Source organism: Onychomys torridus, chromosome 16 (genome assembly GCF_903995425.1).
Source record: "Onychomys torridus chromosome 16, mOncTor1.1, whole genome shotgun sequence".
NCBI classification, from domain to species: domain Eukaryota; kingdom Metazoa; phylum Chordata; class Mammalia; order Rodentia; family Cricetidae; genus Onychomys; species Onychomys torridus.
The window spans coordinates 26,420,502-26,492,590 of NC_050458.1; the positions used below are offsets into that span (position 1 = coordinate 26,420,502).

Consider the following 72,089-nt stretch of genomic DNA (forward strand, 5'->3'; position numbering starts at 1 on the left):
TGATTAGGTTTTTAGTATTAGACATGTGTTTCTTCTTGTTGAGTGGGTCTTATGAAAATGTGGTGCATATACACTATAGAATATTATTCAGCTATAAAGAAAAAATGAAATCATGAAATTTGCAGGTGAATATAAATGGATAGAATTATGAAAGATGAAACAGAGTGAGGAAATCCAGACCCATTAAGTCAAATACTCCATGCTCGCTATCATCGAGGCTCATGATGCCTCTTTCTGGGAGAAAAACACTGCTTTGAAATCCACCACAATACTGAGTCCTCCTTAACCAAGTGTGTCTTCAGGAGAGACTGAGGTATAAGTGTACTCAGTTCTCCTCAACCGAGTGTGTCGGAAGAAAGACTGAGATATTACTTTCCTCAGAATTGAAAATTTTCCCCCAGGAGAGTGGGGAGAGCTTAGAGACTTGGGATGTAAACAAATTTGTGTCTGTCTGAATGCTGTGATGTGTATGTATCTGTTGGGGCTGGAATCCCACAACCTCTTGATCTCTGCGTTGTGTCTAGATGTTTATTTGTGATGGGTGCCCATTTGTTATAAAGAGGAGCTTTGGTAAGGGGTGCTAGCTACAGCTATCTGTGGGTATATGGATAAGATACAGAATGTTGTTAGGAACTATGCTGGTCTAGACAAATGGTGGCAGTGCTTTCTCTAATGTCTGAGACCTCGCTTGCTCTCAGGGCTAAGTTTCCAGTGCCAGGCATGATTTTCCTCCTGTTGAGTGAGCCTTAAGTCCAATTAGACAGCTGTTGGTTGCCACAGACATCTGAGTGCCTCCTACTGCACCTTTATGCCTATGTTGCAAGCTGGTAATTGTCATGGTTCATAGGTGGTGCAGCTTGGTAGGTTGCTTAGTTACTTCCTTCCCTTGTCAGCTTGCTTTGTATTTTTTGGTACCATGGAGGCTAGACTACAGGAAAGAGTCTTACAAGTCAGATCCAGATAAAATCATCTGAATTTCATGCCATAAGTATGTGGTGTCTTCAGCAATGGTTGCCACTATCAACCCCTGAGAGGCAACCAAAGGCTACACTGATAGTCCATATTGTCTTCAGAGTCACTTGAACTACTTTGACCAACTACTCATCTGTTGAAGGACATTTGGGTTTCCATTTTATGGCTACTGTGAAAGAATGACCAGAACAATGCCTAGCAAATATCTGCAGAGTGTTATATCAAGCCCTTTGGACATATGTCAAGGAGTTGTGTAGCAAGATCATATTGTAGAGGGCATATGGTCCTTATGCTCACAGAGAAGCAATAGGGAAACCATGAATGTTAATAACACGCAGTGTTATCTCTTCAAAGAAAAAGATGAATAACCTCGTTTCCATCCAGAAGGCTGGGAATGAGTGTGGTTAATAGCCTAGTGGCCTCTGTGCTATTTATAGGGCCAGGTCACACCTGGCTCTTCCAGATTCTTTCAAACAGGACTAGGTAGATAATAGCCTAGGTGACCTCTGTGCTATGTCTGTATGATCAAGCCCACACTGGATCTTCCCCACAGGCCCTTAAGACGACACATGTAGCCTATAAGGACTCATCTTCATGTAATAAATGACATGCATTTTGAGAAGAGTTTCAATGTGAATTATGCTTAAGCTTTATTGTGCACATGGTGTTACACCATGAAACTTTATTTTTACAAATTGTGCTGTACTTAAATATGCCTGAAATAAACTGCCCAGTGTCAGAAACTTGAAGTTTGAAGCAACCTGGGCTACTGAGTTGTGGTGAACCAGACCTCCTTCTTGCTTCATATTGATTGACACTCCGCTGTCTGTGATATTTGCAGAGCATCTCCCTGCCCCCTCATATGGTAGGTTTATTTTTAGTTTTTTTAAGGCATCTCCTTACTGATTTCCAGAGTGGCTGCAGCATTTCTTTATTCTTTGTCTTCTTTGGTGTCTAGCAGAGCCTGCACATTCTCTTTGGCTTTAGCAACTTCCCTCCAACTCATTTTTTTTTTCTTCAAGGAACCTAGTTCCTCTACCAGCCTCACCATGATCCCGGTTTCCACATTTTGTCCTGGCTACAAGTCTGGTACCTCATTCCTCAGACATTTTCTCAACAGCCCTAGTGACTAGAATGGCTTTCTAGAGTTTCTAGTTTTATTTCTCTTTCCTCTTCCATTTTTGCAGCTAGGTCTATGTAGCCAATGTCTGGCTCTTTTTAATTTGCCTTACATGGTTTTGCATTATTTATGTATTATTGGATGGATCCATATGAAAGCTAAATTCAAGTTATATTATTTTGTCTGAATATGAAGGAGGCATAAATGCTTCTGAAACCGTTTAATTCATAGTTTTGGAAAGCTTACCTTCCATGTATTCCATAGCTGGGGGAAAAAAAAAAAACTATAGTTAAACTGTCATTTATTCTGATATAAATGTAGCAACACTGAGACACCTGAAGGAAGTCTTTATTTTTCTTCTTTATTTACAATGTATTTTGAGAACATTTATAAAGAAATTTATAAAGAAAATAATTTTCAGAGGTGGCAGGGGTCCTCAGTAGGTAGCACTGTTGTACAATACATTCAATCTTGCTGAGGTGTTTGAGACGTGTATAATCACAGTGGACTCTCTGACTTTCTACTATCCTAACTCAGACCTTTCCACAGAACTCAGCTCAAATGCTATTGTATCTATTGCAGCCATCTTACCAAAATTCACACTTGTCTTCAATGTCATGGTCACACAGATCTTTTATATCAGCCTCTTACATTAGTGTTTGCTGCCCTGTACCTTGGTTCTGAGCATCCAATGCTAACAGCAATGACAATGACATTTCTAGACACGACTCATAGGAAAAAAATCTCAACTTGACGGATTCATGCTCTTGTATTTCCTGCTGGTCATGAGAACACGTGGTGGTGTTTGAAGCTTTGTGATATTTAATCTTCATCATCAACACTACCAACTTACGCCTAAAATATTAGTAAAGAACACCTACCTCTAGCTGCATATTTGAGAGCATTTCCAGAAGTGATAATACCATGAGGGCTCCGATCCCTTCAGTGGCTTAATTCCTTGATGGTTTTAAAACTTGATAGGTTTTGGGGAGGTTGGGGAATGCCTTGCCTGGAAGGTATTGGAAGAAGTGGATTGCTCTGTGGAGTGGGTTCAAGTGGTCCTTACTACTTGTGGTGTGGCTCCTCTCTGCTTCCTACCCATCAGAAAGTGAAGATGATCCTTTGCCTCCTCTGTCTTTCCTTCTCAGAGCCTGCTTAGGGTGGAATTTTTTTCTTTTTTCATTATTAAATTTTATTTCTTTATTTTACATACCCACCACAGTTTCCACTCTCTCACCTCCCATTCCCTCACATATATACCACCTTTCTAACTGATCCCCCTCCTCAGAAAGGATAAGGCCTCCCATGGAGTCAACATAGCATGGCATATCAAGTTGAGGCAGGACCAAGCTCCTACCCCCTGCACCAAGGCTGAGGGAGGCATCCCACCATAGGGAGTGGGTTCCAAAAAGTCAGCTTATGTGCCAGGGACAGGTCCTGGTCCCACTGCTAGTGGCCCCACAAACAGGCCAAGCTACACAACTGCCTAGGGTGGGAATCTTGCCTCTGACCCCTTTAAAACAATACTAGGGAAGGCACCACCCAGCAATCTATACACCCATTTATAATTATAAGATGACACTTAAAAATGTCACTGGAGACTCTTCCCACTATCACTTACCTAGTGAACTGTCTGATTCCTAGATTCAGCAGCTCAGAGTATCATCATGATAACAATACTAACAGTATGCCCTGAGCTGTGTTATTTAATAACAGGATTTATTTTAACAATCTAACCCTCCTATCCACATGGTAAATCTGGTTAGTCATAATCCAGGGTGAAATAAACACCCTTGAAAACTCATGATTCCTGAGGTCAAGGATCAGCTCCATGAAGTGAGTTTTGGGTGATATTTTAGCTATAGCATAAAAGTACAATATGGCCTCAGAATATGTCTTTATGTTCTTCAGTCAAGACTTTGAGAATATAAGGCTTTCAATTCTATTTATCTCTCTGATAATTTGATGTTAAGAGTCATAGACATTCCTACAGTGTTCAGTCATAAAGTAAGTGGATCACAGACCGTCAGAGCTAGGAGATACTTTTCACTTCATGAAGGTCTGTGGCTTCTGCTATGCTGGTGATGTGGCTCTTCCATAGTGATTTCAAAATTGTGGACACACTCTCACACACTTCATACATAATTTTAGTTGTTTAAATATCCCTATAAAAACATACATGGTCTTTCTCAGTCATCTGTGAAAGTCCATTAATAACATCCTCCACGAAGAAAGAGTTATGTGTAAGAATCAGCTGTGAAGTTTACTTCTTACAACATGAATGTACAGTAAATGCTACATCCAAACATTTAGCAGTTTCTCCAAACCCAGTTTTATCTAGTTCAAGCTCCTATACACTGATTCTGTAATACATTCTTCCATCTCCATCTTTATCAAGAATCTTACCCTACCTGTTCCCCACCAGAGTATGTAATGGTCCAAGGTCCCACAAAGTACATGTTACCAGGGGAGTTTATACCACTTAAACTTGGTGTGCCAAAGGCCTGTCTCTCTTTCTTTATACTTTTAATTTTTAATTTAATTTAAATACAGCTATATCACTTTGTTCTTCCCTGTCCCTTCCCTCTAATCCTTCTCTTGTCTCCTTACCAACTCCTCCCATATCCTCCCTGACTTCTCAAATTGATGACATCTATCATTGTTTTACACACACACACAAATATACAAATACAACCTGATGAGACCACTTAGTGTGGTTTGTTTATGTATGATTTTAGAGCTGTCCACTGTGTAATGGGGTATCTATGTGGGGGCTCATCTCAGGAAGAAGCTAATTCTCCAATGAGCCATACATATGTGTATGTACATACAAATATATGTAAGTGTGCATCATCTCTCTCTTTACACACACACACACACACACACACACACACACACACACACACATACACACACACACACACATACACGCATCTTACGTGAAACTATGCTACTTGGCCTGACAGTGCTCCCCATAAGAGCCAGGGGCTATTTAATAATGAACTACAGCCTTGTCTCTTTAAGGCAGCCAATTTTCTGGTTGCCTTGTCAAATTAGATTAGATTAGCTTTAAAAGCTCCCTATGGAACATTCTGCCACATCAATACTGTTGAGCCACCACATCAGAGCTATTGCCAACACTTGGAGAAAGTGACCATATATAAAGTTGTTGTCTCTTCTACAGGTTGACTCTGAATAGTTCAGACATTTATATAATACAGTTTGATTATAGTCATTGCTCTTCCTCACTTGGTGCCCTCCAGACTAGAAACTCCCCTACCTGTCTCACTCCCAACTTCATGTTCTTTTTTTCCTTTGAGATTATAATATAATTACAACTTTTTTTCCTTCCTTTTACTCCCTCCAGACCTTTGCATCTAATTCTCCTTGCTCTCATGGAAACCCATGGCCCCCTTTTCCATCAATTATTATTGTATACAGATATGTATATACAAATTTCCTAAATATTACCTGTTCAGTCTGTATAATGTTTCTTATATGTGTGTTTTCAGGGCTGATCATTTGGCACTGGACAACCAATTGTTCACAGTTTAATCAGTTGCCAATAGTTCTTTTTGTAGGGTTGGGGCTTCATGGGCTTTCCCCCTCCACTTCAGCATGTCCATTGGTATCATCCTTGTTTAGTATCCATTTGGGCTGTTATGTTGGTGAGACTTTGTGGGTGTAGCTTCTGATGTTACTTGGAGACACAGTCTCACAACAAACTCCCCAATCCTCTATCTTTTACAATCTCTCTGCCCCCTCTTCTGAAATGTTCCCTAAGCATTAGGGACAGGAGTGTTCTGTAGATGTATCCAATGGGACTGAGCTCTACAACCCTGCATTTTTGTTGTTTTTTTCTGTCATAGTCTCTGTCTCTTGCAAAGATAAGTTTCCTTGATAAGGGGTAACTACTACACTAACCTGTGGGTATAAAGACAATGTTTATAGATTGTGGTTAAGTGTTATACTAGTCTAGAAAATTAGTTATAAATTTTCCTCCAACAACTATGACTTTTTTAGCAATGAGTAGTTAGCTATGTTTCTAGTACCAGACATTGTTTCCCTCCTGTAGGGCAGGTATTAAGTCCAATTAAGAGCTGTTGGTTACCATCAAGTGTGTGTGTGTGTGTGTGTGTGTGTGTGTGTGTGTGTGTGCCACTACTGTACACTTAAAGTTATTGTACCATGCTGTTCATTGTTGTGGTATCATACCTGGGTAGGACTGTTGATTGAATTTTTCCTTTGGAAGCTTTTATGGTACCTTTGGTGTTATGAAAGCTAGTCCTCAGGGAGAGAACCTCCAGTTCCAGCTCAGGGGTCTCTGGGTCCAGTTTCTGAAGTTCATGGTGAGTTCAGTATTAGGGACTTATTTTCCACTTCTGTGGGGTAACCAAGGACAATAGCAATAGGATGTATATTTTGGCGATCTCTTGAACAACCCTGTCCAACAACTCGAATGAGGGCATCTCTTGTCTGATATTAAGATCTTTTATATACAGTCTTTGGCTCTTGGAGGGAGCATCAGGCAAGAAAAGCTCTTTAAAAAATTAACCTACTTAGTCCAATTAACACTTTCTCCATGCTCGTAGGTATGGGAATAGAAGGAAGGTCGGAAGTCTTTACGATCTAGCCTCTATGGAGAGGTCCTACCAGGATGTGGGTGGGTCTTTGGAGTCTGGATAAAGGTTTATGAACGGGGACTCACCTTCCAAGGAGGAGCCACTGCTCATTTGTACTGTTTTTGGCAACTGGATGGTGAGAGCATGAGAAAACCAAAGTTGGACCAGATGCTTCTACTAAACTTGTCAGCCACTCCTTGGATCAAAACCCATTGCTTGGGTGAGAGACATAAACAGGAATGAAAAAGAATCTTTTTTTTTTTTTTTGGATCCAGTCTACCAGGACCTGTCTAGTGCCCTGCATCACAAAGCATCGCTCTCATAGGCTGACATCAACCCCAGAGGCAACTGCTGAATGATTAGCCTCTGAGAACTACTTGGAAAGCTTTTTGTTGGCATTCTTCACATTAATCCTCACAACGGCATTATACACATGCATAATAACATGGTAAACCTAACCTTCAGTGACATAAACAACAGCTAAAATGAGGAAAAATTAAACCCCCTGGGGTCAAACTGCTAAGTAGCTAGCTGGCTATTGTAGTCAAGGTCTGTAGGATTTAAAGACCACAGCCATCTTAATTATTTTTCCTGTTGCTAGGATAAAATAACCTGAAAAGGCAACCTGAGGAAGGAAGCGTCTATTTCGGCTCACACTTTGAAGCTTCTGTCTGTCATGGCAGCGCAGTTGTAGTGGCATGAGTCTGAACTAGTCACACCCAACCCTAGTCAAGAGATGACAGTGAAGTGCTGCTGATTTGGTTACATTTCTCTTTTGAATTCTTTCCCGGATCAAAGCCCAAAGAATGACACTGCTTTGACCCACTTATGTGGTGAGTCTTCCCACCTCCATTCACCTAATCAACATCATCTCTCACAGGCTAGCCCAGAGGTTAACCTAAGCAAGGTAAGCCCTCACAGGCTTATCCAGAGGTTTATCTTTGTGGAGAGTCTAGATCCTGTCAGTATGACAATCAATATTAACCACCACAATCATCCTTTTGAAAGAGACTCTGAGCAACCACCTGAATATTAGAGTTGAAATCTAAAACATCCCATGCAATCTGAAGTTCTAGATAGCTACAGTTTGCATCTGGTTTTCACCCTCTGAAACTCATTTTGTAACTTAATGCTTGTTGTGAAGTGCTCATAGGATAGAAACCTTCATCTGACTGTGGTGGTTAGTCACCTCTGGCAGCTGCTGAGAGTTAGAGAACATCATCAGGTAGAAATCTCATGGTTGAATGTGGAAACTTTATAAGAAGAGAGAAAAAGCTTAGACAATCTCAACAAACATGATCTTTTCTTTCTCAGTGTGTAGTAGGTACTAGGCACTACCTTAGGACTCTACCAGCAAGAAGGTCATCATCAGATGCAGTTCCTTGGCTTTGAACCTCCATAGCTGTGAATCATTGCAAGTCTCATTTTGGCAAACTTACTCAGTTTGAAGTATTGTGTTATAAGCTACAGAGAATGGATTAATATAATGATAAAAATCTAAAAATATGTATTGTGCCAACCTAAATAAGTAGCAAATTGTCAAAGAGATCTAATTTGTCTAGCATAGAAAGGACTCAGGTATTTTGGTGTACTACAATCATAATTTTAATAAACAATGTGATAGAACTGCCAAAAAATAGGATAGTTTTCTGTAGTGTACAAAGCAAGGAAGGGAATAATTCATCTCTAATTTGCAGTAGTCGTGGTACAACTGGATTTAAGATTTTTTAATTGGGCTATTTTACTATCAGAGGAACATCCCCAAACTGAATTTACTGAGATAAAGGTGAATGAATATAATGGTGGGAATTGAATGCTGTGCCTCCATCCCGCTCAGCCCACCTCAGATGGCTTCATTGTTCAAGTAATAATGCTCCTTCCCACAATGGGGCTCTTTTTCTCAACCTAGCAGTCCAATCATTATCTACATGCAGCAGTATGGCCATTCCAAAATGTAAATACGCTTGTATCACACTTATGCCTGGCTGCAGTTTGTCCCACAGTCCCTGCAATGATGTCAAAATTAATCACATGTCTTCAAAGTCCTTGGATTCTCATGCCCGTTTATACTTTTTGATTCATTGTACAGGCACTTCTGTGTTCTATACAGCTCCGCTCCCCAACATCTCTAGCTACATGTTGTTGATGCTTGCCTCTGAATATTCTGTTCCCTTATTGATTGACTTGTCTGCTTGCAACTTACTTTTTCACATTTTCTCTATGTCCACCTTCTGCAGGCTCATTCCCACTTATTCTCACGGGGGTCAAGCCCGTCTTCATTTTATCTGGAAAGCCTCCTTGGTAGCCTCTTCTGCAGAGTGAGGGATTTTACTCTACTTTCAGCTCTGATAACACCATGAATTTCTCCTGTCTCAGCAAACACTACATCATGTCTGTAATTACTGGTCAAATTAGAGACCTATGTATAAACAAGGCGAGTTTTCTTTCTAACTCATCTGCCTGCAGTTCTAAATAGAGTAGTCAATTCAGAATTGTGTCATGAATGAATTCATTTTTGAATAAAACTTATAAAGAGTTTGAATGGAATAAAGGTATATCCAGTTGGAACATGGAAACCACTTTAGATTATAAACAATGTGCACAGATTTTTCTATTTTGGCCAGATATTGAAATGAAAAATAATGGGTAGAAATGAATAGAAAGAATATTTTAATTCAACAACAGAACTTCATATAGTTAGAAATACTTGAAATTGTGGCATGCTGGTTTTAGGAAGAAGGGTGATCTCTGTCAGGAAACTAATCAAGTTGAATGGCAGGATTAGTATGAGACATTGCCGAAAGTTTTCTACAGAGCAGCTGTGTTGAGAAAGATTATGTAACTTAATGTGTGGGGTTTGTAAGAGGTAACATCTCAGTCTATTATTACTGTGTTGTGACATTTAGATTTATTTGTTAATTTGACACAACCTAGAATCACCTAGGATGAGAATCTTGTCTCCATTAGGTTGGCCTGTCAGCATGTCTGAGGGGAATTGTTTTATTAAGTTAATTAGTGTGGGAAGAGCCAGCCCACTGTGAGTGGTACCACTCTCTAGGCAAAGAATTCTGATCTGCATAAGCAAGTAACCCTTGAGCTGAGCACAGGAAGAAAGCTAGTGACTATCCAAACATTATTCTTTCTGTGCTTGGATGTGATATAAACAGCTGCCTAGAGTTTCTGCATTGACTTTCCTAAGATGGACTGTAACCTAAAATTGTAAGATAAATAAACCCATTTCCTTATCAGTTGCATTTCTTTTCCAGGATATTTTTATCACAGTAACAGCAATGAAACTAGAATACCACTATTATTGCTTGGATGTGAGCCATCCCATGTGTCAAATGCATGGTCCTTAGACATTGGGGTTATCAAGAAGTGATTCAATCATAAGGAGGCTAATTTGGATTAATTAGTTGATTTCATAGCTTGGTGGACTATTATATGAGGCGTAGTTGAAGTATGATACTAAGTCAGACCTTTGAAGGATCATCTTTCCTGACCTTCCTCTCATTCTCATTCTGTGTCTTGGTTTCAACAGATGAGTAGAGTCCTGCCATATGCTTTTCCAGTTTTGATACAGGCCCATAGTGGTGGAGACGCTTGCTATAGACTGAACTATAAGCCAAAATGAATCTGTTGTTCATCTTGGGTATTTTACCAAAGCAAGAGAAGATTGTCCTCCAGTATTTATCAAGGATGTTCTTAGACCTGAGTATGAGAGTGCATGCTTGTAATGCCAGAACTTGGGAAGCTAAGACAAGAGAACTTCTGGTTGGAGGTCAGCCTGGACCTATATAGCAGGGCCCTGTTACAAAACAAAACAAAACAAACAAACAAACAAGAGTTTTTAAAGAAGCTAGTACCATTCAATATTTGTTCCTCCACATCTCTGCTTCTGTCCTATCTGTCCCATATACATGCATACACATTGAAATAAGCACAGACATAGAGATATAAGTGAGTCCTAACAGTGGGGCTACCATGTTTGAGGGTATCAGAAACCTATCATTTGTTGGCTACACTGCACGGATCCCCTTATTTACCTCTTTCGTATTAGAGCGGGCAGGATGAATTTAATGTCCATCATTCTTTCATGCAATTGGAAAGTGGGTAGCTTCATAACATTTAACACATTTGAATTCACTTCTGTATTTTCCTTTTTACAGGAACAAGAACATTGAGCAAATAGCTATAGATAGAAAGGATACACAGAGAAGTCACAGGTGTGCTGCATCCCAATAGCTTCACTGCGAGGGCATTCTAGGGCCATTCACTTTTGGTGAGCATTGCACTTTAACGCTAGCATGTAAGATAATATGAGACGAGATCTAAGTTCATGATATTTAAAATTTGCATTGCTTAGGGAAATAAAATTAGTGTAAATGTTAACCTACTGAAGGCTTCAACCACCTGCTATGTTTACCCTAGCATCACTTTGGGTAGGAATCTTGTTTATTACATGAAGATCTTGAAGCAGCTAGAGAGTTCTTTTAGGTGTGTTGTTCTTCTCTTGTTAGTGCTGCCTTTCTTACCATGTTAATCTTTGTTGCAGTTTAATGTCGTTTCTACATTGAAGTCAGCAAGTCTGGTTAATGCAAGGACAGTGAACCATGAACCTCCTGAATGAGTAGTACTCAATTCTGGCAGCCATGTTCTTCAGAGGGAAAATGGACTTCTTGTTGGCTTGGCTAGATGTTAAATGCTTCAGTGAAGGTACAACAAATGGCCCTCATGATATACTAAACTCCAAACCAAAGTTCATTGTTATAATTGGTATACAAAGAGATTATAACATATGATCATGTGTGAAGCCCGGTGTTTTGGTCTCAAAGTTCATCTTCCAGTGAAAATGTTGGACCTTGGATCTTTGAGATAAATTCATCAGCTTAAGGTACTGCCATTATGCCCAACAGGAAAAGAACAAGGGCTAAGTATAGATTATATATATACATATATATGTAATTAAATTTGTTCTTTGACAGTCTTACACATATATGTAGCACATTCTGATTCCTGTCGCCCTTCTGCCCTCTTTTAACTCCCTCCAATCCTCATTATCCCTTCTTCCTTCTTCTTCCTTTCTACAAGTCCCTTTCTCACATTTCAGTCTTTTCACATGGTTTTATTACCACAGACACCAGGTCATCTGTCTGACCACAGGTTTGGCATTATCTGCAGAAGCCTGGTAGGTTCGTACTCAACAAGAGAATGGCTATCCCTCTCCCAGACTCTGTCCGTAAACAGTGTCTGTTGTAGTTCTCACAGTTTTGGAGACAAATATCCAAAGGTCTAAGTGATGTCATGTTGGTTTCTAGTATACTTTGTCTCAATGTTCTCTTATTTCTATACCCTTGCTTGGTGGCTGGATCATACAGAGTTAGCTACATCCTTCCAAGGAGAGAAGACACTAACAAAACTTTGAAATATGTGAAGATTTAGTAAGTTGTGCTGTTCAAACTTTTTTTGCTGTCTTAATTTATGGATTAAAAAACAAAAAGAATACACAACAACAACCAAACAAAAGTAAGAATCAGGGCCACCAAAGTTTAATTGAATTTTTTAACATCACAGAACTAATTAATGTTAAAGGTAATATTCAAACTCAGGTCCATTGCAACCTAATTGAAATCTCTTTTCTCTTGGACTGCCAACATTGACATGTCTTTCTTTCTGTGAGTTACTCATTAACATTGTTCCTGGTTGGGAACCCCCATCACCCCAATTATTGTGTTCCTGAAACTTTTTTCTAAGCCTGACTCAGATCATGTTAAGTCTTTTTAGGATTTTATAAGCTTGATTTTCAGAACTTCAGATGAACATTCTAAGTACCATATTGTGCCATTAAAAGTTTCAAGATCCCACAGTTTCCCAACAAACCAGTCTAGTATGGACTGGTGTTTGAGAAATGGACTAGATTTTCTTTTCTGTTCTTCATAGTGAGACCATTTAATACCCACACAGGGACACATGCATAGGTCTCATGGGGTTGGTGCTAGAGGCAGGATACCAGGCAGGACCATTAGCCCCTTGTTTATCTCAGAAACAGCTGTAAATCTTCAAGGACTTTAAGCTACAATGGTGATATTCAAGAACCCCTGAACTAGAGCCCAGCAGAACTGGAAACAGTAATGCTGTGGTGCTCCAGCCCCTCCCTGCCTGTGTCCACCTCATTCCCTGGAGCGCTCCTGATTGGAAAATGGGGATGAGCCTGTTTAACTCCAGTTTCTGAAAGACATAGAGACAGGCCTGGGCTTAAAACCTGTATCTCTTCCCTTTTTCTTCTCAGACCTTGGAATCAAAACATGTATGCGTTTCCAATTTCACTTTCATAGAATTTATAGATACTTGGTTTCTCAACTTTAAGAAATGGGCGATGGAAGCCAGGTTGTGAGTAGGAGCAAACAGGCAAAACATATTAAAGAAACTAGTTAAAATCCTGGAGGAACTCTGCTGGCTAGGTATAATGATGTCTGAAAATGCTATGCAGACTGCTGGGGAAGAAGAGTCATCGATAGTTTTCTGTGAACCTTGTAAGCTACAGTACCAACATAGAAGGCAAAGCAAGACATAATCCAGCAAGGCAACAGTGGAAGGACTCTTATCTTAGAGTTTCTATTACAGTGATGCAGCACCACGACCAAAAGCAACTTGTGAAAGAAAGGGTTTATTTCATCGTATGTCTTGTAGTCTGTCACCCAGAGAAGTCAGGGCAGGATTCCGGAGGCAGGCACTGATGCAGAAGCCATGGAGGAGTAAGGATTATGGGCTTGCTTCTCATGTTATTTTTCCCTTCCTCAACTTATCGATCCCAGGACCCCCAGCTCAGGAGCGGCAGTACTCACAATGGGCGGGGCCCTCCCACATCCATCAGTGATTGAAAATATGCTCTACAGACTTGCCTATGACCCAATCTGGTGGGAGCACTTTCTCAATTGAGGTGCCCTCTTCCAAAATGATCCTAGCCTATGTCAAGTTGACCTAAAAACTTGCAAGTACAACTTTTGTGTGGGTGAGCAGCTGTTTTCTGATTGGAATTTAGGCAGGTTCCACAAGAATTCATGTTTGCTCCTCTAATGCCAGCCAAAAGTCCATGGCTAGAGAGGGCATAGGCTGTAAGGGAAACCTACTATTGTTGTTTTTTTTTCTATTGACACTATGTCAAAATACCTTCTGAATAATTAAGTTTATACACATACAGTAGTGCTGTTCTCAACCTTAAGCAGAGAAACTTCTGTTTTCAGTGAGTGATGGCTGGTCCAGAGACAGACAACAGGTCAAAGTTTAAGAATAAGTGACTGCTGAGTGCTCAGCCCTAAAGGAAACCTCTGTATCACCCTTTTTCAAGGGGCATGACTGAAGATGGGACAGAAAGCCAGAAGATGGGAAGAAATGCTCTAAAAACTGTCCTCTGGACATGGCATGTGTGACACACGCTAAACTCACAGCAGCAATGAGTCCCTGGACAAAACCTTTGCAAGATCCATCAGCCTTCCATCATGACTAGAAGATGGACTCAGAGAACACACTCTTCCCTGAAGAGTTATTATGGGCATTTAACGGTTGCTGACGGAAAAGGAACATGTAGCCATTTGTAAGATGCTTTTGCTCAACTAAATAACCCCCACCTATGCTCATGCAGGTGACACTGATTAAATTCAGTGGGACACAAACCAAGGCATGAAGGTAAGAGGGAGATTTGTTCACTAGAAGGAGGAAGGAGCTAGGAGAGGAAAACGGGAGGATAAGGTTAATATATAATATGTAAGAAATAGTTGAAGAGTAAATAGAAAAATACACCAGAGGAAAAAGTAAAACAATTGTGAAAAAAAAAAGATTTCTGGATTATTTCCTGTTGAGTCACTATTGGAGTCCTTTGCTACCCTACCACCAAGACACACACACTTAGAAATGACTCCAATGATGTCTGCTTGTCTGTTTGCTTCTTGTCTGCTGTTTTGCAGTTTCCTAAATATAAACTAGTTGTTGGGCATGGTTGTCCAAAAGACTATCAGAACATAGGAGGCTCTTGTTGTTGTCCTTGGTTGCCCCCCAGAGGTGGAAGATAAGTCTCTATTGCTGAAGACACCACAAACTTCAGATAGAGGACCCAGAGGCCCCTAATCTGAAACTGACCTGAAATTTTCCTCCCTGAGGACAAGCTTTCACAGCACCAGAAAGTACTAGGCTTCCAAAAGGAGAGGAGAAACCAACAGTCCTACCCAGCTATGATGCTTATGAACTGCAAAAATAACCAACATGGCAAGATAACCCTAAGGGTGCAGTAGAGGATCACATATCTTAGTGGCAGCCAACAACTCTCTAATTGGATTTAAGACCTGCTCGACAAGAGGGAAACCATGCCTAGTATTAGAAACATGACTAACTACCCAGGGCTAGTGAAGTTACAGATCTTAGAGGAGAACCTGCAACTGCTGTACTAAGTCAGCACAATTCCTAACTATATTCTACATATTTGTCATTATACCCGCAGAAAAGTATAGCTCTCATTGCTTATCAAGGAAACTTCTCTTTGCAAGAGACAAGAGACTATTATGAAAAACCCCAACTGGTCCCCAGGGATACCACACAATGCCCAAACCTAAGGATCATGGTTCACTGTGCAAGAGAGAGTGAAAACAGTGTAATAGCGAGACGAACAGAGAGTTTGATATGAGATTGTGTCTTCCAGGAAGGTCAGAAGCTACACCCATAAAGTCTTACAAAGATGACTGCCTAAACATGAGCTGAAGAAGGACAATAAATACAGACATGCTAATGTAGATAGGAGAAAGACCACAAAGCCTTCGCCTTACAGAAAGAACTACAGACAAGTAAGCAATGCTGAGAGAAATAGTCTTCCCAAGAGGAAAGCATACCGGTTGGTTATCCAATACCACATGGTCTACCCTGAAAACATACTGACAAGTAACATGCAAACAGGTTGTTTTTATATGTTTATGCATGTATACTTTAACAAATGTATTACATACATGTATGTAACTAATTTTTTAAAAAAGGACATGAGTTTGAAAGAGAGCATGAAGGGATATATGGAAGGTATTGAAAGGAAAACAGGAAATGGGAAAATAATGCAATTATGTATAAATTCAAAAAAATAAAAGAATTTTTAAAATTCAAATCAGATCAATCTATGTTGGCTTCTGCAGCATTCAACAGTGGAGGCCTTATTTATTCACGTTTCTCTATAACTTGAAACAGTAGCAAGGTTATACTTGGACAAATACTAGCGATGTGCCAGGCACTACCTAAATCCTGTAAGTCACCCTTAAAGGACAATGTCTAGATATTTATAATGATCTCATCTCTCAGTTGAGCAAGTGGATCTCAGAAAGGCTAAAACAGCCTGCCTGAGGCCACACAGCAGGCAGTTGAGTGTCGGGACTCTAATACCGAAGAACTTCATTGGACTATTATTAGAATTAGAGCTGAGGCAAAGTCAAACCCCGACCCGCCCACCCCTGATCGCTGCTTGCTCTCCACTTGCAGCTCCAAGGGTGGTCATCATGATTATAATCTTGGAGCTGCATCAAAGATACAGTGGCCCTGTGGATTCAACTGCAGGTTGAGAAAAGCAAATAAAGCAAGTGTTCATTTTCAGCCTTTATGGGGATCTTTTCATCTTCAAAGTCCTTTGTGAATATTAAACAATTAATCCCGCCGGAAGCACACGGCACCCGGAAAAGCGAAGTTTCCATTAATGTTGAAAAATTCCTATGGCTGTTGGGGAGCTTTTGCCTTTCAGACCTGCTTCTAAAGACAGGAAGGTTTTCCACAGACACGAAGCACACTTCCAATTCTGTGTTTCTCACAGGTGGATGCAAGAGCTTTGAGACCTCCAAGCACGATGCTTTTCAAGTATCTTTGAGGAGTGATAAAGCTTTGCAGACTTTGCTCCCTCAACACTCATGCTCAGACACACATGCATGCACACATGCACACACATTCACAATTTTATGCACATGCCCATAAATCCATAGTTTTAATGAGAAATCATAGAAGTTGATAGCAGGCCTGTGCACCAACCCATGGGTACTAACCTAGTAAATGTCACAGAGAGGAGACTTTCCTATTACAGCAAAGTCATAACTGTGTTGTTGCCTCTGTGGTGCATTGGGCCAGCACACTTGTTTGCTAACTGAAAAAATTGATCACTCAAATTCCATTCAAGGGAAAATTCAATTGATCAGGACATACTGCGTGTACTGTCCTTCAGGACTATGCTATTCTTTTGTGACTATCAGGACAATTTGTGCTGAACATGTCTGCTGAATAAAATCACAAGTTAGCATGCTGAGATTTTGAGAACATAAAAGCTATAAATAAATAAATAAATAAATAAATAAATAAATAAATAAATAAATGTGTATTTGTATATCTTTAGTTTACTGGTGTGTGTGTATGTATGAGAGAGAGAGGGAGAGAGAGAGAGAGAGAGAGAGAGAGAGAGAGAGAGAGAGAGAGAGAGATATTTGGGTGTTTTGCTTAGGTAAGTATTTTGACACTTGCAGTAAAAAGCACCATAATGATGTAATATTAATTCACAGACATAAATGAAAAATAGGGACAGAAAACACTAGTGTGCACTTACCATTTCTGTTGTGCCACCTGTAAGGTATGGGATAATATATGTCCTTATATATTCCCACAAACCTTTCCTGCCACAACACTTCCATGATACTCAACTTGGTGAGTGTGGGCTTTATAAAATTTACTACACCATTCATCTGTATAATACACACACATACTGATTACATTAAGGCTTTATAAAGTTTATGTTCTATTTAAAGACAGAATTTTAAAATGAATAGTAGCTGTTAAATCCATAGTGGCAGGCCTAATGAAAGTTCATGAAAGAGACCATTCCTGAAAACATTTTTAGTAGAGATGAGCAGGAAAGGCATCAGAGAGGAAAAGGCATGTGAGTTTTGTTGAAGTTTGGGAGGAATTTACTCTACAGTTAAAATATTACAGGGAATCAGGAAGATGGAGGACATCCAAAATCATAAAGGTGGGAGATACTTGGGAATGTAAATATGTACTAGGGAGGGAAGCATAGAGCAGGAGCTGAGAAGGAGGGATTCTTCACAGAAACGTATTGGACTTTTACATAGTAGCCATGAATCATGTTGAAGAGGACCCCAGGACACATCATTCTGGCTACTTGGGGTCTTTGTAATGAAATACTTTGTGCTTACACAGCTGGTTTCTCAGACAACAAACCTTGTAGAACCTGGATTATTTCTGGAAAAGCTCGAGTCTGGCCATACTTATTGTGCGTCACTCAAAGATAGTCCTTCCCATCTGAACTCCTGAGCTAATTTGTCAACACCTTCTGTTGTTACTAGCTTATTTTAATCCAGCCCTCTTTACCTTATGCTCCTTTGCTTTGAACTAATTATTTTTTAGGCTTTCATACAACCTCTCCTTCCCCTACTAATTTACAGATCTGATGATCAATTTTGAATATATTTTTTAAGATGTATTTTCTTTTTGTGTGTATATACATGCTCTGTAGTGTGTGTGTGTGTGTGTGTGTGTGTGTGTGTGTGTGTGTGTGTGTGTGTGCAGGAGTTTCTGCAGAAGGTTGAAAAGGTGACAGTTCCTTTGAAGCTACAGTATTTGGCACAGAGAAAAGCTGATGGCAATGAGATGGAAGGTCATTACAGAAATGTAAGTGGAAATGTGAGCATTGTGGCGTGGGAAGAAGAGGATAGTTTGGACCAGGAGTCACCATATGCTTGAGATGGACTGAACAAAGGCAGAGTGGGGAAAGGTGTATCAAAAATCAGTCCGAATATGTTGTGTGAGATGCTTTGGCATGCAAAATCTTAAGCTACACTTGAAATTTAATTTCTAGACTCAGTAAATTTACAATTTGCTGCCTTGGCCCATCCCTTACTCCTATGCTCACTGAAACAGTTGAATAATTAAATCCTGAAATGCTTTTAGGATATGCTTTGTTGTTGAAACACATCTGCTACATGTTGGGGGAGCCCTTCCCAGCAGATGTTCTTTTCCTTTGGTTGGTTTGTTTATCTATGGAAATGAGTATCTTAGCCATCCTCCCTGCTAGGTTTAATAAAAAGAAATCCTTCCCACACTCCTCTGCTTCACTTTGCCCTTCATGGTCTTTTATCAAACCTTTAAAGATATATGCTGTGCAGCTAATTATTTTCCCCTCACCACAGAGTGTTGACACAGGAGAAGGTTAGCCCTGGCTCTGAACAGAACACACTGGGACTCATTTGCACACAGTACTCTCCTGCCTGAAAAACCAGAGTGTTTATAGTGGAAACTAGGACCCACAGGGACTATGGGCTCTCTCAGTAGTCAAATGCTCTTCTTTGAGAAATCAGCCAAGTACAGTTAAAGTATGACATACCAATTAAAAAGGAAGACAGAGCAAATAGCAACAACAACCAAAAGAAAAATGAGTTTGTAGAATTTGATAATAAGAAAAAAAAGTGTTTGTTCTTTAATGCAGTTAGGGCAAGATTAGGTGTTATAGAGAAGTAAGCTGGCACACAATCTTTGATAGGCTCCTCATAAAGATCACAGCCACAGGGAGAGATTTAATAAACATTAGGAAATACTAATACTCTCTGAATTACTGGGACCCCTTGGTTAAAGGTCCCTAAGGAACCTGTAAGAGAGAAATTTTTCTTTCAGATTCTGCACAGAGATAGCCAAAATTATACTGACTCAATAAAAGGACATAAGCAAGTCACCTTTGAAATACAGACAAGTGAGGAAGAAATTTTAATTAGGCCAGGTACGTTATCATGTAGCACCATGAGAAGCCATGAGGGATATTTTTAAGTCATGTGCAAATGTCATAATATCAAAGCAGGAAAAGTAGGTTTTGTATAGTAAAGGTGAGGTTAAGTATTTGCTTCCATATGGAGTTGCATTTAATGTGATGAAAGACTAAGAAAATGAGATTTTAATTATAGTTTATTTTCCCTAGCAACATTTAACTTATATTTTGTGGGTCAATGTCCCATTAAAGAAGTATTATACTCTAAAAGGAAGCTAGCTTTCTTTTTGTTCCTACAGGAAGAAAACATTTTTCCTCTCACCTAAATGTTTGTAGAATATTTCCTCTCATACTTAAAATTCATGTTCTTGCCAGGATATGTCTGTAGGTAGATAGGTTTGTGACTCGCTGATCAATCGTGCTTGGCCGGCCCCTAGCCATCTGTGTATTTAGGTCTTTGTGTAAGGAAATCTCTTCTCCCAAATCCTCCATCACTGGTTGTTATTGTTTTTATTGTTTTTCTTTTCTTTTCAGGTAAAGCAGTTACCCAGAAGAAAGCATCAGAGCTGAAGTCATAGGCAGTTGTGCTGCCCAATGTGGGTGCTGTAACCAAACCTGGGTCCTCTGCAAGACCAGTACATGCTCCTAACTGCTAAACTAGCTCTTCAGCTCCTCAACTCTTCTGTCTTCATGCTCCCCCACCTGCCCCACCCCAACACTGGGTTTCCTCTTCTATTCTGATGTGATTTCCCATATATATATATGTATATTGGCTTTTTGAGACAGGGTTTCCCTGTGCAGCTTTGCCTTTCCTGGAACTCACTTGGTAGACCAGGCTGGGCTCGAACTCACAGAGATCGGCCTGCCTCTGCCTCCCAAGTGCTGGGATTACAGGCGTGTGCCACCATGGCCATATTCTTATCACTTCTGCCCCTATCTGCTTTGAAAGTTGATTGCACTAGTGCCTCTGTCAGGTCTGGGTTCTCTCTCTCTCCTTCCCTCTCTCTCTTTCTCCTTCCCTCCGTCCCTCCCTCCGTCCCTCCCTCCTTCTGTCCCCCTCTCCTTCCCTCTTTCTTTTTCACAATCTTGTTTTCTTCTCATTCATTTTTCTCAGTCTGCTTTTTCTTTGAGATATCTTACTCATATTTAGCAAATATTTTTGTAACTTGTTGAGTATTTCAAATGATATTTTACATTTAGCATGGGGTTACAATAAAACATTTTAAAAACCAATTCTGGTGTTTTCTTGATTCTCCCCACTGAGAGGAAAATGGAACAAATTATCTCTATGATGTATCTTTCGTAAACTCCCACCCATTTTTCTAATACTGTTTTCTCATCTTTAACAACTGAGGGCAGGGTGGAACAAAGCTCCCAGCTCATGTCCAAAGGTTCATTATGACTATAAGTGGCTTAGTCCTATTTAGTTGATCTTGGACTAGCTCTATCTCTAAGGCATACCTGATAATATTTTGTCTGATCTCCAGCACTTTTACCGGAGTATGTTAAATTAGATTTAAAATTACTAAGAGACTTCCATGATTCAAGTCATTTTCAGGAGAAATGAGCATCTGCCCCATTCAGTGCCTTCATAGGCAGCATGAGGACAGAAGGACACTGCTATGTTCAGAGCTGCTGGCATGCCAGATGCCATTTCAAACTGGAAGCCATCCAGCAATTAGCATCTGTTCACTGCTTGGGCCATGGTTGTCAGCCTACATACAAATGAACCTTTGGAATAAAACCAGTTCATAATGCAAAAACTAAAAACACACTCTTAATTACTTAATTTCTCTCATAATCATCCATATTTTAGTTCTAAACTAAAAATTTGCAACATACAATTGTGAGAAAAGTACTAGAAATTGGAATTAATTCACATTTTGTAACTGCAAATTGAAGATGAGAGGGAAAAAAAAGGACAAAGCAATAAGAAAATTCTATTCCATGTGTGTTTCTTCTTTAGATTAAGAGAAAACAACGGGAATCCAACTATGTGCTCAATGAGACAGAGCCACAAGGCAAGAAACAGACCTTTCCCCACCAACCCAGGGCTTTCTGAATTCAGAGGGCAAAATTCAGCTGCTACTGATATCACCAACTACAAATTCAAAAAATGGCAATGGGATTTCTCTCAAACTTCTTGTATGCACATGACTAGGAGGCAGAGTTCTGCCTTGAGGTTCTCAACATCTTGAAGGGAATGCTTACTCTTGCTTGTTACGGTCTAGTCTCTTCTTTCTTTGTACTTGGCAATAAGTCATGGTGAGAGATGGTTTGGAGGCCAAACAACTAAGATATCCCCCTGCAGCTGACCCTTCTACTCCTCTTTAATGTGTAGTCATTATCTCTGAATGGGTCATGCACCATTTTTTTTTTAAATGAAATACACCTAAGTTCCATCAACCTTGTTCTACTGGTACTGCCTCTTCTATCACATCTGCCTTTAAGACTTAAGAAGTAGTCTTGTTCATGTGGTAGACAGGAAAGAAGGAAGGCAGATACATCTTTAGAGAAAACAGAAACTGCAATTCACTCATAATTCTGCACAGGAATGAAAAGTATCTGATAATCAGGAAGTATTGATAGAGTTCTTCATCCAGGACCCAGTTCTGAACATAAGATGATAATCTTTCTTCAGAATGAACTGGAAAATAGGCAGGCATGATACAAACTTATAACTCCAGTGTTTAGGGCAGTGAGATAGAGAGAGTTTAACTTTGAGGCTAGGTTGGGCTACAAAGCAATATCATGAAAAAGAAAAAGAAAGAAAGGAAGGGAAGGAGGGAGGAAGGGAAGGAAGAGGAATAAAAAGAGGAAGGAAGAAAGGAAGGAAAGAAAGAGGGAGTCTGGAGTAGTGTCCTGGATGCAAACTCCCATGCTATGTACACTAATTGTCAGTTGCTGTCAGCAATTGCACAGACTGTGTTCTACACTTATAAAGGAGCTGCTCCTGTGACCATCTTTGATGACCAATGGTCTCATTGTATTGGGTGCTTCCCTTTTCTCTGTCATTTCCTTTTCTGTGCAGTTTCATGGTTTGATGTAATGCCATTTGCCTTCACTTGTTTTTGTTGCCTGGGCTTTTTAAAGTTTTACACGAAATATACTGCCTGTGCTGGTGCCATAAATGCTCTCCTCTATGCTTTCTGATAGCATTTATGGAGTCTTCAATTTAAGCATGTGGACCACTTTTTGTTAGTTTCTGCATGTGTGAGAGAGAGGGTCAAGTTTCTTCTTCTCCAATTTTCCTAATGAGGGAAGATATTTGCCAACTGCACATCTGAGAGGGATTCATATCTAAAATATATATGGAATTCAACTCATTATCAAGAAAACCAGGAAGTCCAACATAAAATGGACAAATGACTTGCATTGACATTTCTCAAAATAAGGTATGGAAATGGTGAAAAACAAACAAACAAAAACGCCCCTGAAACAATAACTACCATCATGCCACATCATGAGAATATCAATCATATCCACGATGAGAATTTATTTTGCCACAGTTATAATTTCTATTGTAAAAAGTTATGATTTCTATTATAAAAATCAACAAGTGTTGGTGAGGCTGTGGACAAAAGGGAACCTTTACTCACTGTTGATTGGGATGTCTGTTAGTGCAATCTTTGTGGATAACAATGTGGAAGTTTCTTAACAATTAAAAATGGAACCAGCATATTACTTAGACATCCCTCTTCTAGATATTTGGCCAGAGGAAATGAAATCAGCATGTAAATGAGACATCTGCATTCCCATGTTTATTGCACTACTGTTCACAGTGCGCAATGAACCTAAGTGACTATCAGTGGATGAATGATTGAGCAAATGTGGTGCACATAGATGGGAGAACGCTATCTAACCACAGCAGAAACTGGCGTCCTGGAGGAGTTTATGTTAAGTTAAATAAAGCAGGCACAGAAAGACAAGCTCCATGCATAAGCTTAAAACATTGACCTCATGAAGCAGACTGGAATGGTGATTATCAGAAAGGAGAGGGGGCAGGTGCTGGTCAAAGGACCTGTAGTTATAGTCAGACAGAAGGCAGTCTCTGCAGGCCTGTTTTACAGCAACATGACTGCCATTAATGCTGCCATGCATCACGCTTAAGAAATGTAAAGAGAGTGCATGGAGTGTGCTCTTGCCACAAAATAACTTTGCGAGCTGATGTTTCTATGAATTAGATTGAACCACTTTACAGCATTGTACCACTCATGAAAACACTTTACAATAGTCCCTGTCAGTCTGGCACGATAATAAAAAGTCACAAATTCCTAACTAGTGGTTTTTATGGAATCTGTTATTATTATCCAGTCTAGTGGTGTGTGAGCAATCGGCAGGCCCTGGGGTATAGGGCCAACCTTGTTATATTACTATAAGCAAGGGGCCTAGCTTCTATCAATGCACACAGACAGGACAACTGCATACCTTCCTTCCTCAAATCCCTTTTGTATTGCGTTTATGGTTTAAGTATGGCAACAAAGAAAGATCAGAATCAGATTGAGGGATGAACCACTAATTCCCTGTTTTTAATTAATTAAACCATTTATTTTATATTCATATTTGTATAAAACATACTCTAATTGTTCTCACTTTCTACACCTGTCAACCTCTTCTCCTTCCTACTAACTCCTTTCCCACATTTGTGGCTCTCTGTTTTGTCATATACTGAGTTTAACCAAAGCTCTCTTTGTGACCATGAGTTGAACGGTCCTTTAGAGCTTGGTGAGCTCAGCAGTGGGTACCCAACTGAAGACAATGACTCCTCCTCTCCCAGAATCCTTTAGAAGTTAACAGGTCATCAGGGAAGTCCTTTCCCATGAAGTCCTTTCCCATCCAAATTCCTGACAGGGCTAGCCTTTTGTGAGCCCAGGGCAGGTAACCATAGCTGCTCTGATGTACCCATAATTCTTAATGAACAATTATAGGAAGTTTTCAGAGGTATGGGAGGGTTTCTTTATGCACCTCTAAAATCTGATGACTACTGAAGGAGGGAGACTCAGTTTTCTTCAGGAATGTGGCCCCTGGTAGCTTGCCAATGCTCCAGGGGATGGCACTAGACCCATGCACACAGTGGCCGGTCTAAACAAACTCAGTGGGTTGAAAAATAGCACATATGAAGGTGAGAGGGAGAAACAGTGGTAGAGGTTGTATGGGAAGAGTTAAGGAGAGAGACTCTGGGGTAGATTTGATCAAAACACATTAAATGCATGTATGAAATTCTCAAATAAATAAATCTAATGTATCATTCATCTTCCTAGGGCAAAGTCCCAGAGAAAGTGCTTTCAAAATGTGCCTTTAGGGTGTATATTGTAGTTCTGTCTTGGGTATGGCTAGTGCACCCCTGAAAATGTGCATCATAGGCTCTGGGAACTGGGGATCCACCATTGCAAAAATAACTGGGACTAATGTCAAGAACCAGCAGAAGTTCACCTCCACAGTTAAGATGTGTGTCTTTGAAGAAGCAGTGAACAGGACAAAGCTGACAGACATCATAAATCATGACCACGAAAACGTCAAATACCTTCCAGGACACAAGCTGCTGGAAAATGTGGTTGCTGTCCTAAATCTCAATGAGGCAGTGCAGGCTGCAGACCTGCTTGTGTTTACCACCACGTACCCGTTCATTCACAAAATCTGTAATGAGATTACTAGCAGGGTGCCCAAGAAGGCTTTGGATATCACATGTATCAAGGGCATAGACGACGGCCCATGAGGGCTGAGACTCATCTCCGACATCATTAGAGAGATGTGGATGGATGTTAGCGTGCTGATGGGGACTAATACAGCTAGTGAGGTGGCTGCTGGGAAGTTTTATGAGACCACCATCGGCAGCAATGTCATTCATGGTGGCCTTCTCTTCAAAGAGCTGCTACAGATTCCCAACTTCCGCATCACTGTGGTGGATGATGCTGACGCTGTGGAACTCTGTGGAGCACTGAAAAACATCGTTGCTATGGGAACCACCTTCTGCGATTGTCTCCACTGCGAGAACAACAGTAAGGCTGCCACCATCCACCTTGGCCTTTTAGAAATGATTGCTTTCACCAGGATCTACTGAAAGGGCCAGGTGTCTATGGCCACCTTCCTGGAGAGCTGTGGCTTGGCTGACCTCATCACTACCTGCTACAGAGGCAGTGAGTGCAAGGTGGCCACCTTCACCAGGACTGGGAAGACTATTGGAAAATTAGAGAAGGAGGTACTGAATGGGTAGAAGCTTCAAGGATTCAAGACCTCTGCCTTAGTGTACCACTTCCTCAAGCAGAAGGGGCTTCTAGACAAGTTTCCATTGTTCACAATGGTGTATCAGACCTGCTGTGAAGGCAGACTTACCACAGAGATGCTAATTTGCCTCCAGAGACATCCTGCATAGATATGAAGGGTATCTGGCAGATGGCTGGGAGAGCTCTGCCTCACCTACGCAGAAACGCTTGGAAATCAGCACTTGACAAGCAGATCCATATTTGACTACAATCATAAATATGGAATATATTTGAATCGCTGCATCTTTCTGTCTGGGTTGTGAGAGGCAGTCCATTGGCTACGAGGTATTGAATAACAGCTAAGTGCTCACAAATCTGTGAGTGTGTTTTTCTTTCTCATTGTGTGTGTTTCTAGGACCCAAAACTAGGTGTTCTCTCAATGATCACATTTGAAATTTTGCCACTCAAGTAGCCAGTGAGATTGGATCTATTTCAGATAAATTCTATGGATGGGATTCAAATCTGTATTAGTGGAGGTGATTTGTTTTTCATTTTGTTGATGTTAAAGTCAGTCAGTGTTAAGTTGTTAATTATAATGGACAAGTGGCTGTGGTAAAGATCACCATATTTAATTCTTAAACAATATCTCAAAACTTAGCACAATTAACTATTTGTCTTTTGGGTTAGTCATAGTTTAACAAGTGGTTATTAAGTGGATGATCTACTTGCATATTAGCTCTTGCTATAGTTTTCTGCATTTTTAGCTTCCCTTTTCTTCATTAGTTGCCAGAATGGGCCTTTATACAAAGAGTTATTTTTTAATATATAAAAGGGGTTGTAAGCCAACTATTACATTTATGATGAAGAACAAGGAAGACATAGAATGTTGGATTTTACATTCCAATTCTCCACTTGGTTTGGTCTTTCCAGATCCTTCCTTCTGAAATGATCTTTCTTGCTTGGAAGTCTGTTGATGTCCATCAAGAACAGTGGTTCTCAACCTTTTGAATGCTGTGACACTTTCATTCAGTTGCTCATGTTGTGGTGACCCCAACCATAAAATCATTTCATTGATACTTCATAACTCTTATATTGCTACTGTTGTGAATCATAATGTAGGATATCTGATATGGGATCCCAAAGAGGTTGTGACTCATGGGTTGAGAATCACTGATTTAGAATACACTTATCATAATCTGCACATGACAGTAAAAGGCTTAAGTTTGAGCTCTGCTAACTAAAGGTAGCAATTATTTCTCTGTGTCATCTGCTTTTGTAACCATTATTGATGATGTTTCTTTCTAGCTGTGAGAAGGGGACAATGGCACCTAGACTAGAAACTCAATCTATGGATATAAAATCCTTGCCTTGCTGATGGCTTTGCTACTATAGTATGGAACAAATCCCTGTCTTGAAATCCAGTTCAGAGGATGGAGCTGGATGGTGGTATGGTGAGGTACCAATGTCCAAAGGGAATTTTAGTCTTTTAGCTAGTTCTGATTGGCTAGCCTCTAACCTACACTTACACTGCATTTGCTTACTAACTACTGATGGATATATAATTTCATGGATTGATTTAGTAAGCATTTAACTTCTCAAGAAATAAAGAAAGGAAGGAAGGAAGAAAGAAAGAAAGAAAGAAAGAAGCAAAGAAAGAAAGAAAAAAGTAAATGCATCTTTACTAGCTGTGCCTACAGAGCATCAAGAATCTGTGTGGAGATGAAGAAAGGCACAGCAGCAAAACCAACATCAGAAAGCATTGGTTGTACACTGGCTCCATGAATACTAAGGAGTTTGTGTTTGATTCTGCTTTCATTTACTTATAAAATGTTCATGTTATCTCTCATTTATTGCTTTGTGGTCCAAGGCTCTAAGCACTCTATCTTGAACCCATTATATGTACCTGATAAATATGCATTGAGTGAAAAAAATGAATGAATGAGGATAAGGCATGAGTGTTGATAACTACTGGAATTATATTGAAAAGACTGGAAGAAGTAAAGTCACCAGGCACCCTTACCCTCCTCTCCAGACAGTGATGGAATTTAAGGAAAAAGAAATTTCTTAGTTGTCTTTGTGTATTAAGATTGTAAGAATTTCAGATTGAAATATTCTCAATGAATGATACTAGATAGTGGTACTGGGTGATAGAAGAATCTTTCTTTAATGTAGAAGACACTTAATTATAATTTCAACAGAAACATGATAGACTTTGTTGCCAATTCATTCAGATATTTTAAAACACTGCTATGGTATTACCTGGCATCATGGAAGACACTCCCCTTGCAGAAGGCCTTGATAAACTGGAGCTTGGATGTAGGACCAAGGCGGTAGTTGCAAGACACCTGGGCCTGTGTGATGCATCTTGAACCAAGACTTTATGTCAGTCAGAGGATGACTGAAGCCATTGACTTTATTTTGAACTACAAATGTTTTAAGTTCCAAAAGCTGAAAAAAAAAGCTGTCATCAGGTTGAGCAGTGTAGACATGGATGGTAGCTCTTGTTCTAAATAAGATGCAGATTCCCCCTGTGTAACCCATGAGACTAGATGGAAAGTGTTACTATCTTCACACACTACAGGATCAAGGCTATCCCTACTCAGTTGAACATTCTACTGGACCACCTCTTCAGTATGTTGAGACAAGGTTCCTCATGCCTTGAACAGCCTTTCAGGATTGCATCTGTGGATATTCACTACAGGATGCAACAGGCAAGATGTTGAATCACTCGAGCATCATGAAAAGTGAAGAAGAATCTGACACTCTGCAGCACTTTGTTTTGATGAGAACAAGTTTACAGTTGAGCTCAAAGCAACTCACAGAAAGAAAAGCAATCTGTTATTATACCACTGTCCACAGCAAATATTGCAATCAGGACTTTTATCAAGAGCTATAGTCATAGGTGGTAGCTACCCCACTCCTGCAGACAATGAGAACCCAGGAAGCATGCACCCTTTTGAAAACCTCATAAACAATATGTCCTTTCAACCCACCTTCTGCCTCCTGCACTTATGAGTTTACTGCCCCAACAACACATATGGCATCAGAATCAGGACCTCAAATAGAAAATCCACATATCCTTCTCCAACAGTAAGTTCTTAGCTTCCATGCCATTTCAGATTGAAAATGAACCATGTGCAACACTGTCTTGGTGCTGTTACTCAAAAAGGAGACAGAGACATTTAAGTGACTCCTGCTCATATAGCATTGTCATTAAGTTTGAAAGGACATGGTTGTCTTTATGGCCAAAGGAAAGCTTGATGGGAAGTCATTAGCATAAAGGGTTCAATCCTCTGCACTCCACAATATACAACTTCTTATGACAAAGGTACCCCCCAGATCCCCTATAACACTGTCTTCATGGTAATTAGACACAGTATGCTGTTTCTCACAGTGATGAGAAAAGTAACCAATATATAGAATATAGAATCAATAGGCAAAAATAAATAAATAAATAAAAAGACAGTATCTCTCTCTGGGCTGATGCAGGCAGCAGGCATGAAGACTTCTTAACAGATTTGTAATAAAATTCAGGATATCCCTGAAGTTCCTGGTACTGTGTCCAGGAGGGATGATAAGTTCTGTTTAATATTTTCACAAGTTATGACTCATAATTCAAATTCCAGAAAGACGTCATCTGATTGACCCTGACTTTTATCTGGGGAGGCACATATCACTTCATTAACTGTCAAATTAGACTGAAAATGAGATAGTTTCTGGGAACATAGGTTTTCTTCCCCTTAAAAAATCATGTAGTGAATGCAGAATAAGCAAGAAGCACAAAAGACACATCTTGTAATCTTAGCTCCTTCCAGATCTATGGTTCTATGAGACTGTGGCCACATTATGGGTGGAATTCCAAAGGTCTGGGGTCCATGACCTGACTCTGTGTTTTTGGCTACAGAAGAAAAATAGTTTAATATTCCTGTCTCATAATGACCACGGACTCGGTGCTCCAAAGAAAATTAGAAATGTCCATTATCTTCCCTACATGTGCTTAGCATCTCTGGATAGGAAGAAATCCTTAATGTGGAGCTGAAGAGACTGAGTGAGGCTAGACTCTGCATCATCCATTTCAACTATGAGTCACATGTCAACCACTAACCAGTCACCCTTTGCAAATCACTGAACATTTGTTCATATCTCATTGTCCCCAAGCTACAGTGTTATTTTACATCAAGGTTAAATTTGATAATGGGTGTAATTCTGGTAAATGGGCTGAACCTCATGTTAGAGGATAGTTCCTACTTTTAAGAGTAAATACATCACAACTCCTGCTATTAGTGTTCTGTTACTTCACAGGCAGGATCTGTCTTTTACTGTGCTGATTCAGGGTAAGATCATGAAGATGGCCAACTTCTTCATACCAATGTTTCTGTTGAAGGGTAGAAGCACATCTAAAATAAAAGCAAAATATCACAGAAGCAAAGGAGAGCTCAAAGCCTGACAACCCTACCACTTGGAACACATTGCAAAGAATTGTGTGTGTGTGTGTGTGGGGGGGTACATATGGATTTCTGCATACCGTGTGAGTGTAAGAGCCTTCACAGGCTAAAAGAGGGCATTGGTTTTCCTAGAACTGGAATGGCAGATAGTTCTGAATCACCATATGGGTACTGGGACTCTAATTCCAATCCTCTCTCTGCAAGAACAACAAGAGCTCTTAACTGCTGAGCCACCTTTCCAATCTAATTGCATCACTTTTTAAAACATATTTTTCTGCCCCCAGTAAAAACACTATTTTTGTGGACACAGGATCACTGAACTATGCCATTCTTACACTACTCTAAGCAACTTGTGATGGGTCTCAGGACATATTGTCTTCTGGTTTTACTCTCCCAACAAATACATTCTTAGAGCAACAGATTGGAATAGAACAACACTAAGGTGTCAAAGGAGTCAAAGGAATACCAGTTGTCACACAGAATAGGCGAACTCTAGACATCCATAAAATGAAAGACCACTTAGGATAGAAATCTCCTTTCAGACTACAAAAGTTTTTGAGGAAATTCAGTGTCTTGGGACCAACATGCCAGAAGTTAGCCACAAGGTCCTGTTCCTCTAACAAACTTAAGACCTTGCTACTATGTTGATTTATAGGACCCTCAAGCCATGGGGACAGCATCTCTACAGACAATCTTTAATCACCCTTATTTGATGGGGGTTTAGCCAGGTTTTTTCAATGAGATATATTTCTTTGTTAGGGGCCATTAGACTATTTGGTTCCTGTGACTGCTGACATAGTAGTGTGTTCTTAGTTCTCTATTAATCTATGCCTTTGAAACTCTAAGAGGGAGTACCTAGCAAACCTACTGCATGGAGTGAGAATTGGGCCTCAGAGAGACGAAAAAAATATTGCCTCATTTCACACATTTTTAAGAGTCACCCTCAAATGAAAAGGCTACTTTTAATACTATTAATGCTTTGTTCTTCACTCCCCCAGGTGGCTGTGCCATTGTTTTTTAGATGAGATTAGCTTTTTCTGTTTCCTAAAATAACAAACAGTTGGGTTCTTGATAATAGTGTTTGAGCTGAATGATTCCTATTTGAAATGAGAGTTTAGTGGGATAGGAAAGCAAACAGAGGTGAAACTATCTCCAAGAGAAGAAATCCAGGAGTATATTCAGGCTTTGTGCCCATTCTATGAGTCATGCAAAGGAATAATCAGGAAATTAAATCATAGTACAGTGCCAATTTACTGTTAGTGCAATTTAACTAACTCTGAATTCAACAGCAAATAAAAACTTCTGTAGTTCTTTGCAGATCTAACATCCCCTTATTCCTGTGAAGTATCATTGGCTGAATGTTTTAATTAATGTTGGCATGGATGCAGTGTAGTGAAATGCAGGCCATTCTTATACAATTTACATTTTTCCAAATTACCAATTAATTCATATGATATTTGCCACATGGTAAACCTGACCATGTTCCAGATAGAAGGTCTCTGCTATTTTTTTAAATTTTATAAATAACATTTAGTGTTATCTTTCTTAATTGAATAATAATATATGTACACAAAGGGTATTTTGAAACATAGACATTAATATAAAATGAAATAAAATTGTGGTGGTAACTGCCTAGAGATAAGTAAAATTCATATTATGTGATGCATAATTTTGTCTCTTATTGAAAATGGATTTTTTCATATAATATATCCTAGTTACTTTTCTCTTCCTCTATTCCTCCCAGTTACTCCCTACCTCTGCTTACATCCAGATCCACCCACATTCTGTCTCTTCTTAGAAAACAAACAGGCATCTAAGGTATAATAATAAAATATAATATAATAAGAGAGAACAAAACCAAACACATTGGGATAGGACAAAACTCACAAATAGAAGGAAAAGAGCCCAAGAGAAAGACAAGAAACAGATATAGATGCAGAGACCCACTCATTAACACACTCGGGGATTCCATTAAGACACAAAACTGAAAGCCATAAAAATATACACAAATGACCCATACAATTTAGAGAGAGAGAGAGAGAGAGAGAGAGAGAGAGAGAGAGAGAGAGAGAGCATCCAAAGATGCTATTGAGTTTTTTTACTGTTGGCCATCTACTGTTGGCCATGCAGTCTACTCTTAAGAGCAATGTATTTCCCCAGTGATACTCCACTGGAGAAAACTAAAATTTAATTAGCAAGTGGTTACCAATTGGAGGTTGTTTCTGGGTTAAGGACGGGGACATGTCTTTATTTCTCCTTTCAGCTCTAGCACCCCATCTGGTGTAGACCCATGTAGCCCTGAAAATGCTGCCTCAGTCTCCATGAGTTTCTATGTCTGGTGATCCTATAGATTTAGAGGGCCTTGACTCTTTGGTGTCTTCCATACCCTCTGGCTCTTATACGCTTTCCTCATTTTCTTCTGAAGGGTTCCCTGAGCCCTGAGGAGGCAGAATTGATGGAGACATCCCTTTTAGGGCTGAATGTTCCAAGGTCTCTCACTCTGCATAATGTCTGGCTATAGATCTCTGTATTTGTTCCCATCTGCTGCAGGAGGAAATGTCTCTGATGATGGATAAGGAAGCCACTATTTATGAGTATAGCAGAATTTCATTGAGTCATTTTATTGCTACTTTCCTAAACTAAAGTCTAGTAGAACAGTATCATTTGTTTTTATCCTAGGTCCCTGGGTTATCTAGTTTTAGGTTCTTGGTCACTCAAGCAATGTCAGGTATGGGTTACAACTCATATAGTGAGCATTAAGACAAACCACAAGCTTTGTGCCACCACTGTACTATTAGGCATCTTGCAGGTAGGACAACATTGTATAATGAAGGGTTCGCTGCTGGGTTGATGTTTATGTTTCTCCTTGGTAGCATACAGAGTACCTTCTGGTAATTAGAATACTAGCCCACAGAGGTGAAGGCTTTCTCAGTAAACACCAGCTCACCTTTTTCATATTAAATGACTTGTATAGGTGTCATTATCAGTAATAGGGTCTTCTGATTGGTCCTGGAGAGTAACTTATGGTCTTGGCTGCAACCTGGGTTGTTTGGAGGTTCTCATGGGCCCCCTTTGGCTAAAAACTTGATTAGATATAACCCATAACTGGTACCAAAGTTTCATTTGGTGATAAGAGATGGCTAGTTTGGGGCTCTTTATTCTCCATTATTTCATGATTTCATTTACAAAGCCTTCATACATGCATGCAGTATAGGAAACTACTACTTATTAGTTTCTGTACTACTCCTCAAATGACCTTTAATTTTAGTGGTCTTTCCTTCATCCCCCACCCACCCATTTTCTCCCTTTCCTCTTGATCCTTCTATTTATTCACACACACACACACACACACACACACACACACACACACACACACACACAATCCCATCCATCCATAACTATCTATTCTACTTCCCTTCCCTAAGGAGATTTATGTGTCTCCCCTAGTCCCTTACTCTAGGCCTAACCTAGAGTTATATGAATTGAAGTTTACCTACCATTGACTTAAAAGCTAACATACACATATAAGTTAATACATACCATGTTTGTCTTTCTGGATTACCTCACTTAGGATGTTTTTTTTCCTACTTCTATCCATTTACATGTGAATTTCATGATCTCATTTTTTAATAGCTGAATAATATCCCATTGTGTTAATGGACCACATTTTCCTTTTCCATTCATCTTTTAGGGATATCTAGCCACACCCCCCCCCCAATTTCTGGCTATTATGAATAGAGCAGCAATGAACATAGTTGATCCAATGTCTCTGTGGTAGGGTGAAGAGTCCTCTGGGTATATGCCCAAGAGTGCTATAGCTGGATCTTGAGGCAGATCAATTTCTATCTTCCCAAGCATCTGCCACTCTGATTTCCATAATGACTGTACAAGTTTGCACTTCCACCAGCAAAAAAATGAGGGTTTCCTTTACTCTACATCCTCACCAGCATAAGCGGTCACTTGTTTCATTCATGCTACTTATTCTGACAAGTAGAAGATGAAATCTCAAAGTAGTTTTATTTTGCATTTCCCTGATTGCTAAGGATGTTGAACATTTCTTTATGTGCTTCACAGCCATTTGAGTTTTCATTTTGGAGAAGTCTCTGTTTAGATCTGTACCACATTTTAGTTGGGTTATTTGTTGTATTGATATCTAGATTTTGAATACTTTATACATTTTGAAATTTAGACTTCTATGGGATATAAAGTTGGTAACAATCTGTTCCCATTTTGATGGTGTCCTTTGCTTGCAGAAACTTCTCCATTTCATGAGAAGTCCTCATGATGAAAGTCCCATTTATCAATTGTTGTTCTTAATTCCTATGCTAACAGTATTCTATTAGGAAAGTCTTTTCCTGTGCCAATGAGTTCAAGGTTATTCCTCACTTTCTCTTTTACAAGGTTCTGTGTATCTGATGTGATGAATTCTTTGAGCCATTTGGAGTTGAGTTTTGTTCAGGGTGATAAGTATGAATCTATTTGGATTATTCTACATGCAGCACCATGTTTGACCAGCACCATTTATTGAAGATGCTTTCTTTTTTCTAATGTGTGTTTCTGGCTTCTTTATAAAAAAAAAAAGCAGGTGTCCATATAGATGTGTGCATTTATGTCTTAGTCTTCAATTCAATTCCACTGATCAATGTGTCTGATTTTATGCCAGTACCATGTTGTTTTTATTACTCTGGTTTTGTAGTGCAACTTGAAATCAAGGATAAGAATACCTCTCTCAGATCCTTTGTTATTCAAGTTTGTTTTAGCTACTATGGGTTGTTTTCTGTTTCCATACAAAGCTGAAACTCATTCTTCCAAAATCTGTGAAGAATTGTGTTAGAATTTTGATGGATATTGCATTGAATCTGTAGATTGTTTTTGGTAGAATGGTCATTTTTATTGTATTAATCTTACTTATCCAAGAGCATGGGAAGTTTTCCCATCTTCTGATAGCTTCTTCAATCTCTTTCTTTTCTCTGCCTTAAAGCTTTTGTCATACAAGTCTTTCACCTGAATGGTTAGAGGAACCCCAAGATACTTTATACTATTTGAGGCTATTATGGAATGTGTTATTTTGATGCCCATTTGTCATTTGTATATAGTGAAGCTACTGATTTTTGTGAGTTAATTATGTATCCATATACTTCCCCAAAAGTGTTTATCATCTGTAAGAGTTCACCAGTTGAATTTTTAGGATCACTTGTGTGTACTATGATATCACCTACAAATAAAGGTACTTTGAACTCTTCCTTTCCAACTTGTATCCCCTTGATCTCCTTTAGTTAATTATCTTATTAATCTAGTTAAAACTTCAAGTATTATATTAAATACATGTGGAGAGAGTGGAAAGTCTTGTCTTTTAGTAGAATTGCTTTGAGTTTTTCTCCATTAAAGTTGATGTTGGTTATAGGCTTGCTGTACACTACCTTTATTGTGTTGAGGTATATCTCTTGATCTCTTACCTCTCCAGGACTTTTATCATGAAGGGATGTTAGATTTTTTGTCAAATACCTCTCTGCATCTAATGAGATTAGCATGATCATGTGGTTTTCCCTATCAATTTGTTTATATATGTTTACATTTTTCAGTTTATATATGTTGAATCTTGCCTGATGTCTGTGATGAAGCCTAGTTAATCATGTTGGATGATCTTTCTGGTGTGTTCTTGGATTCTATTTGCAAGTTGTCTTTTTTAAGAATTCTTGTATCTGTGCTCATAAAGGAAATTAGTCTGCAAGTCCCTTTGTTGGATATTTATATGGTTTGAGCATCAGGCTCACCGTGGCCTCATAAAATGAACTGAGCACTTCTATTTCTATTTCTTCTATTTCTATTTTGTGGAATAATTTGAGAGGTATTAGCATTAACTCTTCTTTGAAAGTCTGGTAGAATTCTGCACTGAAACCATCTGGCCCTGGGCTTTTCTTTCCCCTTTTGGTTAGTAGACTTTTATTTACTAATTCTATTTCACTAGGGATTGCAGATATGTTTAACTTGCTTATCTAATCTTGAATTTACTTTGTTAGTAATATGGGTAGAGAAAATTATCTCTTCTTTTAGATTTTTCCAATTTGGTCGAGGCCAAGATTTAAAAATATGTCTTTATGATTTTGTGGATTTCCCTAGTGTCTATAGTCATGGCCTCCTTTTCATTTCTAATTTTCTTATTTTAGATATTCTCTCTTTCTGCCTTTTAGTTAATTTGTATAAGTGTCAATATTATCAATTTTACTGATTTTTCTTGAAGAACCAATTCATTTCATTGATACTTTTACTGGTATTTTTTTCAATTTTTTTTTTAAATTTTCTCCCTGAGTTTGATTGTTTCTTGCTGTGTGCTGCTCTTGTATGTGAATTTTTTTGTTCTAGGGCTTTCAGGTCTGCTGTTAAATTACTAGTATGAAATCTTTCCTTTTATTTTTTTAAATGTAGGCACTTAGTGCTATGAACTTGTCTCTTAAAACCACCTTTATTGTGTTCTATAAGTTTTGGTATGTCATGTAGTCATTTTCATTTAATTCTAGAAAGGCTTTTATTTCTTAATTTCTGTCTTGACCCATTTTTGATTTAGTAAAGAGTTGCTGTCTCTGCTGTTGTTGATATCCAGCTTCAATCTGAGGTGGACAGACAGGATAAAGGATTTATTTCAATTTTCTTGCATCCATTGAGATTTGCTTTGTGTCTGAAAATGAGGCTAATTGTGGAGAAAGTTCCATAAGGTGCTAAGAAGAAGGTATATGCTTTTGTGTTTTCATGAAATGTTCTGTAAATATGTTAGGTCCATTTGGTTTATGACATCAGTTAGCTCCAGCATTTTCTGTTTAGTTTTTGTCTGGATGACTTATCTATTGGTGAGAGTGGGGTGTTGATGTCTCCCACTATCAGTGTGTAAGGGTCAATATGTGATTAAAGCTGTAACTGTGTTTATTTGTTAACTTGGGTGGTCTTGGGTTTGGTGCACAGATGTTAAGAATTACAGTATCTTCTTGGTGGATTTTTCCTTGATGAAGATGTATTGTCCTTCCAAATACTTCTGATTAGTTTTGGTTTGATATCTATTTTGTCAGGTATTAAAATGGCTACACCATCTTTCTTCTTAGGTCCATTTGCTTAGAATATCTTTTTCTATCCTTTTACCCTGAGATGATGTATAAGTCTCTCCTTGACGTTAGTGTGTGTTTCTTGGATACAGCAGAAAGAATGGATCCTATTTTTGTATCCATTCTGTGAATGTCTTTTTATAGGGGAATTAAGATCATTGATATTGAAAGATATCAGTGAGTAATATTTGCTGATTACTCTTATTTTGTTGTTGTTGTTGCTGTGATGGTGATTGTCGTTGTGTTGGTGGTGGTGATAGTCATGGTTGTGGTGGTGGTTGTAATGGTCATGGTGGCGTGTGTGTGTGTGTGTGTGTGTGTGTGTGTGTGTGTGTGTGTGTGTGTTTCTAGTCTGGGCTTATATTCATTGTGCTGTTTTGGGCATAGTTAGCATCTTTAGGTTTGAGTTTTCCTTTCAGTGTCTTCTTAGGGCTGGATTTATGGATTTTGGTTAAATATGGTTTTATTGTGGAATGGAACATTATTTTCTTCTATTGTGATTGAAAGTGTTGCTTTATATCATAGGCTGGGCTGTACTTTTATGTTCTCTTAGAGCTTGCTGGACATCTGTGACTTTTAGAGTCTCCATTGAGAAGTCAGGTGTATTCTCTTAGGTCTGCCTTTATATGTTACTTGGTCTTTCCCCTTGCAGCTTTTATAATTCTTTTTTTGTTCTGTATGTTTAGTGTTTGTTATCATGTGCTGAAGAGAATTTCTTTTCTGGTCCAGTTTATTTGGTGTTCTGTATTCTTCTTGTACCTTGATAGGCATCACACTCTTTAAGTTAGAGAACATTTCTTTTATGATTTTCTTGAAAATATTTTCCATGCCTTTGACCCAAGTTTTTTCTCCTTCATCTATCCCTATTATCCTTAGATTTGGTCTTTTCATAATGTCTCAGATTTCCCGGATGTTTGGTGCTAGAATTCTTTTTCATTTTTTAGGTTTAATGTTTTCTTTGATTGAGGTACCCCTTTCTTCTGTCATGTCTTCTTGATTTGGGAGGACTGTAATGCTAGGTGCCGATTTCTGGTCTTACCTTGGTTGTATGGGACTTGTCCCCCTTGGTTCCTATTGCCCTCTTGGGATTTTAGGAGTGTGATAGATGTGGGTTGCTTGGTAGGAGGTTCTTCTGGGATCCTTCCAGGTGTGTCCACTGGAAGTTCAAGTTAGAATGTGTTTCTAGGTGTTGGGTGCTGACACTTATTAATAATAATAAGGGTGGGATGGGAAGGCTGAAACGGGTCCACAGGAGGGATGAAAGCAGAGTGTTCCACCAGGAACTGCTTAGAGTCCTAGAAATGGGAGCAGAGAATGAGGATGGACCACCACATGCAATCTGCTACACATCTGGGGATGAGGTTGGGGGACTAGATTTGAGGGAGAATGATCTGAATGTTGCCTATGAACTTTGCTGGCCTACTTTCTTCTCAAGCAGGTTTTGCTGTCAGGTTCCCAAGGAATGCTTGCTGGGGTTGGGGGCTAGGACAATGAGATGAGTGGTGATAAGGTTGGAGGAGATCTGTACCATCAGCAGGAGATGGGTAGGCAGCAAGGGGAGGCTGGAGTATATGACCTGCTATCAAGCTTGTGGGGAGAGTGGGGGGATTGGATTTGTAGGAGAGGAGGTAGAGATGAAGATTTTCAGTTAGCCTACCTGCTTCCCTGGTCTGGCCTGGGAGTTACCATGGAATTACGTGATTTTGTTATTATGTAGTTACAAATATTTCTAAATAAAATTGAAATCAAGTTGTTTCAATAAATTTATGAACTGCTTAAAAAGTTTAGCAGTATACTGTCGATTCTTTTAAAACTCATTAGTAGTTGTCTAAAATTTTCTTTTTAAAAGCTGATTATTGCCAGGCAGTGGTGGTGCACGCCTTTAATCCCAGCATTCGGGAGGCACAGCCAGGCGGATCTCTGAGTTTGAGCCCAGCCTGGGCTACCGAGTGAGTTCCAGGAAAGGCGCAAAACTACACAGAGAAACCCTGTCTTGGGGGAAAAAAAAAAAAGCTGATTATTTGGCTCCCTGATTTTAAAAATCTATATCTATATCTATTCATACTTTTCAAACTTCTTAATGATTATTTTAATGTATCATTCCAGTAAAAAAATTTTTACCCATCTATTTTTGTGAATTAATAGTCAAGGTTCTCTAGAGTAACAGAAATTATAGAATGAATCTCGCTATCTATATATAGAATGGAGATTTATTAGAATGCCTTACAGGCTGCAGGCCAGCTAATCAAACGATGGCTGACTGTGAATGGAAAGTCCAAAAATCCACTAGTTGTTCAGTTCACAAGGCTGGGTGTCTCAGCTGGTCATTAATATATGCTGTAATCCCAGAGAAACAGGCTCTAACGCTAGTGAAGGAATGCATTTGATAGCAAGGTGAGGGCAGGCAGGCAAAAAGCAAAAGCTGCCTTCCTCCATGTCCTTCTACAGGCTTCCAGCACAAAGTGTGGCCCAGACTAAGGGGATGGATGTCTTCCTACCTGAAGACCTAAATTGAAGGCATGTGTCTTCAAGATCTGGATAATAAGTGGATCTTCCTTCTTCAGATTAAACAAAACAATATTCTTCACTGGTGTGCTCATTTTTAGATTTCAGTTGATTCCAAATGTTGTCAAATTGACAACCAAGAATAGCCATCACAGCGTGGAATTCTTTTGGATAAAAATTCAGGAATGCTCAAAGCTCATTAATAATGATTTTAAAAATATATTCTACTTCCCAAGAAATAAACGACTCATCTAGAGTAACAAATATGGGGTAATGTAGAGGCTAAAAGCCACCAAAGGTGCGGATCTTTTATCTTTTTCCTATTTATTTGCCCTTTATATTTAAACTCCAGGTGGTTATTGTTGAAAGATGAATACTATTGTTCCAAACATCACACTTGTACTCAAGGCAGGGCACAAATTCAGCCAATTTCCGTTAACATCTTGTTGGACAGATGTGTGATATCTGCCCATTTTAGATTCAGAGAAGTCTAGGAAAATCTCTTTAAACCACCATATTGGTTTTGGCCAATGAGAAAGAAGTACAAAATGGTGTTAGTCTGTTATGTGGCAGTGTCTGTCAGAATGTCTATGTTGTAAAATAAGAATTTCCATCCTTAATAAGCAGTCCTAGAAAAAAATAACTTTAGAACTATATTTTTCTCTGCTATAAAATAAATACAAGTTCATTATAAAACTAAACAAAAGCAACCAAAAATCCTCAGAAAATTATGAAAAAGAAAGTAAAATAATGCAATGTGTGTGTGTGTGTGTGTGTGTGTGTGTGTGTGTGTGTGTAAAACATATAGAATCCTGGTCCTATAATGACTCAGCAACCATATATGAAGACAAAATTATAGGCTACTGTAATAAACCCTAATATTAGTACTGATAATCCCTAAATGAATAATTAAAATACCCTCAAGTTCATTGCAAGCAATTTTCCCTAGAGTTGTACCACAGTAAACTTTGTGTACACCATCCAGATAATTGACCAACAGGAAGGCATGCACTCAATATGTAGCATTCTATGTGTAGTGATACAGCACAATAAAAAGCAATTTGGTAAAAAAAAATAAAAATAGATGAAAAGAATCTTAGAAACAGTGGCTCTGGAATCATGTTTTAAAGTCAATTTATAATTTCCCATGTGGACTAGGGATATTTCAATAATAGAAATGAATGCTTGAGGTTGGGAAAACAGTATGTAGTAAGTATAGAGGGAAAAGACTAGAGAACACATGCTTGAAACTTCAAGGAACGAGGGATTAGCAGACTGTAAAATTCTAATGATGGGGGCTTAGTATGAGAAAAATCTGGAAAAGTAGGTGATGACCAGGACATTTAAAGCCTTGAAGGATACAGATGAGAATAGTCTTTCTATTCCACCCTCTGCTCACAAGGAGGCCTGAAATGAAGCTAGAAGTGTCTCTATCATAGAGGTTACTGTGTTGGTAAAATGTTTTGCAGATTCACAGAAGAAATGCCTCAAGGCTTAGGAATGAAGGACTTGGCAAGGGAGGACCTAAAGAGAGGAGGCAAGTAGGGAAAGGCAGACATTTGGCAAAGTGAATAAAAGCTAAGATCTGGGAGCCTGGGTAGGACAGGATGAAAAGCCATTTCCAGTTCCCTATGAATCCCTCGCCTTCCTGTGTATTACAATAGGGTTATCTCAAAGAAAGTCAGATTCACAGAGGTGTTGGCTTCACATTCTCAGAGACTGAATCATTTCTAGCTGTAAGGTTTAAGGAACATTAGCTTTTCTCAATTTTATCATATATAGGAGGAAAGTAAAAACGTTCCATCTTTCACAGGTTGGTGACAGGAGTAAATATGTGTGAGGCATATAGATCAGGTCAGTAGACTTTCTGGAAACCGCTAGACATCAGTAAATACTGTCACCTTCTTAAGTCATGTGGTCTCATACAAACTATACAACCTGCTCTTATAGCAAGGAAAACAGCCATAGAGAACACAAAATGTGTGTGTGTGTGTGTGTGTGTGTGCTTGTGTGTGTGTGTGCTTGTGTGTGTGTGCTTGTGTGTGTGTGTGTATGTGTGTGTGTGTGTGTGTGTGTGTGTGTGTGCGTGCACACTACAATGTGTCAGATTTAGCCTGTAGCCATGCTTTGAGGGTCTATGGTTTAGAGCATTACAATATATGATTCATATATGTTGGACGTTATTTTTATTTTCACCAAAAACCTCTTACTTGGTTTTTGAATAGGGTCTCACTATGCAATTGAGGCTATTCTCAACTCACAATCCTCCTGCCTGGGCCTCTGGACTATTGGGAATGTAGGCTAGTGACTATAAGATTTTTAAGTTACTCTTAATTGTTAATACCAATCATCATATCCTTCCAGATTCTTTCTATTTGATAATTAGCAAACAGTAAGACTTCAACATTAATACTCTTCAATTTTCTAAATTCAAGGTCTTAGTAAAGATATTATATCACATTAGAATTGCATATAAAACTTACTTTTAGTGATTAGGCTTGCTTAAACACACCTGCATGCATGCATGGACTCATGCAGATATACCGTTATAGATTATAGATTTTTGTGATTCTTTGTGCTGCAAGTTTTTATAATCTCAAATGTTCACCATGAAAATTTGGGTTTAAACCTGTTTCATAGGACACAGTGCTTTGCACAGATTGTGCACGGGTGAGAGCCAGTTTTTAACAAGACTAGTTCTTAACACCATCTTCACAGTCATACTTGTTACTATTATTCAGAAAATTCCCATTTCTCAAAGAGAGCACCCAGGTGCCAGGAGCTGGTTCTGCCAGCATCTTGGCATCTTTCCCAGGGACCCATCTGCTTCTACTGCTCAGTCAAGGTCCAACAGTTCAGAACATATGGCTGGGACTTCTTATCTTGGAAAGTTGCTGCTGGAAACTCCTTGAGAGCACACATTTGATGTCAGTAGTAAGTTGGCTCAAGAAGTATGTGAATCAGGCTCCAGACATAACTCTGTGTTAGAGAACCATTCTAACCTTAAAACTCAATGCATACACTCCAGCATCTGCCAAAATGAAAACAAAGATCTAATCCATCAAAGACCTAGACCATAGTTTCAGTATGTCCATAACTATACTAACCTTGCTTTTCAGATTCTGTAGTCCTTCATCTTGTTAACTGGTGGGACAATCAGGATGTGATTTTTTATGCATAAAAGACAAAGGGCTGTAAGGTTCAGGGCTGAGTGATTTGGACTGGTTCCCATGCATCTTCTGGATGGTAATAAAGACTTTCTTTTCAGCTTTAACAGTCTCTGTGGTAGTCTCTGGTGGGCTTACCTCACAACTGTTGCTGTGTATGAAAGCCCGAGTCTTATGTGAAATTACCCAAGATCTTAAATAAGATGAACATTTCCATTTTTTATTATTTATGTACCAAAAGTCCACAGAAATTATATATGCTAGAATGATATTCTCTATATGCAGTGTAGGATTTTGTCTCATGAAGTTTGAAGGTCATGTTTCAATGGATCATGGCATGAAGTATCAGAATTAAAACTGATCTGGAAGTCTTCTAACTGTCACAAAAGAACTCTTTAGACTGGTATTTACTTAACCAGTTCATCCCATTTTGCAAGCACTTGAGATCAAAGTGTACTATATTTTGGGATACCAAATGGTCTGAAAATTTATGTTTCAAAATTAAATCTGGGTGCAAACACAACTAGACAAAAAATTCTTCATGAGATCTATAGATTGGTACAAAGCACATAAATGGTTTTTTATCTAAAGTTATATGTTTTCAGCAATCAGACATATTTTCATCAGATTGTCAGTTTCCACATAACCATGAACCTTTGAAAAACTGGTTTTCTGGAGGGTGACCTAATGAGACAAGTTTTTTGACACTGGTGTCTAGGCATCTGGGTTTGGGATGATAGTAGTTCTTGATGCTGCCCTCCGGTCTTTGTTGTGTGGGATTTCCTGTTGCACTCTCTGAATGTTAGGAGAGTTGTGGTGGCTGTGTTTTGTCTGGAAGGAGACTCCTGTATGGTATTGCCTCTTGGAATTCCAGGTCAAATGTGTTTCTAGGTGTTGGGAACTGATACTTAGGGATGTGGGTGGCCTAGGAGGGGCGATTGAAGGGGTCCAAAGGAGGGAGGAAAACAGAGTGCTCCACAAGGGCACTTGTGAATGGGGGAAGAGAATGAGAAGCAGAAGCAGGTGGTCTGTTTTGGAACTGGAGATGTGACTGTAAGATTTGGCTTGGAGAAATGGAGGGAGAAGTGAAGATCTGCAGTTAGCTTACCTGCTTAGCTGTCCAGAGTAGCCTATGGGTTCCCAGGGAATGACTGTTGGAGTGTGGGGCTAGAATAAAGCATTGAGTCAGGGGAGGGGGGTCAGGAAGGGAAGTTCTGTGTGGTCTACTGGAGGAGGGGGCAAGTGGGGGAAGGGAGGTTGCATCAAGTGGTCTGTTACAAAGCTGGGTGATAAAACTAGGTGACTGGCTTTGGAGGAGCTGAGATCTCCAGTCAGCATACCTCTTGCTTTGGCTGGAGTGGTGTATGGGTTCCCAGGGATTGCCTGCTGGAGATGGGGGCTGGGATAAAGCAATGAATTTGGCGAAGGTAGTTAGGAGGGGAAGATATGTGTGAGCCACTGGAGATGGGGAAGGGGAGGGGAGAAGGAGGTAGGGAGAAAGAGGAAGGGGAGACCTTGATAGGTGGTCTGCCGCAGAACTTGGGATGAGACTTGGGGGTTGCAGTTAGAGAAGCGGAAGATGGGCGAATATCTGCAATTAGCCTTCCTGTTTTCCTTGCTTGAGTCCTGTCCTGCTTTCAAAACCTTGTATGGCTCCCCTAGGTAAAATTTCACCAACTTATGTATAAAAGGCTTGTATTATATAGTTTTTATAGTTAAGAATCTAGATAATGGATAAAAAATAATGGAAAATGGTTCATTTGGCAGATGTGAATTAGTAGCAGCAAATAAAGAAATAATTATCTAGTGAACAACATTTCCCCAAAGTCTATTACCTACAAAGAATACATGATAGATCCTCAGTACATTCTTTCCTAACCAAAAATGGTAGGATGAAAGTATGTGAAACTGCGGGAGCAGCTGTGCATGCATGGGCTTGAACCTTTTCTTTGTTCCTCTTTAACTGTGAGTTATTGACAATTTATTTAAATGGTTTCTCTGTGAGACTAGAGTAGCAATGCCTTCTTTTTAGGGTCTTTGTAAAAACAATAAGTATTTTAAATGTCTGGTATATAGGAAGCTTTCAAATACTATTATATTCTTTCTTTCACTCTTTTATACCCTTTCAACATTATTACTATAATAATTCCAAGAATTTATAACTCAGCAAGCACAAAATTCAATGTTGAACCTCACTGGCAAATATTTTAACAAAAATGGTTTTAAAATGCCTCAAAATGAGAGCAAAAGTAAAATAATGTTGGTCTTAGAAAAGATTAAGGAACCCAACTAAGGATTAATGCCATTTGAAATTTGACTCCTTAAAATAACTTTTTGGCTTCTACATAAGAACATCTTGAGACAATCTTTTAAAAATGTACAATTTACCATCCCCAGGGTGATCAATGTGCTTCTAATCTCTCCCCTCACACAACTCCCATCCTGCAAAGTCATTGTCCAAAGCAAAATGATATTCCCTTTCCCTCTTCTAAAACGAACACCCCTATGCCTCTAGCATAGGTTTGAATTCCCTACCAAAGCATCCAAATGTGTTTATCAAACTCCAAAGCATGCCTTTGTTTCATCCTCTAAGCATTCTATATGCCACAGAACAGCATCACTTCCCAACACACATTTTAGAGTCTCTGCTCATCATACTGATTCCTTCTGATATTTGCTTTCTTTTTGGACAGATAAAATATAGTTCATCATTCAGCTATTGGGCCCAACATTTGTCTTGTATCCTTTGAGACACAAGTGTCTCTCACCTTTCTTTACCCTGAGCACTTTGCTAAAATATTTAGTGCTGTCCTGAGTTAAGTGTGTCATATGTCTGACACCCAAGCTGTGGGCTTAAGCTGACTTATAGGCTGCAGCACAGAGAACAGTTAGTATGTGTGTGAGTGCATATTGCTAGTGCAAGGAAGAACTAATTAATCTTTGATTCTAAGGCAAAGCAAGTATAACTTTAAATTTGTAGGGTGGGTATTGTATCTACTCTAAAAAAGAAGAGTAGAGCATGTTTTGTGTTGTCCAAATATTTCTGGATATTGAACCTGTCCTGGAGTGTGGTTGAGAAAATGAGATTTTCCTTTAACCAGTAGGTATCAATTACAAATTGCATCTTTGTTAGAGGTGGGAATTTGTGTTCACTTCTTTTTCTGTATGGGATTTTGCCTGTGTGGAAACCTGTGTAAAGGGGTGGGGAGGATCTGGGAGAAGTTGAGAGACAGGGAAGAATATAATCAAAATATATTTTATGAAAAAATTCAAATTAAAAATTAATTTAAAAAGAATGCATGTCAAGACCAGTGTTATTTGAGAATAGATGAGCAAAAGTATTTGCACAATGGAGTAAAGAGACAAGGCACAATCCACAAAAATGAAATGGCAGTTACATAAAACAAAGAAAGAATTACTGATCCTCCATTTTCTCATACAGCCACCTTATACTTTAAAAACAGCCTTTCTAGTGGTGAACTAACCACTATTTATTTTTCTAAATGGATGTACTATAAAACTTCCCCATACTTTCATATCTCTACCCCCATAGATTATTGCGGCTCCACGACTTCATTGGAGAAGTCTCTTTTTTCAGTGGGTGATGATTAACATGGAAATTCACAATTGTTCAAAATACAGAGAATGAGTGACAATGAAGTGCACAGCCACCATAGGACATCAAACCTCACTTCCAGGCTTGGAGGTCATCAAGCAAGATGGGGTGGAATCTAAGAGCTGTCAGGAGCTGATAGAAACAGTGCATACTGTACATAACAGAAGCATTGCACTCATGAACTCACAGCAGGTAGAGTTGCCTACACAAGATCTCCACAAGATCAAGCCAATCAGCATTCTAGTATGGAATGGGAAGAGATTCATGGACCTTACTTCTAATTAAGGAACTATTTGCAGCTGATGGCTTCTGAGGGAGTAAAAATCAGTTTAATTTAAAGTTATGGCCCCTAGTAGAATGTATAGCTGGAAGTTTTCCTGTGTCCTACCCAGTGTTGCAGCCACCCAGACCCAAGTAAACACACAGAGGCTTATATCAATTATGAATTGCATGGCCAGGGCCTATGACTCAATTTTCTTGCTAGCTAGTTTCTATAACTAAACACAGCCCATTTCTATTAATCTAGACATCACTATGTGTTCCATAGCTTTATGTGTGTACCATTACAGGCTATTCCTTAGACAGTGGGATGGCATCTCCCCTCTGACTTTCTTCCTATCTTTCTCTTTGATTTCTTGCCTGGATGTATCCTGACTTGCCATAGGCCAGAGCAGCAGCTTTATTAACCAATCATAGCAACACATATTCACAGCAAACAGAAAGACATCCCACAGTGCTTCCCCTTTTCTGTCTAATCAAAAAGGAAGGTTTTTAACTTTAACATAGTAAAATTTCATATAACAAAACAGTTGTCAAGCAAGAATTACAGTTACAAAATCTAGTCTATCTATATTTTGCAAAATTAAAGAAATTTTCTATCCTATATTTGTGAGTCTCAAGTTTTGTATTTAATCTGTCTTTTATCACAACTAAGGAAAATTATAATTACCTAGTCTTCAACTACATCAAAGACCCCAGAAGGATATAATATTACCCAAGCAAACAGGAAGTGCTTTGTAAGCAACTTCCAAAATTCTGAAAATGACAGAGATAGCTGCCTGCCTAGACAGTCATCCAAATTTCCTCTGTAATGTTGGGGCATCCATCTTCAGCCAAGGGCCTAGAGTTTTTAAACACTTCTCCCTATGTCCTGAAGAATGTCTGGCAGGCTCCTCTATGAAGCAGGAACCTGAAGGATCATCTCACCTTGCAAAGTTTAGTGGTCATCTTCTTATGGATCCTGCATGTCTAGTTTATATAACATCCTGTCAAGCAATCAAGGTAAGAGCAGTTCTTGTCCAAATGGGCATTTTCTGCCAAGAAGAAGATAAACTCCACATGGAGTGTCTTCAATGTCCATCTTTCTCTTTGAAGTAAATTGGTGCTGCGAGGAGCAGATGTGTCTAATTGTCCAGAAAGTCTAAGTTTTTAAAACATTTTAAATTCCATATTCTATAGGTCTTTGAATTGTTTGAAGATTATCTACCTAATTGAAATATATATATGTATACCTAGAAAACTTAACTAACATGACTATAAGTGTGATTATCATAGATGACTAATTATTAATCTATATTTCTTAATTATAAATTACAATTTTAAATGAGCTGCATAAACATAATATCTTAAACAAGAGTAGAAATATACACACAGTATAACAAAATTGACTTTAAATTTGTATCAATAAACTAAAATCCATAGCAATTTAAAACATTTTAAACAAGTTTTGCTCTTTAAAAGTGGATTCAATAAACTACCCTTTTATCCTATCATATCTATATCTTACATTTCTGTATCATATTCCCCTTTCTTCTTTTAGGAAGATATTGACTATGACCAATAACAATTTGTAACCAACAATCTAAACAAAGACAAGCATCCATATCTACCTTTTGGGAATATGGGCGTGGTGTTCTAGGCTACTTCCTGTTGATTGGGGGTGCTGGTAGTCTTATAGAGACACAAAGAAAATTTTAGGATTATGGTCAAGTCCTGACTGGAGTAGTCTATGACACTGTATTCTCTGATCAGTGCCTTGAAGCTGTTCTGGATGTTGGATCATCTGGGCCATGGTGTCATATTGGATATCTTTCATGGGGTCTTGGCTGATCAAACCACATTAGCCTGGAAGCAATCCACAGATTCTTATCTTCTGTGGAAACAAAAGCAGAGCCTCTTTTCCAAAGCAACATATCCTCAGACATATACATAAATGTTTAACTTAGCAGCTTTTATAATCAAATGTCTTTCTGCAGTTAAAAATCCCAAAGACAACATAATCCAGACTCTCTGTGTGATTTCCATCTTTACACGGCATATATATATATATATAATTTTGTAAGTTTATTTTATTTTTATGACTATATCCTTTTTCTTTTCTTTCTCAAGCCTATGTACCTTTTACATAAATTGTAAATCATTTGGAGATTTCTTCCATCTGAATCTGTCTTTGGTGTGCATTTATAATCCTTTTTTGATCACTGCTTTAAGTGTTAGCCCTGAACTGACTCTGCCCAGTTCAGCTTCCCAATATGGTGGTGGTAATTAACCTCTATCTCTGGCTTGAAGACCAGAAACTAGAAGCTTTTAGCTGGTTAAGCTTTTAGGCTTTTGAGTAGCAATTCAGCTGAGATTCATTCTGGATGAAGACTCAGAGGCTTCAAGTCTGAGGAAACAGGTTCAGCTGAGGAACTGGTGAGCTGAGGTGGCTGTGGCTTGTTCTGCTTCTCTGATCTTCCAGCATTCACCCCAATACCCAGCTCCAGGTTTTACTAATAAGACCTTTTAAGTTTCATCCTACACTCATCCTCATCCCTTCACACAGGTGAATTTTTGTTGAATGAGATAAAAGGTCTTAAATCCTTCACCCACAGATGGACTCTGTTACAACACTCAATGAGAGGCACTCTAAAAGGCCACGTCTTCATTGCTAGAGTCTTCCTTTCCTTGCCCACCTTCCCTCAAAGAGAAAAATGTTCATTTGTCTTAAGCATATAGAGCACCTACTTGATAATGGTCCTGGTCAAGAAATAACAGTAAGTCTAGATTTAATAGAAGTTCCTTGTCCCTGAAGGAAAAAGGTTATATGGAGGAAACAAACATTAAGTAGCACATCTCAAGGAGTGATTACTACCATGGAGAAAATTAGATATCTGTAAGGTTCATAAAGTGATGGAATAGCAACAGGATGTGATTTTCCACTAAGTAGTCAGGACAGACATGTGAAGCAGGTACCCCACAGGTTGAGAGACATGTGCTGTAATAGAGGAAGACACAGGGCAATGATGCTTCATTAGAATATCTTCACACTTATTCCACAAGCCATTAAACTTGTTCACAAGTTCATTACATGTCCCTTGAAGGGAACTTTTATCCACAGAACATACTTTTAACCCCATTTCCTCCAAATACATTGCTAATAATTTCATTACTCTTTGAACATCTTCTTTCAATATTTATCCATTTTTCATTAATATCCAAAATGAGGCTTGGTCAATGTTAACTTAGGCTATTTTTCCTTAGGCACATTGAAAATTGGATTTTCATTTTTGGTTTAGTTGTACCTATCCCAGCTAACTCTATAAAGGTTTGTGATTATTGACCATCTGCTGCTTTGATGGACATTGGAAATCAGCAAAATAGTGAGGAACATTATGCCTAGGCTTCATTACATGGCACTCACAGTACTTTTCTCCCACATCCTTTCAGATAAAAATCATGTATCAAAAGCTTACTAGGGTCCAAATGTTATTCTGCCTTTTTGAGATATATCAGTGAACAAAGCATTCAAGTCTCCTTCTTCTCACTGGGCTTATATTATTGTAGAAAGAGACAGACAAACATAAGATGATATCATGGAGCCCTGTGTGAAGAGTCCACTGGTCAGGAATTGCTGGTACTGAGAAGCACCTTACACTCTATAGGAGAAAAAGACTTCAATGAGAGATGCCAGGTGTGTTCAACAAACCCACAGTAGCTACAGTGGTACTAGAAAGAAGACATGCAGAATAAATAAAGACAAGGAACAGAGACCAGATCTTAGAGGTCACTGTAAAGTCATTGGCTTCAATTTGCAGTGACTTTTATTCATCTTAGAACACAGACCAGTTTGTTTAGCTCCCCTCTTTCAGTATGTGTTTGAAACTTCCATATTTAAATAATCAGGGCTTATGGTCTCCATTACTGAAAGTCTCCATTCATTTGGACTTGACAGTGTATCTTTATATATATTACCTAACTTATTTTTCACAAATCTTTAATGTTATAATATTGATTTGTTTGTGATTATTTGAGGCTAGAAATCATATCCAGGGCCTCATGTATGTCACCCTGATGGCAGTTTCCAAACGAAGAAACTGAACCCTACAGGTGTAAAGCAGTTATCTTGATGCCCTTTCAAAGATTCCAAGGGTTTTCATGTAAGCCATATCCAGGAGCGTTTTACTGGAACAATCTCCAAACACCCTCTTTATGACCTTCCTACCTCCATTACATTCTCCTCTTGCCAAAAATACTTCACCAGCCATCTAACTGGTGGACCCTGTCCCATGCTTTGCCATCAGGGTAGGTAAATGGCTTCTCGGGATTAAGGGTCCCTGGCCACAGTTGGTCAGCAGGACACTAAATGGATGGGACTGTGCATCTCTCTACACACCCTCTTTGAGTAACAGCCACATTTGTTCTCTTTAATTCAGTGTCCCGTCAGAACCATTACAAATCAGTTACTTCCTGCATGAGAAAATCTATTGCTCTGGCCCCTTTTCCTACTTTTTCATATCTTAGCTCTAGCATTTCTTACACAATACCATCTTATAATAGTTTTAGGATTTCAAAATCTATTTTCTTTCATGACATAGGTTCTGAAATCTCAGTAAGTGTTGAATGCATGGATACATACATGAGTGCAAGCCCAGAACTAATACCTCAGGTTTTTGGGTTTTGTTTTTCACTATTCTCATGCAATGGGTATTTTATGCAATCAGCTATAGAGCGATGCAAGTTAGTCAGCTACAACTTCATTGGTTGTGATGACAAATATGCTAATTCCAAATGCAACATGTATTTTGTAGATATTTTTTTTTTCATTAAGGTAAAATTAACATTGTTATCTGGTAATCCACAGCCCAGCATTTGATGCAGGTATTTTATAGCCTCCATTGTATACTTAGGTACTCTTGCTCACTAAAACCCTTTAAGATCCCTATGAGAGATTGTTAATGCATCATATCCCTTACTCACTAGGTTAATAAAACTTGAGGTCATTCATAATTTGCTCAGAAAAGATCTTGAGACATATGCTTTCTTCATGCAATCAGTATGATTAATCATTTTCCATAATGATTTTATCATAGATTCATGTCTTCCTTTGGTGGAATTAAAACAAAATTTAAGAATAATACTGGCAAATGATAGAAGAGTATGTAAGAAATCAATGGCCTTTGGCTCGGGACCAGTAGCAGACTTTTGTAGCATTGTCTGATACAATGTTCAATCTCTGACTAGATGTCAAAAGGACAGAGTGGACCAGAATGTTTTATCTATATTCTGCAGATATAGATAGATATAGGACATAGAAACCCCTGGAAACTTAGAAGTCTCTGTCCTCCCATCAAATCCCACCACGCATCAGAGTTAATGCTATGCCACATTTTTCTATCCTTCCTGTCTGGTCATCTTCCTAGACCAAGTATTTCTGCCATGCTCCTTTATCTTCACACCATGTTATAGCTCTACTTCCAAATTCCAGAATAAAACTATTTCAAGAATGAGGTAACTTTGAAAACAGGAGATATTTATTGTGAGCGTGCACAGAATTTTCCTTTAGTAGACAGAAAGTGGAATTTCCTGACAATTTTGATGATCATATGCATAGATTTTTTTTTCTTGGCAAATGCTTAGAAAAAGCTATTTTGTAAAGAATGGCCCTCTTGAATCTGAGGAAAGAGAATGTGAGGATGAATTTGATTAAAACAATTGATGCGCTGGGCGGTGGTGGTGCACGCCTTTAATCCCAGCACCTGAGAGGCAGAGGCAGGCAGATCTCTGTGAGTTTGAGGCCAGCCTGGTCTACAAAGTGAGTTCTAGGAAAGGCACAAAGCTACACAGAGAAACCCTGTCTTGAAAAACCAAAAAACAAACAAATAAAAGACACTTAGAGGGGACCCAATCTGGTGTTGGTGTGGGCCTGGGATTCTGCTTATGTCTTTCCTCAGGACAAGGAAATTCCTCATTGGGTTTCTGAGTGCTGAGTGCGCCCTGTGGCTTCAGCCAAAGCCCAACATGGCAGAGACCTATTTGGCCTTTGTGAAAAACTAACCCCTTCCAATGCCAATGGGGATTGATTGAAAGCCCAATATGGCCAGCTTTGGCAAGCATTAACATAAGCCTAGGAACTGCAGCCATGTAGTCAGATTCTCCAGAAGGTAATGTATGGTAACTGCTTTTTCAAGTATGTTTGAGAACGTGTCACCTAGACACCTAGGAGATTAAGGATAACACTGAAGATCACTGACCTCCATTTATTAACAGTAGCATGCCAGCTAAGCATTTTCATTCTCACAATCCTATTCAAGTTGGAGTAGTACCTACTTCTCAGGAGTGACTCTGTGCAACATTTTTTGGCCTTCTGAAATTCATTTAGCCCCCTTTGAAGATACCTTAAAATTTGTGAGTCTGAATGTAGCTATTATGAGACCATTAGTTCTGCTGCTTGTGAGCTGCCTATTTTTTCTTTATGGCTCTTAGTTGTTCTTTTGAAGAGCTGCTATCTTAAGTCATGCTGGGATCAAGAATAATGGGCCTCGGCGTTTTGTGTTCCTGGAGTTGTGTCCATGCCAATGGATACCCGCATGCTCCAGAAGAGAATTTGACATCGCTGCTGCTGTTGTTGCTGTTATAACAGCGATGACCACTGCTACTACTGTTTCTGGGATTGCCATTTCATTATTATATATACAGCTAGCACAGTGGAGATCCTGACAGCAAAAGTAGCTACCACAATTAATTAATCTTTCATTCTACTGGGCATGACAAATTTAAATCAATAGTTATATACATTTCGATTGGCTTTGAAAGTTATAAATTTACAAACTCAAGTTCCATTTGATTTTGGGATACCATCTTACAAGGACTCCAATTTGCAGTAAGGCTCGTTAAGGAAGGGAATGGCTCAGTTGCCTTTAGCCTACCGGCTATGGGTGGGTTAAGACTTCTGTTGGTCTTTTCTGTGTCTAACACAGAGATTGCAAGGCCAGCGCCACTTAGAGATCTTTGGCAACAGTTAAGTCTAAAGCTCTCACACAATTGAGCCTGTATGATAATGAGTATTCAGAGATGGGTAATGACTGGGGGGTGCTCACCAACCTAAGACAGAATGCCTGTGTGGCCTGGACAGGTGTCTCCATGACGGCTAAGGTGACCTGCTGACGTCCCATACAACCTAAGTCAGAAGCTCATTTTTTAGTAAAAGGGGGGACCTGTAGGGCCCTGGCCCCCGTTTTTGGGTAACTGTTGCATTGCTTGCTGACCTTGACCTTGATATCCTCCCTATGCTAATTCCCTGCCAGATTCTACCCTCCTGAGTGCTTAAGGGAAGTTGCTTGTCTGTGTATCCAGCATATTGGGCGTTAACAGCTTAGATGCAAGATTGTAAAACATAAAAAAAAAAAAAAACACCACCACCACCAACAACAACAAATCAGATGCAAACTTCTGCCCTCCAGGGTTCTCCCATTGTGCTGTAAGCCTGTATTTAAGACCTCCTCCCTTCTTCAATAAATGGCATTTGGCATTCAAAAAGAAGAAGAAGAAGAAGAAGAAGAAGAAGAAGAAGAAGAAGAAGAAGAAGAAGAAGAGGGGATCAAGATCATGATGGGGAAGCCCACAGAGACAGCTGACTGGTGCTAGTTGGAGCTCACTGACTCTGGACTGATAGCTCAGGAACCTGCATGGAATTGAACTAGGCCTGCTGAATGTGGGTGACAGTTGTGTGGCTTGATCTGTTTGTGGGGTCCCTGGCAGTAGGACCAGGACTTATCCCAGGTGCATGAACTGGCTTTTTGGAGCCCATTCCCTTTGGTGGAATACCTTGCTCAGCCTTAATACAATGGGGAGGGGCTAGGCTCTCCTTCAACTTGGTATGCCAGACTTTGTTGACTACCATGGGAGGCCTTACCCACTCTGAGGAGTGGATGGGGGTAGAGTGGGAGGGAGGTGAGGAGGCGGGAGAAGGGGAGGGAAGGGGAACTGGGGTTGGTATGTAAAATGGAATAAAAATTTCATAAGTAAATATATTTTAAAAATCTATGCATGCCTGTAATCTTAACAACAACAACAATAGCAACAGCAAGTAAAAACTAAAAAATATGCTATAAAACTATATTATTTGAATTTATCTTGTGGAATTTAGAAATACTGCTAAAAATATGCTACCAGGAAACTAGTATTTTCTTCTTCTGTAGCTGTTGTCAATATTTTAAACAATCAGAATTTAAAAAATAATATCTTAAGTATTTCCCTTATCAATTCAAAATTATGTAATTTATTTTAGAGCAGACATTTAATGGATACATATGAAAAATATTCAAATGAAGTGAGAACTCCTTCCTAGCTCCTCTTTTCACTCTCCCCCAAGAACCTTCAAGAAAACAGACCACATCCCTCTTCACACCATGTCTTCCTTATGGTCATTCAGAATACATTTTAAAATGTTAGCAAGTGAGTGGGAAGAGAAGGGGGAGGAGAAGAGAAGGAGGAATCAGAACAGGGATAAGAGGAGGAAGAAAAGTTCTCTCTTCAGTATTTAGTGGAAGAAAACTGAGCTCAGAAAAGTACACTTATTTGACATTGCTTTCTTTTATTGTTAAGAACAGCACTACTTCCTCATAGTAAAGTAGGAAAGAGAATTATCTTGGTTTGCTCTATTTTCCTTTTTACTTCTATACCCAGCACTCCTTCTCTTTACTGTCTTTTTTTTTGCACACAGTGACCTCTTCTAGTCTACTCAAGGACTCCCTGCTTTTTTTTATCTCATTGCTCCTGGGTCAGTAATATCAGCTTATGACAGATTCCCCAAGTCCATGGTCACGAAAGGGCAGTGCTGTGTGTTGAGACTCAAAGCTAGTAACATGGAGAATTTGGCTTTTGAACTCAGTATCAATTACTTGCTAGCACAATTCAGTTAGCTCATGATTTTTCATCAAGACTAAACTGTGAGGTTATTCAGTTTTATTTGGAGGTGTAGGGATGAGGTGAGATTGCATACCTTCCCTTTCATTGTCTATTTGTAGATTGTGGATCTTATTCTCTCCTTCTAACTCTAAAATCAATGTTCACTTTCATTTGCACAAGATAATCTCACCATTACTTCCAAAACTGTGCCACATGCTGAGAACCCTGGCTTCCTTACTGGAGGCACATATAAGGTTTTTTTTTTTTTTTTTTTTTTCATATATGTGTAGGAAGAAAACTGCTTTAAATGTAGATGGAAAGAGCTGATTTTTAATTTAAATACAAATTGGGTTTAGAAATAAACATGAGCCTATCTACAATGTTTATTATATAATATATTCATTCTACTGTCCCTCAAAATTAATCTCCTAAGCAGGTCTCTACCAAGTGTTAATTGTTCTCATGGTTGACATGCCTATGTTTAGCTGTGGGTCTTTGGGAAGGTCCAACATAAGGCATTCCACTTTAAGGTGAAATTTTCAATGATCCTTCTATCTAGACAAAAAATATTCTGTCAATAACTGGTCACACATTGCTACTGAGTCCTTGAAATGTGACTAGTATAACTGATAAAAAGGAATTATTTTTATATTAATCATTTAAAGTTAAATCTAAGTAGTTATATGTGGCTCAGGTCAACATACTAGATGACAAATATTAAATGATAGCATTTTGCATGATAGAACAGGCTTGAAGGTAAGTTACCTATGTGACAGATGGCTTTCTGGCTCAGCTTACCATGATTACATTGCTCCAAAGCTGTAAAATCATATGTGAGTATATAAGGACATTGTTTCTACTAATTTGTAAACTATGTGTTTGTTAATTTTCAGTTCCCAGATTACTGTTTTATTTTCTTTGTTCAAAGTAAATGCTGACATGAACCCAGGAATAAAGTTGATTTGGGGTCATCATTAGCTTCTTTAGGAAGCTGTCTCTTCAGTCCTTTGCTCTCATCTCCTTCCCATTTCCATTCCTTTAATTTCTCAGGGTAGAAGTCACTGCTGATGGCCTGATCTCAGCCCTTTATTAAGTCTAAGTCCTGCAATTGGGCAGTTTTCCTTGGTGGGACGTTCATACTTTATGGGCCAGATTCCTTGTATTTGTTCTATGTGGTTGACATATCCTTTAATAAACTATTCATTTAGACATTGCATATGGAAACCTAAATGAAAACTGACATAGTTTAAGTCGAGTTTCTCTTCATTTTCTGTGTATAGATGTAAGTGTGGGTTACAAACAATTTGCCTCATAAGACAATGAAATCTATTTCAAAGGCATTATCTAAGCAAAGGTCTGAGGTCAAGGTTCAGAGGTTCCTAAGATGCATCTTGACTCTTCATTCTTGGTGCTTACATGGGTTTTGATGACGTGATGACAGACTATTTGGAACATTCCTCAATTTCTTAGATTTTTATTTAGATTTAAGAAACAATTCTGCCATCATGATTCTGATTTAGTTGCTGCTTAATCTTTTTCCACCTCTCTGCTACATTTTTCTGGGCTGCATTTAAGAGGCTGTCTTACTCTGTGGTTGCAAGGATGGTTGATTCCCTATGGTTCTCTGTACAGTTCATTTCCTCTTCTTCCCTATATTCTCTTTGTGACCTCATATACCACCATGGTTTTACAGTGACACAAACACTAATGACTGCCAGACATGCCCCAAACCTATGCTCATGATGAGCAGACAGCTGCTTAGTATGTCATAGCAGGTGAATGTCCTCAGGCAACTCACATGAACTACATCAAAAGATAAACACATTGTCACTTGTTTAGATTGATGGTACTTCAATGCAACCTGAGATCAGAACTGGTATGCTTGATACCTTTGCCAACATAAAGATTTCCAAATCTTGGGTATTCTACTTTTCTTCACATGTTCCTTAAATATTTATTAGGTTCATACTATGGGTCATGTACCTTACGAGATCTTGTGTGTAGAACAGTGGACAGGACAGATAGAATACTTGTCCAAATAAAATTTAGAATACATTAAGGGAGTCAACTTTTTAAAAAATTTAGTTAAATTTTTAAATTTTTAATATTTTGAGGATTTTAACATGAGTACTGTATTTATATCACTTCCGCCTTTCTCTTCTCCCCTCAAACTCCTCCTATGCCCCTGATTCCCTCTCAAATTCATGACTTTTTCTTTATATATACATATACATACACATATACACATACACACACACACACACACACACACACACACACACACACACACACATATATATATATATATAACACAAGTATTCTCCAGTTGAATTTGTGACCTCCAAATGAAAGAATTCACTCCTGGTACTATCAACCTGGTTAAAAACCTATGGCTAAACTAGTGGAAACACATGATCAATAGCTGAGAAGCCCCCATGGAACTGGACTAGACCCTCTGGATAAGTGAGACAGTTGTTTAGCTTGAACTGTTTAAGCCAGACAGTGGGATTGGTATCTGTTCCTAGTACATGAGCTGGCTTTTTGGAACCTAGTGCCTATGGTGAGACACTGTGCGTGGCCTCCCCATGGGAGACCTTGCCTTGGAGGAGGTGGGAAAGGGGGGTGGGTTAGGGGGTATGCTAGGGGGTCAGAAGGAGGGATGACAGGGGAATCTATGGTTTGTATGTAAAATGAATAAAAAAACATTAAAAAAAAGAAAGAAAAACCTATGGCTAAGAACATCACAGACTTTAGGAGGGAATATAACTGTTGTTTTCTTAGCTAAAATAACACAGTACCAAACTGTCTTCAAAATACCTGTTTACACCCTCTGATAAATACTACCCTTAGTCTCAGAGATACTTCTATGCAGTGAATACAGCGAATTCAGAGTCATGGCTACTCAAGATGCTGAGAATTAGGGGCTATTGAGTGCTCAGCCTTTAACTATTTGTGGTATTTGAATGTAATTGGCCCCCATAAGCTCAATGAGAGTGGCACTATTAGGATGTGTGGCTTTGTTGGAGTAGGTATGGCCTTGTAAGAGGAAGTGTGTCACTGTGCGGCTGGCTTTGAGGTCCTCTATGCTCAAGATAGGCCCAGTGTATTAGACCACTTCCTGTTGCCTGAGGGTCAAGATACGGGACTCTCAGCTTCTTCTCCAGTACCATGTCTCCTTGCATACCACAATGTTGCACCATGATGCTAATGGACTGCTGTGGATATCGCTCTGTGTAAATAAAATTCTGGTTGGCCAGTGGCCAGGCAGGAAGTATAGGCGGGACAAGAGAAAAGAGAATTCTGGGAAGTAGAAGGCTGGGGAGAGACACCGCCAGCCGCCGCCATGAAAAGCAACATGTAAAGACACTGGTAAGCCACAAGCCATGTGGCAAAGTATAGACTAACAGAAATGGGTTAATTTAAGATAGAAAAGGTAGATAACAAGCAGCCTGCCACGGCCATACAGTTTCTAAACAATGTAAGTTTCTGTGTGTTTACTTGGTTGGGTCTGAGCGTCTATGGGCCTGATGGGTGAGAGAGATTTGTCCTGACTCTGGGCCAGGTAGGAAAACTCTAACTACAATGGACTAAACCCCTGAAAATGTAAGCCACCTCAATTAAATGTTTTCCTTTATAAGAATTGCTCTGGTGTCTCTTCACAGCAATAGAAAGCCTAAGACACACTCTCTAAGGCTTGGGGCACATTGTGTATGAGGGAGTGAAAAGAATGGAGAGGCTGGGAGATGGGGAGAATAGGGGCAAATACAACATCCTGGGCATGAAACAGTCATGATGCAGGGGTCTGTACTGGACTTGTGCAAGACTGGGCCAGTCATCAGTCAAGTATAGATCATTGTGGGACACATAAGGGCCCTATTCATCTCTGCTGAGTTATTTGATACTGATATAGTCTAGGGACAGGACAATTATTATTGTCATTTATATAAGCCTTGCTGAGCCTTCCAGGCTCTAGTGCATAGTCACAATCACATGGTCACACAGACAGCCTGTTTAAGCTTTGTGTCCCCCTCCAGAAAAACAAAACAAAAAGACATGACTGTGGAGGGGGACTGGCATGGAGGAGTAAAGCCTGACAGGGGTGGGAGGTAGAGAAGAGAAGTGGGGGATAAGAGTGATCAGAAAGAACTGTCAAGGAGCAAATGTAATTAATAAAATAAACAAATAGAAGAGCTCCATTAGTATGGGTTGGGGTGGTGCATGCCTTTAATCCCAGCACTCAGGAGGCAGAGCCAGGCAGATCTCTGTGAGTTCGAGGCCAGCCTGGTCTACAGAGCAAGATCCAGGACAGGCACCAAAGCTTTACAGAGAAAGCCTGTCTCAAATAAACAAGAAGAAGAAGAAGAAAAGGAAGAAGAAGAAGAAGAAGAAGAAGAAGAAGAAGAAGAAGAAGAAGAAGAAGAAGAAGAAGAAGAAGTAGAAGAAGAAAAAGAAGAAGAAGGAAGAAAGAAGAAAGAAGAAAGAAGAAAGAAAAGAAAAAAGAAAAGACAAAATCTCTGTTAGTCAAATGTTCATCAGTAGTAAGTTTCATGAATAAACTATGGATACATGAAATAGGACACAAGATGGCATAGAAAATAAAGAAACCTCATATCCACGCATCTGAAAGAGTAGATTCCAAAATTCTAGTGCTTAAAGCATGCCATAGAACAGTATGTCAGTAATACTTCATTTATGCAAAGTTTTAAAAGGAACAGAACTTGATGTCAATTCTTTATGAGCATGCAGTTTCAAAACCTCTAAAGGAAATCAAAAGGATAACCAATATGGAATTCAGCTCAGTGGTTATCTTTGGTGCCTGGGGCTGAGCTGTACTTGCAACAGCATTGTTAGGGCTTGTGCTTTTTGTTGAGCTGAGTGTTAGGCCTTTCGGCATTAATCATTATTATTACTAGTGTTGCTACTATTATTATAATTTAAGCACTTTATAGATTCTTTCATGTGAATGATCTATTTTACAATAACAGTCTAATTGGGGGAAGAAAAGTAAAAATGACTGTTTTGGTCTCTGCAAGGATCTTGCTTCAGAGCCATACGCTAATCATTGTGTGGAAAGTCATAATAATTTTTTTTTCAGAAATAAAAGCCAAGGAAATCTTACTTTGTTTCAAGTTCCTTTCTTTTCCTTGTGTTTGAAATTTCTCTCTATTCATCTTTTCCCTCTCATTGTCCATAACTAATATATATAAAATTTTAATCCAATGCTCACATGGAGCTACAGTTTAGTTACCTACATCACCTAAAATGAGAAAATTCTTACTGGAGACTCCATGTCTTCCAATGGAGTGTGTTTAATATTAATTATTTAAATTAATTAATTAATTAAATTATAGTTTTTCTTGATGTACTTGGGGAGTTAAAAGAGGGAATACATTCATATAAATATATAGTTACACATGTGTGATATTCATATAAATATATAGTTACACATACACATATATGCATGTATTAATTATCCTCTGAGGTGTTGAGGAAGTTACATGACATATTGTGTATTATAGAAATATATAAAGTAGATACAGTTGACACTTCTGGTGCCTATGAGGTCTGGAAGGCTAATGATCAGCATAGAACCCAGAGTATTCTTGAGCTTAACATAGTATTTTTTCCCTTTGGCATTTGGTGTCTCAGACTGATACTCTTTCAAATGAATTTTATATTCAAATTTGCTTGTAAGAGAGAAGAATGAATTGCAACTGTGTGTACTGAATGTTTCACACAAAGTCTGATGATACACGGTAAGGATTCAGTAATGTGGTGGGCATAATATGACTATTACCACTACTGTCATCTTAGGTCCACTAGAGAGGTACTCTGATGTAGTGGATAGCCATCCCAGCATTGGCCTGGAAGTTCCAACCTCCATTGAGGCTTCAGTAATGATCATGCCCACAAGGCGGGGCAGAGGAGGGAGCGAAAGACCGAGGAGCAGGAGGAGGTGGCTCTCTTGGTTCCGGGACGCCAGACACTGGAGGTGGACCGAGCAGAGTTCTCCAGAGAACACCGCCAGACTACCCTATACCTTTGCCAGACCCTGCAACCTACCCCTTCATTTGTAAGTTATCCCACAAAATAAACCTCCCTTTTAACTACGTGGAGTGGCCTTAATAATTTCACCAATACTCTGAGGTACCATACCAATGTTCAAACTGGACTGTATCCATGATTGTACTTTGTGTTCTCACTGGTCCTCAATAAACAGGTATTTGAAGGAAATTTTTTATAGCTGTGGTTAAAATAACATTTTCCTAATGTAGTAGTTACTATGTGAGGTACTCTGTGCACAGAGAGATTTTTGAGACAGTTTTGCAGCATACAGCAACTTAACTTGATGTAAAATTACACTGAAAGTTTTTAGGAAGGACTCCTAAAGGGACAGATGTCATACATGATAAGTGAGGTGAGAGGCAAGAAAACATAACTAGATGTCCCAATATTGTAGATACTTTGACAACATGTCTACCATTGACAGATGAATGCACCACAGCACTGTATACATACAGAGCTATAGGCAGAGCTCTCTCAAGTATTTGAAGCAAGAATTAATGAAAATGATATTTTTTTCAAAATTTCTGGAAAGCACTAAAGAGAGGATACAGAATCATTGATGAATCAATAAGTAAGTACCAATGATAAGGGGAACATAAATGAAGGGAACAATAAGTGAAAGGAGTAATTGTCCCAGAGTGCAGCTTCAGGTTTGGGTGGGGATGTTCTGGTTTGTGTTGCTATTGATTCCTAGAATAACCATCTTGGCTGCTTCTTAGAGTTTTCATTGCTGGGATAAAACACCATAAACAAAAGCAATTGGAGGAGGAAAGAGTTTATTTTGGTTTACAACTCTCAGGTCACACCCCATTGTTGAGGGAACCTAGGACAGGAACCTGGAGGTTAGGAGCTAATGCCAAGGCTATGGAGGAGTGCTGCTTACTGGCTCAGCCTGCTTTCTTACATTATCCACAACCAACTGTCCTAGTGAGGTGGGCCCTCCTACATCAACAATTAATCAAGAAAACACAACGCAGACCTGCCTACAAACAAATCTTACAAGGACATTTTCTCAATTGATAGACTCTCTACCCAAATGACCCTAGGCTGTATCAAGTTGACATAAGACTAACTAGTGTAAGAGGCAACATTGAAACCATCCAGTCCAAAGTTCCATGTCCAGAACTTAGGAAAGTAGAGGTGGTACAGGACCACATCATGAGCTTGGCTCTTGGTCCAATACCATTTGCTCAGTCAGTTTTTCTCATTGTTTCTCATGTCCTAGCAGTCACTCAACAACCTTGTTTGTTCAATGTTTCCATGGGGTAGTGGTCCCTCAGATAGTGCAAGAGATAAAGGAAATCAAGACCTTTAGAAAGACACTTTTTAACTTCCCTTCTTAAAATCTCACATGCCATAGCTATTAAAGGATGCATATGTAGAATTTTGCCATGTGCATTCAATTTTGTTTAGCTAAATGTACTTGCCACATGTATTAACAGCAAGAATGACAAATTATGTCATGAATTTTTGGAAAAATATAATGGAATGATGCCTTTCTATCTGACGAAGTTTAACAGCCTTGATAACATCTCATAATATATTTATGTTTTAACTAAAATTACTTTTCTAATTCTTCAGTAAACCTTTCTGCTGACCACAGCTACACAAATGCACAGGCAAAGCTCCCTTATTTGGGAAGCTGTTTTATGAACATTCATAACGAATGTTCATTATGGTAACATATTTGTTCAGAACTATAAACCAGAGACTAGTTACAATCAGGCATCCGTGGATTTCAACAGGATGAATATATATATACCCTGAAAAGTATATAGGAGAAGGTTATAGGTCTGAACTGTAATGAGTCCCAGAAAATCAGCCTAGAATTGTCCTATTGAACACAGTACTGAGGATTCAAGGTGTCTTTATGCTAATCACCAACACTTCCACATGCTCTGTCATCAGGAGCCAGCCATGCCAGCTGTGATGCCAGCACCATACTTCATTCTCCCAGGAGCTGATATGCAGACAGAACTGATGACACCAAAGTTTCATTTGTCTATAGGCTTTGCATCATGTAGATGCCTTAACTGAGCTAGTGTCCAGTCACGAGATTCACTAATAACCACTCACATCTTCAATAATGTTTCATTTAATTTTTCCACATCAGTAGTTATGTGTCCTCACAGATTCATGTTTCCAATTCTTGTTCCCAGCAGATAGTGCAGTCTGGGGAGGCTCATAGATCCTTTAGGAGGGGGTATCTAACTAGTAGAAGCAGATCACTAGAGTAGACCTTTGAGTATTCTGTCTGGCTCTTTCTTCTCTCTTTTTCTGCTTCCATCTCTGCAAGATGTGAACAAGCTCCAGTACATGCTCCCTCCAGCACCAGCTGAAATTCTCTGTCCATCTTCCTTGTCTTGGTAGACTAAAACTGTAAGTCAAAATTAATTTTTCTCCCTTAAGTTATTTCTTAAGGGAGAAAATTAAGTTATTTCTCCACAAATACCTCCCTGTGATGTATTTTGTTCTAGCAACTAACACACAGTTGGTATGTTTGCTTTCTTGGTAGGTCCCTCTTGACACCAGAACACTAATCAAATAATTCATTCATTCAACTCAGATCAACATGTCTAAAATAAGATTCTTTTCTCAAGGGTTACTACTTTTTCTTCCTTGTAATTTTACTTATCAGCTCTAGATTCTCACACAAAGCACTGTGCACAGAGTCAAAAAAGAAAATAGAAGAGGCTCAAAGTCAGAACTAGGTTTGAAATGTACCAGGAAGTAGAGAACAAAGACAAGGGGAATGACCTGGGAATATAATATTGTTTCTTCAGATCCATCTGTGTTTTCCACACTTACGCTGGGTTGCTGCCTTGATTAATAAAGTTGGTTTGTGACATAAGTATCTGACATACACAATCAAAATGATGGTTGATTTCCCAGGGAACAGGATAAAAATTTCTCTAAAAATTCTTATGTGAGGAATAATTCTAGAAGTAAAGTTACAAAAACAATAGTGATTGGGAGGATGAGATGGGTCCAGTGAAGATTCTGAGGTTTGACATCTGACTAAGGAATTTTGTAGTGGGTTCCAGAGCGTCCATCTCAATAAAGACTTCCTGTGATTCTGATGTAAATAGTCATTGAATCACAGCACATTCTCTAGTCCTAAGAGAGAGTGAGGGAGACAGCAGTTTCATAAAGGTTGGGAAACGGGTTGAGTCTGTCAATAGCTTTGTCAATCGAACGCACGGATCAGGTATCAAAGTGTGGTATAGAAATATGATGCGGTCTTTAAAACATAGGCACTTGAACTGAATCACAATTTCTGAAGTGAGGATGAGAAGAGAAATAAGCTTATTATTGACTCACCCACATAATTAGAATGTGTGAAATAATTAAAAACGATTTCTACAAGGTAGAAGACATGACATTGTGATTTTTTTTTTCTTGGAACTCTGATTGCACTGAAGTTTAATGGTTGTTGGCCTAATTTAATAAGTGAGTTCTACCACTGATCATATATAAATAATTAACTTATAAAATAAACTCACAACATGGAATTGAAAAATCAGGCTGCCTTTCCATTTAACATATACATTCAAAAACAATGAAAACATCCCAGGAATAGACATCTAAATGATAGTTTTGTGTCCTGTTGGTAATCTCAAATCCAATCATAGGAGCCTTGTCTCAAGGACATAGGGAAATGGTCCCTGTAGATTTGTAGGCTCAGGGAAAGACTTGCCAAATTACTGTAATGATAAAAGTTTGAAGTGATGTTCTGTTCCCAGAATCTTTGCAAATGAATCTGTCACTGTAGTATGGATTGGCCTTACATGGATATCTAAGAGAGCAGATTGTAATCACTGGGGAGAATTTCCATGCTCAGAAGCAAAATGTAACATCTTTTATTTATTTATATGCCAGAGAAAAAAAGATTGCTACAGCAAACATTTGTTGGTGGTTTTTAAACAAATTGAAAAGGAGCACAGTTGTGCTTCAACATGGTAATGTTTACCATGCCTATTAAACCCCAGGTGACATTCAGAGCTTTTATTCTAGGCTTTTTGTTAAGATTGTTTTGTTCCATATCAAAACCATAATGGTGCAACCAACTCCATCTGCCATCACTGATCCTGAAAGTAGTTACATTAATCCAAGCCGATAGCTGTATGTAATACAAAGCTGGTGTCATTTATGGACAAACACCTCAGCATACTGTTTTAACAACTTATTCTTCTCAGTTTGATGAATATAAACATTTATATTCCAAAGAGATTTGCACTTAAAAATCTCATGCCAAGCTGATAAGGAAAGATAGAATATTGAATTTCAGTACATAAATAAGTTTTTTTTGAAACAACAAAGAAACTTTTAGTAATGGCTTTCATTTAGATGGCATATTTTACTCGTTGGGCATTCTGACTAGCATATTTTCCAAAAATATATGTGGAAATTTTGTATTCTTTATATATAAAAATATGATGGATATGCAGTATACACACACTGATTTTGTTTTGTGGGCCATTTAGACATGGAATTTTAATTGGTTTATTTTCTAAGGTTTCATTTTTAGGAAGTTGTGCAGAAAAATATAACTTTCAAACTGCTCCTACTAGAACTTGAGAGGACAAGAAGAAACATTACTTTAAAGCAGATGTTCTCAACCTGTGGGTCACAGTCCCCTTGGAGTCAAATGATCCTTTCACAGGGGTCGACTAAGGCTATCAGAAAAACACAGATATCTACATTATGATTCATAACTAACAAAAATACAATCATGAAGTAGCAAAAAAATATTTTATGATTGGGGGTCACCACAACATGAGGAACTGTATGAATGGGTCACAGTATTAGGAAGGTTGAGATAAGAATGAATGCATGTATGACTGTAGGACCACAGCTGAACTAGACCTCTTTTGACAATGGTCAAATAACTCCTCAAATGACAAAAACAAATCTGTCCATTGTGTAGGTTATGTGAACATGTACATCTTAATGACTGGAGGTAGGAGATTGTCAGAATTCCTTTATACAATTAACCATCCAAACAATAAAACACTTGGTTGTCCACCAGAACTCAATGGTAAGAAACTTTTCCTGAAGATGCATGCACTGTGGTCAGAGGACATAGAGAAATAAATCTGGAACTTAACTTAAAATGTCCTCTCTCCTGACTAGCTTTTATTGTGCCAGAAGGTACTATGCAGGCTAAAGGGGAAGAAAAGTCATCCACAGTCTTCCCCAGATGTAAATTCTGAGAGCTAGAAAAAATGATCTGCTGAGCAATATGTGTCATTTGCTGTAATAATGGCATAGCAGTTTTGAGAGTAGCCAACAGTTTTCTATGATTTGAGACCTGCTTCGCAAGCTGGAACTCATGCCTAATTTTGCAATGAATTCATTAAGTCATAGACCCTGGGGGAACTGATTACTATTGTTTTGATAAATGGTTATGATGTCATATGGCCTTCTAACCACTCATATTTACATTCATATATTGGTTCTGGCCTCAGCTTCCATCAGAGAAGCTTTTTATTACAGTAGGAAGCAACTATGCAAAAACAAATTTTTAAGAAGCACAAAAATCATAACTTTCAAAAATACTGAGAATTAATAATGATGAGTTACTGGCCTTAAAGAGAGCCTCTGTATTACTAGGTCAGAAAAGATGTAAGACTTAAAAAATGGGAAGATGTGCACCAAAAAAGACATCATAATCTCATGACATGAACTCACTGCAGCTGTTATGTTTGAACAAGATTGGTCACTTCATCATTTCATCACAGATAAGAGAAGGCCCATGAGGTCCCATCCTCCCCATGCGAGAATGTTGGCAGGCAATAGTTATTGTGGGGCTTAATAATTTTCTTCAGTGGTCTAGCCATTGATAAGTTTCTTGCCTTCTAATAAACAGCATCCCACACATGGTCCTGCAAGGACCCCTTATGAAACACAGTGGGTCATAGACCAAGAGTGAGCTAAGAATAAGTAAGAGGAGAGCTTGGTGGGAGGAAGAGTTTCCAGGGGAGAGGGTATTGGGATGGGTGATGAAAATAGCTAAAATACATTATATACTGTTGTAAAAAACTGCCAAAGAATTCAAATGTCACAAGTCAACAAAAGAACAAAGAAAAAGAGGCTGCAGACCTTCTCTACTCTTAAGAGCCTCTCAAACTGAAAAATCAGTATGAGCCATCATAGGATAGAAAGTGAAGATACAGAGCCACCTGCTTTTTATGCCCCAGAAATGAATATTTGGAACTTGAAATTAAAGACAGAACATAATTTATATAGCCTTCAGTGAAATATCTAGTTGTGACAATTATGTATCATAAATATTAGGAAAAACATAAAAGCCACAAAAGTACTAAGTATCAAATAATGGATAATATCTCATGTTCATGAATGGAAGGAGTCATTAACCTTTAGATTCAGTTCTTTCCAACTTGATATAATGCATTATTAATCAAATTTATTGAGTTAGTTTCTAGATATTCAAACGGTTTTAAAGTTTATATGAAAGGATAAATGTCAACATAATATTGAAGAATGAAAAAAATGCAGGACAACTGATTCTACTTCACAAAAATATACCATAAAGCTATAGTAATCAAAAGGGTGTTGTTATGGTTAAAAATAGAAAAAAAAACAGCTACAAAGAATAGAGAGCCCAGAAATGAACATGTGTCAATATAGTTAATTGTTCCTTGACAAAGGAACAAAGAACATTCAAAAGACAAGTGACAAACTTCGAACAATAGTACACACAAAGAACAAGAAGAAAGAAATCTAGATACTGATGTTTACATTTGATGTCACAAATAAATTAACTCAAAGTAGATTGAATACTTACACATAAAAAGTAAAATGAAAAACCTTTAGAAGAGGAGAAATCTAGGTCACTCTGGGTTTGTTGATAAGCTTTCACTGTAGTATTAAAACACAATCTATGAAGAACTAGAATTTAATAAAATGTAAAGCACTCTTAAAGGAATGAAATGGGCATTGGGAAGAATGACTTAGAAATTAACAGTGTACACTACTCTTGCAGAGGACCCAAGTTCTGTTCTTAGCACCCAAAATGGGCAGCTCACAACTGCCTATAATTCTAGCTTCAGAAGATCCTCTGTGCTCTTCTGACCTCCAGGGGTACCTGCACTTATTTGTATATTTCCATACAAAGATATACACAGATACATATAATTAAAAATAGAAAAATATAATTTAGAAAAGAGTATGAAATGGTACAACATTAAAGAAAGTATCTGGAAATCACAATCTTCATATAAGACTTGTATCAAAATCCTCCAAAGGAAACCTTACAACCCAAGAATAAAAAACAGGCTTAAAGATAAGGTATCTGAAAAGTCACCTCCCCCAAAGATGATAGATGATAAGAACCTGTATAAAAAATACAATGCATATGTCATAAGGAAATTACCACTGAACGCATAGGAGACACCACTTCATGTTGGTTGGAATGACTGAAATCTGAAAAATGTAACCTTGATGAGGATAAGGGTCATGGGATCAACAGGAGCTCTTGTTTTTAACAACCACCTTTCAAGAAGAAAAGACATTTCTTTTTTAGTCTCTGAAAACTGCATACATATATACAATGTATTTTGACCATATCTACCTCCCACTCCTTTCCTCCTATTACTCTGGGGCCACCCTCATATGACCCCCTTTCACTCAACTTCATGTAACTTTTTCTTTTTTTCTTTTTTTTTTTTTTGTCAATAACCCATTCCATTCAATAGTTCTATTAGTGCTTCCTATATGTGCATGGCTGTGAGATCATCCACTGGGATGATGTAATGGGAAATCTAACAGTGGTCATCTCCCAAAGTGACTTTTCTTCACCCACCAGCCATCAGCTACCAATAACTCTTCGGCTAGGGGTGGGGCCTCATGAGACCCTCCCTCATACATGCTGGAATTTTTGACTGGCTTAATCTTGTGCAGGTCTTGTGCAGGTGACCACAGCTTCTATGAGTTCATACGAGCAACTGCTATATCCAAAGGACAGCCTTTCACAACACTCTTTTTTATCTGCTGCCTCTTAACAAAGTTACACAGTCTTATACTGGCACGTAGTAACCTCACTCCTGGATGTTTATCCAGGTAAGTTGGAACTTACTTACACATGAAAATCCACAGTATTACTTTATAGTAGCCTTACTTATATGGAACTTACTTACACAAGAAAATCGATAGTATTACTTTATAGTAGCCTTACTTATTTGCCCTGAACTATAATCCACTAAGATGACATTCAGGAAAATGAATAGGCAAATTGTAATATATCCATGAATGGAATATGCTTTCAGCAATGAAAAGAAATGGTGGTTGAAGGCACTAAACGAGCTTCATAGACCTTTCCCACTGATGTATTAAAGAAACTAATCTGAAAACGTTGTGCAGGGAGTTTCTGTCCAGATGACATTATGGGAAAGGAAAACTCAGAGAGATAGTAAACAAGTCAGCAGTTGCTGAGGGTATAGAGAAGAGAAGGGGAAAAATGTTTGGAGTACAGATATTTATGTCAATGCAGCTGTTCTACATGTTATTGAGGTGGTAGATTCATGGCCTTATGCATTCATTAAATCCCAAACAACTGTGTAATATAGAGAATACACCTCAATGGAAACTATGGCCTTTAGTTAATTATTAAATTCCAATATTAGTTCGTTGGGCAAAGGAAATTAAGGTGGGAGGGAGAGAAAGAATATGTAAACTCTTCATAAGCTTTGCTTTCTATAAAGCTAAAGAACTCCTACACTGTAAAGCGTTTTCTAAAAGGCAGTACAATTCATAAAATTGGAGAGCACTAAATTATGGGGAATAAATTCAGTAAAACAAGCAAAACTTGCAACACAGAAAACTAAAAGCTTTGGTGAAATTAAAGATCTAGGGGATATGGGATACAAGATATTCTTGCATTTAATACAAGATGCATTGCACATGTAAATGTAAATGTTAGAAACATAAAATATCTAAGAAAATATAAAAGGCAATTATTACTCCAGAGAACTTGGGATGGTCATATATTACTGAGACAGAACATAAAAAACACCAGTCACGCCTACAAGGTGGGGCTGAGAGAGGACTTCTGGGAAAGGTATGGCGCAGTCTGGTGGTATTCTCTGGAGAACTCTCCAGCATCCAGGGTCCTGAAACCAAGAGAAGCCTCTCCTTTGGATCCTGGGTCTTCAGCATCCTCTCTCAGCCCCACCTTGTAGGCTTGACCATTACCAAAGCCTCAATGGGGTTTGGAACTTCCAGGCCAAGGCTGGAATGGCTACCCACTACAAGCAAGAATTTTGAGCTTGTATTGAGATAATCATACCTTAGACAGAAATATTAATGCTAGGTCACTCTGGAATCTGGAGGTTTTTTCATAAGTTAAACATATATCAGTTTTATGACCTATTGATCACATCCACAAGCATTACCTGAGAAAAATGTAACCATATTTTTACCAAAAATTTAAAGAAAAAACCTCCTTGCACAGCAGTGTTGCAGCAAATTTATTCATAAGCATCTAACTGTAACAAATCAACTGTCTATCAACGGGGCGATGGGAAGATAAATTGAGCTAAACTCACACAATAGAATAGTAATCAGCAACAAAAAGGAGCAAATCATTGATAAATAACAACTCGCAACAGCGATGGAGCTGGAACACTCACAGCAGAGGCTCCCTCTGTCTCCCTGCAGAAGAATGGGGTTGCCTAGGAAGAATTATGATAGAACTTTCTGGCAGAATGGAAATGCTCGACATCTTTAGTTGGTTAATAACTGGCTATAAACATAATGATCAAAACCCATTCCTGAATATAATTAAGATCTGTGCTTTTAACTGTCCATGGAATTTCTCCTATTTTTGAAGGATTTAAGGACAGGCAATCATAAGAGTCTCGTGTGAAATAAAATTACCATGGAAATAAAAGCTGTATGACAAAGAGTGAGGCTCTTTGATAGTATTTCATGAAAACATTTAAAGAAGTTTGTGAAGCCTAATCCCCACCTGGGTTGGTGATGCTTGGACTAGCATCCGAAAGTTCAACACAACTTAATTGAAAAAGATGCTGAGGCAGGGTCCAAAGAGGAGCCAGCCTTTAGAAAAGGGGAAGCAAGAGAGAGAGAGAGGAGGGGAGAGAGAGTGAACAGACAGACAGAAAGATAGAGGGACAGAGACACAGAGACACAGAGAGAACAAGCAGACAAGGTACAACCTTACAAAACAAGTGAGGGAGAGGACTGGGACCATCTTCAAACAGGACTGTGACATGAATGAATTTGTCTTTTGCAGAAACCACTCTGATTACAGATGTAGTGTTATAGCTTGCTTTTCTGTAGGATAAAATAC

The 72,089-nt window shown here is 38.7% G+C and overlaps 1 pseudogene; it reads left to right on the top strand.

The window, feature by feature from the left end:
- Window positions 1–24,824: 24,824 nt before the first annotated feature.
- On the top strand, window positions 24,825–25,868 carry LOC118597107 (annotated as a pseudogene).
- Window positions 25,869–72,089: the final 46,221 nt, after the last annotated feature.